The 58578-nt window shown below is 45.3% G+C and overlaps 2 protein-coding genes across 7 annotated transcripts; both read right to left on the bottom strand.

Moving 5' to 3' along the window:
- Positions 1-4438: 4438 nt before the first annotated feature.
- On the bottom strand, positions 4439-23873 carry LOC148111592 (uncharacterized). 6 transcript variants are annotated; one of them, XM_087880786.1, is made up of 12 exons: positions 23758-23869; positions 23171-23360; positions 22179-22652; positions 21084-21932; positions 19617-19702; positions 15346-15419; positions 14988-15197; positions 13980-14065; positions 11694-11993; positions 9073-9170; positions 8019-8085; positions 4439-4614 (listed from the first exon to the last, which is right to left on the bottom strand). In XM_087880786.1, exons 4-9 carry the CDS (start codon positions 21119-21121, stop codon positions 11942-11944), a joined length of 546 nt encoding a protein of 181 aa, XP_087736912.1. In that variant the 5' UTR covers positions 21122-21932; positions 22179-22652; positions 23171-23360; positions 23758-23869; the 3' UTR covers positions 4439-4614; positions 8019-8085; positions 9073-9170; positions 11694-11941. The 6 variants fall into 6 exon arrangements, with proteins under 6 accessions (XP_087736912.1, XP_087736913.1, XP_087736915.1 ...); XM_087880787.1 differs by having other exon boundaries at positions 21084-22652; positions 23213-23360; positions 23758-23873; XM_087880789.1 differs by lacking the exons at positions 9073-9170; positions 23758-23869 and adding an exon at positions 18176-18279.
- A 5051-nt stretch (positions 23874-28924) lies between these two features.
- Positions 28925-55942, bottom strand: LOC148111591 (maestro heat-like repeat family member 5). Its single transcript, XM_087880785.1, has 27 exons — positions 55755-55942; positions 54841-55261; positions 53986-54122; positions 52433-52528; positions 51273-51389; positions 50317-50439; positions 49635-49784; positions 48880-48999; positions 48240-48319; positions 47588-47723; positions 47134-47229; positions 45547-45651; positions 44865-45000; positions 39091-39209; positions 38606-38755; positions 38252-38406; positions 36500-36647; positions 34956-35107; positions 34458-34595; positions 33854-33968; positions 32780-32923; positions 31860-32036; positions 31160-31309; positions 30785-30910; positions 30350-30452; positions 29330-29395; positions 28925-29210 (listed from the first exon to the last, which is right to left on the bottom strand). Exons 2-27 carry the CDS (start codon positions 55220-55222, stop codon positions 29047-29049), a joined length of 3585 nt encoding a protein of 1194 aa, XP_087736911.1. The 5' UTR covers positions 55223-55261; positions 55755-55942; the 3' UTR covers positions 28925-29046.
- Positions 55943-58578: the final 2636 nt, after the last annotated feature.

Below are 58578 nucleotides of genomic sequence, written 5' to 3'. Positions count from 1 at the left end.
AGACCCCATAGAATCAGGACCAAAAGTGCTAGAGGAATTAAGTAAATATGGAGAGGTGGCAGGCTTCACATTGAACAAAACCAAAACCAAAGTATTGATTAAGAATACAACTGAGAGCCAGAAAAACAAGTATTAGGACTACAGGTTGCCAAAAAAATTAAATACCTAGGAATTTGGATTACATCAAGATGTTCGACCTTAAAAGACGACAATTATACTCCCCTAATTAGGAAGATGAAACAAGACCTTGACAGATGGAAGAAAATAAGATGATCACTTTTGGGCAAGATAGCCACAATTAAGATGAATATTCTCCCCAGAATACTATTTTTATTCCAAAACATACCGGTAAATTTAGAGAAAAAGTTTTTTTTAGAATTAGACAAAATCATCAGAGAATTTATATGGGAGGGGAAAAAACCGAGGTTTTCTATTAAAATTTTAAGGGGCAAAAGAGATATAGGTGGATTTGGACTCCCCGATTGGGAAATATATTACAGGGCAGCTAAGCTTGTCTGGATAAGAGATTGGATCACCCTGGAAAATGAGAGGATTCTTACCCTAGAAGGCCACGATTTGCAAAAAGGGTGGCATGCCCACATTTGGGATGTAGAGAAGAAAAGGAAGACATATTTCCATAGACATAAAATTAGAGACTCATTGATACAAACATGGACCCCGATTAGGCAAAGATATTACAAAAAAATTCCAAGTTGGCTCTCAACGATGGAGGCCCTGATCCACCCCAATAGATGGGGGACGGAGAAAATGGGCAGATACAAAGATATCTTAGACGAAGGAGGGAATCTTAAATCAAATGATACTTTACGAGAGCAAGGAATAACTTTAGATTGGTGGACCTATTCACAAATAAAATCTAGATATCAGAAAGACAAAGAACAATACGGTTTAGAACTTGGATCAAATGGATTGGATAAAGTCCTGATGGGAACAAATAAAAAGATTCTGGCCAAACTATACAACTATTTATTAGGTGATGACAAGTCCGAAGATATCACAAAGAATCAAATAAATGCATGGGAGAAAAATATAGGGCGTGATATAAATTTTGGGGAATGGGAGGAGGCATGGAATAGGAATCTTAAATTGACTACAGCGGCGACATACAAGGAAAACCATTATAAAATGCTACATAGATGGTATTTAGTCCCGGCCAGACTAGCAAAGATATACCCTAATATACATCCTAATTGTTGGAAATGTGGCCACGGTCAAGGCACCTTCTTTCACATGTGGTGGACATGCCCGGAAGCGAAAGGATATTGGAACAAGATCAGGAGATGGTTATATGAAATAATTGGCGAAGATATTGAATTAACACCAGAGATATTTCTCCTGGGAATTGTAAAGAAGCCATATGGAAAGGAAAAGATACATTTAATGATCCACATAATTACAGCCGCCAGATTGGCATACGCACAGTACTGGAAAGAGAAAACCCAACCACCAGAAGAGCTCACAATTAGGAAAATATTGGAGTGCGCAGAGATGACTAAATTAACTCATGAATTAAACGATGATGAGAAGTCAGTTTATTATATTGTGTGGGAAAGGTGGTACAAGTGGATGCATGATAAAATGAAAGAAAGACCTAAAGGTGTGTTAAATAACGGTAAAAAGTGATTTGAAATATCACCAAGTATTATTTATGTATATAGTTAAAACACTGCACATCTGATACTAACTGTAAATGTCAGTACACTTATGTTTTTTTTCTTTTTTGTAAAAAATCTCAATAAAGTTTCTCAAAAAAACCACAAAAAACATTAGCGACATTATGGGGAGCAAAGCTAGGGGTCACTATGGAATGACCCAGTGTGATGGTGTCCCTCAACGTGCTAGATCTCAAAAGAACCTAACCAAGATTAAGGCTGATCAACTTTGTTCTTTGATTGGCTAAGTCTGCTACCGAGCTTGGTTTTTTAATTTTTCTTATTATGAGATATGAGATATAGGAGATATGATATACTGGTGTAGGGTTTCCTGCATGGGCAGGGGGTTGGATTAGGAGACCTCCAAGGTTCCTTCCAACTCTCTAATTCTATTCTATTCTATTCTATTCTATTCTATTCTATTCTATTCTATTCTATTCTATTCTATTCTATTCTATTCTTATGGAGTCCTTGGCTTACAACCGTTCTTTTAGTGCTGGTTCAAATTACAACAGCACTGAACAAAGTATTTTTCACACTTATGACCATTCTGGCATCTCCACGGTCATATGATCAGAATTTGGACCTTTGGCAAGTGACTCACATTTATGACAGTCGCCGTGTCCCAGGAGTCACGTGATCCCCTTTTGCAGCCTTCTGACAAGCAAAGCCAAGGGGGAAACCGGATTCACTTAACAACCATGTTACTAATTTAGGAATTGCAGTGATTCACTTAACAACTGGCAACAAAAATGTTGGGCTCAGTTGTGGTCGTAAATCGAGGACTACTTGTATATATGATTTTTTGGGGGGTCCAGTTTCTGCACTGCCCATCATCGCTGAAGTGTTGTAGTAGTTTTGGTAAAACTCTCCAACGATACAAAAGCTGCAGTTGAAAGCAAAGTTTTTTTTAAAAAAAGCCAAACAGGTTTGTTTTTTTAAAAAAGGCAAAAGGGACAATTGCAGAGTTGAAAGGAGAGGAAGCTCCTTCTTCCCCAACCCCCCCCATGGCTTGCAGGGCCCCCCTGGGCCCCCAGACAGCTGGCAGAGTTGAGTCTTCATGCTCTTGGGGAAGGTCAGGAGGTTGGGGGCCTGCCTCGTCTCTGGGGCTGGGCTACCTAGACGTACAGCCACAATTCAGCTCAAGAGGCTTGGCAACTGGCATGTACTTATGACGGTTGCAATGTCCTGGGGTCACATGACCCCTTTTCTGACTTTCTGACCAGCAAAGATGATGGGGATGTGAGGGATCTCACAAAGATCGATGGTTCGTTGAGGCCACTTCCAAGAAAAGGCAGCACACAAGGATGCAATCACGTTGAATCTTTATTTAGAAGTAAAGTAGAGTAAAATGAGTTCCCTGGCATGGAGGCATCCATGCCTGGATTGAGCCCCTGGTTCAGTCCTGTAGGAAGTTAGAACAAGAGCCAAAGAGCAGCCCCTGTGCAGGGATTCTTAGAGGGGCCCCTGGCCTCTCCCTTACCAAAGTGTGAGGGGGCCGGAGGGCCATTAACTCTCCCCAATGGGGCTGCAGGGGCCGGAGCCCTTTGGCCCACCAGTGGGATCAAAGGTGCCTCTTTGCTCCCATCTGGTGGCCTTTTAAGAAACTGCCATGGCTGGCACAAAACACCTAACAATTCCCCTTCTTGCCAGCCAATGACAGGTGCCAGTGAGTATGAGTGAGGGGGTGAGCAGGCGTCATAGACATGCAGATGCATCGTTTACAGGAGCAAACACAAACGCTTACACAGAAGGTTGTGTCGGTCAATGGGCACAGGTTTTGTGAACAGATCAGCTAACTGGTCGGTTGTATTACAATGTTTGATGTGTACAAACCCCATTCTGGCAAGCTACCTGACATTCTTGTAGCGGATGTCTATGTGGCGTGACCTAGAGCCCACCGTGTACGCCCCCGAGATTCCAATTGCGGCCGTGTTATCTTCTTGAATTTGGATGGGCAGAGTAGGAGGTGCCCAGATGCTCGTTACCAGAGCATTGAACCAAATCAAGTCGTTTGTTGTGCCCGATAGGCTGGCATATTCTGCCTCGGCCGTGGAGCAAGAATCAAATTTTTGCTGCCTAACATGCCAATGGATAGGACAGCCATTTAGCAGTATGAGGAAACCAGAGGTGCTCCGTCTACTCTTGGTGTCACCAGCCCAGTCTGCGTCCGAGTAAGCGGAGAGCTGGGCCGGCTTCCCCTTCTCTGGTTCCAGCATAAAGAGGGCATCGGCCGTGCCCCTGAGGTACCTAAGTACCCTCTTGACAGCATTCCAGTGGAATTCCTTTGGGTTTTCCACATGCCTGGACAATAGATTTACAGCTAAAGCTAGGTCAGGCCTGCTCCAATTGCTAATGTATAGCAAGGAGCCAATCACAGATCTATAAAATTTATTATCTGTGAACTCAGGGCTGTCCTTGTCATTATGGCCATAGTAGTCACTTTGCATGGGGCTATGCGTTGAGTTAGACTCCGCCATTTTGCATTTGGCCAACAACTCCTCAATTTTTTTGGGGGGGGGGGGATAATGCAAATCCCTTTTTAGTGGCCAAGATATGTACACCCAGATACCTGTCAACCCGCCCCAACGACTTCAGGGTAAACTTTTCCCCCAGAGCCTTGGCAAATTCGTCACACCTTTCCCTTCTGGCTCTGTCCTGATGGATTGATTGATGGAGGGATGGATGGATTGATTGTGTGGGGTGGGCTGATGTGATAGGACAAGGCTGGTTCCATAGGTAGCCCAGCCCTGTAGCATCTATACCTGGATATGAGGGAAGGACGGCGTCTGGTGAGCGTTTTCTCCCCGGAGCCCTTTCCCTCTCGGGCCTCCTTGGCAAGGGAGGGGGCTCTTTCAGGCCAGGCTCCATCTCCCCCTGAGAAGCCTTCAGAGGGGTCCTGGCAGATGTCCTGCGCACCAAATCAGTATTGTTTCATTCACTGCAACAAAAAATTACATCAACAGAAAATTATAGCAGAGATTGATATTTTTATTTACATGCTCTGGATTTGCATTATTATTATAGCTTGGTCTGACATTGGGTTTTTAGTCCTATTAATTGAGGCTGTACTGTATCCCCACCCCCACCTCCAAATAAGAGACATTGTTTATAAAATGACAAAAAATGAACCCATGTTTTATAAAGGCAAAGAAATAATTACGCTAAAGCAAGTACCTAAGAGAATAAGAGAACTAAGAAAAGAATATTGGTTCCTAGCCACATTATTAAATAAACGGCATATACCATTTAGATGGATAATACCGGAAGGAATGATGGTGTCGTGGCAAGGGAAAAAAATAAAAGTGGATTCACAGCACAGAGCACAGAACCTGCATGACCAAATGATGGGCATAGAAGGAGCAAATAGTAACAGGGAGGAACCGGAACGGAGGACTTAAAGGACACAAAAACAAGAAGAGCGAGAAAAACTACTAGAGGAAGGAGATAAAGAGGAAGAAGGGGAACCTCAAGAGGAAGAAGGAGTGAAAAGAAGAGCTAAGAGAAAGGACAGGAAGTAATAGGAAATATCGCATAGTAGAACCACAAAGGAATGGAACAAAATTTTAAAATCTTATCATTAAATGTAAATGCTCTCAATTCTCTGGCTAAACGACATCAAATTTTTAGAAAAGTGATAAAACAAAAAATGGATATTGTGTGCCTTCAAGAGGTACACATAAGAAAACAAGATGAAAAATACTTATTACGTAAAAAATTAGGGGAATCATTTGTAACACTAGCGGAAGAAAAGAAAAGAGGAATAGTGGTGTACATTAAAGAAGGAATAGAGTGTAAATTGAGATATGCAGATTCAGTAGGAAGAATATTGATGATAGAAGTAAAATTTAAATATAAAAGTATGTTATTGGTGGTTATCTATGCGCCGAACAGTGGACAATTAGAATTTTACAAAAAAAAGTACATCAAAAGATAATAGAAGAAAAAATAGGGAATATATGTTTGATCGGCGATTTCAACGCAATTGTAGATGTAAAAAGGATTATAGCAGTGATCAGAGTAATAAAAAAAAGAAAAATGTACTGCCTAGAACTTTTATGGATTTAGTACAAGAAGTGAATTTAATAGATGGTTGCAGATTTTATAATTCCGAGGTAAAGAAATTCACATATTATTCTAACCCCCATAAGTCCTGGTCCAGAATAGACATGGTTTGGGTAACCAAGATACTTATGCAAGAAATAGAAACAAATGTAAAATTTATGCAAGCACAAAATTTAAGAGAAAATTTTTATATAATGTTTTACAGATGGCATTTAGATCCTAAAAAGTTGGCTTGTATGTATCCGAATTTGCAATCTAAGTGTTGGAGATGTGATTGTGATTATCATATATGGTGGACTTGTAAAAAAGTTAAAGCATTTTGGATTAAAATATGGTGGATTATCCAAAATATTCTTAAAAAGAAGATAAAGTTTACCCCACAATTGTTTTTCTTGGGTATAATTGTACGGTTATAGAGACTAAATGGATTTTAAATTTAATAACTGCAGCTAGACTTTTGGTGGCGCAATACTGGAAGAAGGAAGAATTGCCTACTATTGAAGAGTGGACATTAAAAGTGGCAAATTTGGCAGAAATGGTGAAAATTTCAGCATATTTGAAAGATCACTCACAAGAAAAATATATATTGGAATGGAGAAGATGGATTGATTATATTCAAAACAAATATCGGACTAAAAAGTATCAAATAGCTTATGAATGAATGGAAAAGTTAAGAGTATGTATATTTAGTTAAGTAAAAGGTGAGTTAAAGTGTCGAGGGGGGGATAGGAATCTGTAGTTAGTTAGCTTAGCTTAGCATATGACTGTTAATTGTTTTACCTGTATTTTGTTCTGGGAAGTCCGGGGGGGGTAGAGGGGGGAGGGAAAGGAGCGGGGGAGGGGAAATATTTGGAAAAAAAATTCTTGTTTGTAAAACTTTTCAATAAAAGAAAACAATTAAAACCCATCCACACCATTCATGGGCAGATCTCGCCAAATCGCAACAAAAATGTGGTGGAAGAGTCCTTTGACGTGAGTGTTTCTAGTAGGTATCCCAATCATGTCAGGAAGTTCCTGGCCTCCTTCCTTTGCCCAGGATGATGTTGTTAGGCTTGCCAAAAGTAGGTCGTTAGGAAAGAAAGACCCTCCACTCCGTTTTATTTATTTATTTATTTATTTTATTAAATTTCTATACCGCCCTTCTCCCGAAGGACTCAGGGCGGTGAACAGCCAGAAGATAAAACACAGAGATACAAAATTTAAAATAGATTAAAACGAATTAAATAATTTGGCTGAATTTTAAAATACCCCATAATTAAACAGATTAAAATTTGTATTTAAAATTTAAATTTAAAAGAGGAGAAGATTTAGGCCAGGCCAGCTTGATGAAATAAAAATGTTTTAAGCGCATGACGGAAGGTGCGCAGATCCGGGATCCTCCCGGACACTTGGTTGAAGTGTCACTTGGTTGAAGTGATAGGTTTTTAAAAGAGGAATTAGTGGTTGCAGCAAAAGCCGGCTAGAACTAAAGCTCCTGGTCAAAAATTTGCAAATTTCTCCCCTTCTCACCATCCCATCCACCGACCCCGACCGGTCCGTCTTCAACCAATGGTGTGCCGAGGAGGTGTTTGGGGAACCGCTCAGATGTTTGGTGCCTCTTGGTGAAGTTTGCATTCTTTTCTCAGGCTTTGTGGACTTGAAGACTGGAACAGGCTGGTTCTCACACCTGTGGTTTCTTTGAAGCCTGTTACACGCCCTCCCTGTAGGCCAACTCTACCCTGTCCGTGACAATTGCCTCCATCCTCTCCCCTAACAATTGGTGGCAGGACGCCAGTGAAGTGCCAAGTTGAAGATTGCAGTTCTGACATTCTGCCCCCTTTTTCAGAGATGTTAGTCCTGCAAAAATGCTTAAAACGTTTTTCTTTCATCAAGCTGGCCTGGCCTAAATCTTCTCCCCTTTTAAATATAAATTTTAAATACAAATTTTAATCTGTTTAAATTATGGGGTATTTTAAATTCAGCCAAATTATTTAATTCGTTTTTAATCTATTTTAAATTTTTGTATCTCTGTGTTTTATCTTCTGGCTGTTCACCGCTCTGAGTCCTTCGGGAGAAGGGCGGTATAGAAATTTAATAAAATAAATAAATAAGGAAACACAAATGGGAGGGGAGATAAAGACAAATACGAATGGAGAGTTAACTGATGTTCAATGAGGTTTCAGGGCTTTGAAGACTGGCATAGGCTGGTTCTGTTATGTATAAATGCCCACCATTCACCATCCCAGGTATGATAAGGGTTAACTCTACATCCACCTAGATCCTCCCCTGACCCCTCCTTACCTTAGCTCCGCCTCCCAGGTACTTAAGTCATGGTCCAGGAGTCCAGGGGCCACTTCCAGCTAAATACCTGTAATAGAAACATTGATCAATAAAGAGAATTGGTTCACTGCATCCTGTGTTTGGATTCATTGGGTAAGATCCTAGAAATCAGTCACAGGTTGGTAGCAGAGGACGGTTTACCCGCAACTCACAGAGATGGCAGAATCAAGAACCCAGACAGAGGCAGAGAAAAGAATGGCCACCAGAGCCTACATCAAACAGATGAAAGAACTGCAGGCTCTCGAAGGTGCCACAGCAAGGACCACCACAACTGAAGGTGATGGAGACTACAACCCGAGTCCACAACTCAGGGACGAAGGGCCAAGAGAAGAAACCTACTACTGCGAAAGGGCAGAGCCACCAAGCAATGAAGAATTCCGATCCACCATCCTGGGGATGATGGAAGCGACTGCCAGCAAAGAGGAGCTCATCGCGAAACTCCAAAGCCTACTCGAAAGCAATGGAGCAGCGATGAGCACCCAGCAACAGAGAGAAGAAATCCTCAGCCCGGCAAGAGGAAGGTATCCCGAAGCTGAAGCTCCGGACGTAGAGGATTTCATTTCCGCGCCATGCTCTCGGTGGCCATCTTGGAATGGCCAACAGCCAATGGGAAGCTGAGATTCAAATAGAATGGCGGGAAACAGCGAGAACCCCAACTTCGCTGGGGAAGACCCCCAAAACAGCACCCAAGCAAGATCACAAGCCTGCGGGGGCTCACCCATCGAGCCCGAAGCAGACGAAACGATCGAAAACCTGGCTGCAGCACTCGGCTCAGCACTCAAGTCCCCAGGAGCCAGGAAGAAACAAACCGACGCTCAGCACCCCCAAAAGAGCAGCAGGGTAGCCACCGGAACTCTTGCAGCACGCCAGCAGACACCACGTGGGACAACGCACCCCAAAAACTACACCCAAGACCCGGCCACTTGCAGGACTGAATACCTGCAGGATTCGCACTCGCCACCCGCCGCACCAACTTCCCTAGGCCGCGGAATGAGGAGAAGAAACAATGACTCACCAACCACGCGGCCTCCACCAGGCTTCCTGGCCCATCCGGAGGTCCTCCAACGTCGCCCAAGATCCACCGCCTGTCAGCCTCAGTTTTGCCTGCTTCAGCTGCCATAAGAAACCGCACTACCAATTACAGACTTGCTAAAAAGGAAAGGGGAAGTAGAGCCCAAACCCTCGAAACCACTAGAATGGACTATGGACTGTCAAGCCGCTTTTGAAAAATTGAAACAGCTGTTTGCGGCTGAACCAATGCTCAAACACCCCGACATGGAACAACCTTTTGTAGTACAAGCTGACGCCAGTGACGTAGCTGTAGGAGCAATACTCTTGCAAAAGAATGAGAACGGGATATTACAACCCTGTGCTTACACGTCCCGTAAACTATCAGAAACGGAAAGGAGATGGGCCATATGGGAGAAAGAGGCGTTTGCAGTTAGATGGGCGCTGTTAACATGGAGACAATTTTTAGAAGGGGCGAAACACCCTTTCGAAGTGTGGACTGATCACAAGAATTTAGAGGCATTAAAAACACCATGCAAACTATCACCAAAACAGGCTCGTTGGGCCCAACATTTCAATCGTTTCAATTTCACCCTACGTTATCTTCCTGGTGGAAAGAACTTCATGGCGGACGCACTTTCCAGATTGCCGCAGTATAACAGCATCAAGAAGGAGGTGGTTCAACCTATGATCCCCTCGACACAATTGGCAACACCTGTCACTACCAGAGCGCAGGGAAAACCCGAACCAGAACTCTTGGGGGATTTACTCGAAAAATTGCGAGAAGCGCTAAAAACTGACGAGTGGTTTAAGAACCACTCGAATGAATGCACACTTTGTGACGGACTAGCTTGGGTTGGATCGAAATTGTATGTTCCGACCACATTAAGAACAACCGTATTGAAATATGCTCATGATGCCAAGGCCGTGGGACACTTTGCGTTTGTCAAGACTCTACATCTTGTTAAGAGACAATTTTGGTGGCCTGCACTTAAAAAGGACATAGAGGCATATGTGGCTAGCTGTCCAGTATGTGCCTCGGCTAAAAGACCTCCAGGAAAACCCCCTGGATTACTGCAAGGTGTGGCCAGACCGAATGCCCCATGGAAGGAAATATCTATGGGTTTTATTGTGGACTTACCAGAGAGTGAAGGCTGCACTGTCATTTGGGTAGTAACTGATTTGTTTTCCAAACAAGTACATTTCATCCGTTGCTCAAAGATCCCTTCAGCAAAAACCCTTGCAAAACTGTTTATTCGGCAGATTTACCGGCTACATGGATCTCCAAGGGGTGTGCAATTTACTTCCAGTTTCTGGACAGAGTTTTTGAAGTTGATAGGCTCCGCCCAGGGACTGAGTTCCAGTCACCACCCTCAGACAAATGGGGTCTATGAAAGAACCAATGGGGTTCTAGAACAATACCTGAGGTGTTACGTAAATTACCAGCAAGACAATTGGGTAGACTTGTTGCCATTTGCAGAGGTGGCATATAATAATTCCGTACACAGTAGCACCGGATTCACTCCTTTTAAGGTCGCTTCGGGCCAGGATTTCGTACCCATTCCCGAGCTACCACAAGATGATCCCCAGAATCCCTCTTTGATGGATTGGATTGAACAATTAAAGAGCACATGGGCAGTGACTCGGAAGGCATTAGATGAGGCACACCGGGCCCATAAGGCGCAAGCCGATAAGAAAAGGTCCCCAGCTCACATTTATAAAGTGGGTGATAAAGTTTATTTATCTACTAAATATTTACAGACTACCCAGAAGTCGAAAAAACTGGCCCTAAGTATGTAGGACCATTTCGTGTGATTAGACTGATTAATCCAGTAACAGTTGAATTGGAAGTGCCAAAAACGTTGAGACGTATACATCCTGTATTTCATGTTAGTTTATTAAAACCTGAACACTCATCTCCCCTGAGGGCTGATCAAAGCACCCCTCCAATTCCCATTCTCATAGAGGGGGAGCAACATTTTGAAGTTAAGGAAATCTTGGACTCTAGGAAACACCATGGTAAAGTCCAATATCTGATAGCCTGGAAACATTTCCCTTTGTCTCCGGCTGAATGGGTGAATAAACGGGATGTCCGAGCTCCCAAGAAAATACAGCAATTCTATACCAAATACCCAGATAAACCATAATTATTGTATATATTCTGTTTCTCTCTTTTTTCCCTTTCTCTTATTTAGGAATAACTTCTCTTCTGCAAGAGGGGCCGAATGTCAGCCTCAGCTTTGCCTGCTTCAGCTGCCATAAGAAACGGGGGGAGGGACTAGTAAAGGGGGCGAAGGGGGGGAAGGTGCAGGAGGTGTTTTTTCCATTGTAGGACGTGTCTTCCCAAGAAACGAAAGTGAATCTCCAAAGGGGCCGGCTGACCAACTGCCCTACATTCCTGATGAATGACGTTGCCAGACGTGATGCCACCTGACCTTTGGGAGACCTTTGGATTGGATGATGGTCAATGGACATGGGGGGGGAGAAGCTTAGTAGATGCTATTTCGCGCATTTTGCTCACTTCCAGCTTTACCTGGGTTGCGATCATTTCATATTCAGTAAAAATACTAAGCTCTTTAAAATGATTGAGTTTGGGTTTTTCTTTCCTGGATATTGAAGGAAGCATACCTGACACCGCCGCTACCGTGCCGCTGAATCCGGGAGATCCTCGACTTACGACAGCCGCCGCCACCGTCTCCAGGGATCCTCGACCTGCGACCGCCTCACCTCCTCGCCTTCTTCCAGCCTTCGCCCAAGATGCAGGGGCCCAGCCATGGCATCCGACGCCCAGGGAGGGCTATGGGCCCGCCAGGAGCGAGCCCAGCCCCCCACCAGCAGGCCTAGGCCTAGGCCTGAGAGCAGCAATAAGGAGCTCCTCACCAGACGACCTCCGGCGCGAAATGAGCCTCGCGCATGCCCAGTCGCCACCTACAGGAAGTACAAGGAACATAGAGATAAGTACAAGGAACATAGAGATAAGTACAAGGAACATAGAGATAAGTCAGTTCAGACTGGCAACAAGCATTCCCCCAGCATATTGTGAGTTCACTCACATAAAGAACCATGGACAGCAACAGACTGTAAGTAATATAACTTTCACTGCTGACAATTACAAATTGAAATTAGATGGGGCCAATCTTTTGGAGTGGTACCACCAACTACAGATTGCTTTTCTGAAAGAAAATATGTTGTACTTATTTGATGACCCACCCAAGAAGCCATGGACTTTTGAGATTGACTGTTTGCACCACAGGGCTTACTATCTGCTAATGTCTAGCTTGTCACCCAGCATTTACCCCAGTCTTGGCCACCACTTAACCGTGGCAGAGATACTATAAAAAATACTTAATTTATTTTACAGTAAGAGTGCAGCCACTACAACCAAAATATCCAGGGAATTTTACTCAGCCAGGCATAAGGCAGGGACACCCATGGGGGAACATATACTCAAGCTAAACACCACCAGGGCAGAACTCATACAAAGGGGGGAAACCATTTCTGATAATATCATGAAAAGCATCATCATAAACTCCCTAAACCCCAGTTGGGAGAACTTTATCATGCAACTGGATAGTCTCAACATAGAGCACCTCTCTTTAGAGACGTTATCCAACAGGCTGATTGCGGAGGACAGCCTGAGAAGGGAACGCTCATCAAGCCTCAGGGAAAGCAGACCAACAAAAAGGGTAGACTTCCAGACCAGGGACCAAGATAAGCCAGAATGTTTTAACTGTGGGTCTAGGAATCACTATAGGAGAGATTGCCCAGAAACCAGAGGGACAGGGACCACAGCTACCATAGGGAAAGGCAAGGCCGCAAACCAGGTTACTCAGACAGGCGCTCCCCAGAAAGCAGGTTCAGGCACAGGGACTCACCCAACCCCAGGGACAGGAGAGGATATAGGGATAGCTCCAGGGATAGTCAGACTGGGTCACTATACGAACTTAGAGACCACCAACACCCAAACACCCAGGCAAAAGGAAGGAACACATGGTTCATTCACTCAGGAGCCACCAATCACACCACCAACAATAGGAACATACTGGAGGCATTCACACCTAAGGAATACCACATCAATGTAGCCAACCAGAACAAGGTATTGGTGAAAGGAGAAGGGAGCGCACACATAGATGGAATAGGGAAGATAGAGGGGGTACTATTCATCCCAGAAATACCCCACAATATATTAGCAACACTCAAACTAAGTAAAGACTTGGGCATTGAGACAACCTTCAGGGAAGGGAAAGCATATATGACCAAAGGAAAGAGAAGCATAGGAAAGATCATCATAGAAGGGGGACTATCCTACTTAGTGCCCCAAGAGCACTCAAACACTAACTCAGAAAGTAACGAGAAAGGGACAAGCATGCCCACAGAAAATAGAGGGGGTGAAGGAGAACACACCGCAGGAGGCAAACCCACCACAAACACAACACACAAAGGGAAACCACATATTGGCAAACCCATTCATGATGGGTGCGCCCACTTACTACACAGAAAACTAGGCCACGCTAGTTTTCCAATGGTACAAAAGATGAATGAATCGGCCTACCCGATAGTAATACATGAGGACAACAAAGCAGCCATAGACATATCCATGGCAGAAGCAGTAGGCCAAAGGTCCAGACATATAGACATTAAGCACAAACATGTCAGAGAATTAACAAACATTGGTTTTATTAAGGCTGTACATTGTAAGACCGCCGAGCAAGCCGCAGACATCCTGACCAAACCTCTACCCAGCAAACAACATGCCTACCTTACGACTAAATTAGGGGTACGGGTACAGAATACGCAAGCAGGTCCTGTCAGAAATAAATGCCTTACTCATGCCAGGGGTCAATAGGGACACAGTAGTGCAGGGGTTAACTACAATACTCACTTGGTCAGTACCACCCACTGACCACTCCTTACCTGAATCTCTGCCCACAAGTATAAAAAGTAGACACACTCTTCCCCGACTTCCACTTCCAGATGCAGTATGTGATGTAATGATGAACCTGTAAATAAAAGAGACTTATTCAAATGATTGACTCGTGCCAGTTATTGGGCCTGATCCATGGATTCTGTAACAATATGGTAGCAGAGGATGGTTTTATGGCCCAATAACTCCCGATCACGCAATGAGGACACATCGCTGCCAACGAGATGGCAACGACACCGAAGCAACGAGAGGGCAACCCAGCGGGATCGCCAGGGAAGGCAGAAACCTCGATCGACCCCAAGGCCACCGCAACAGAAGAAAAGGGGGAGGTCAAGAAAGGAAAAATAGCAGACCATGATGACCGGGAGGAAGAAAGACTACGACTCGACGTCCTATGATTACTAAAGGAGCGAGCCAGCGACAAGAACCTTCTCGCGGACCTGCGAAGCTTCATAATGGACCGCGATGTGGCGAGGAGCGAGGAAGACTAGGATCCGGAGCTCGAAAAGCTGAACTCGGTGAGTGGATCGCCCCAAAAAGACCCCACAGCAGTCACCGAGCCGCGAAGCCCCGCTCAAAATTTGAAACGGCAGCCATCTTTGACCACGTGGTCAGACAAGATGGCCGACTCCCGTCCAATCGGTAGCCAGAATTCAAAATGGCCAGCGCGCGAAAAATACCCGACCCTAAGCGGCGAAGAAAGTGACCGGGGTGAGGGGACAGAATCCGATTCGGACTCCAGATGCACCCCGACCGAGTGGCAAGTCGATAAGGCCATGAAGACCCTTGCCGCCGCCTTCAGCCCAGGCCTCAAAATTGCAAAAGGGGAACCGGAGGGGCCCAAGCAAAAAGGAAAGAGAGGAGAGGGGCACCGGAACACCCACCCGAGGACTACCGATGCCCACGCCAGCGCGCCAACCCCCCTACGCACCCCAAGGACACCGCGCCTCCGATCGCCCAGGCCACGCACCCCAGAACGCAGGGATTGGGGCAGCTACCTGCATTCGTCGCCGGGACTCCAACGCCATCAGGATCTTCACTTTGACGAAGCCGCTGCAAGACGACACCTTCCGGAGCACACCTGGACCCCCAAGACCGAAGCCGAGGCCTACCTGAGAGATAGAGACCTCTACGCCGGAGCTGCAATGAACAGGTCCTTCCACGATGACGGCAGAGCTGAAATGGACTTCGCGCATGCGCTGTTTCACCTAGAGGAAGAAAAAAGAAAAAAATTACAGAGAGGGACTTTTAAACTGCCGGCAAGCGTTCCCATGCCGTACTGCTGTTATAGGCACATAAAGAACCATGGACAGCAGCCTGCAGTAAGTAATTTTACAAATAATGCTGGGAACTTACCAAGTGACTTTCCAAAGTTGAGGATGGATTGGGGCAATATCCTAGAGTGGTCACAGCAGCTTCAGGTGGTGTTCCTAAAAGAAAACATGTCACATTTTATTAATGACCCCCCCAGAGAGACCATGGACTTTAGAGTTGGACTGTATTGCACCATAGGGCATTTTACCTTTTAATTTCTAGCATATCTGCCACAATTTACCATAGCATTGGTCACAATCTCACTGTGTCAGAAATCATACAAAAAATGTTTGGGTTATTTTACAGTGAAAGTGTGGCAACCACTACCCAGATTTCCAAAGATTTCTTCTCTGCCAGAGTCAAACCGGGGACCCCCATAAGCGAGCACCTGGTGTCCCTAAACGCTACCAGGGCAGAACTACACCTTAGGGGGGAAGTCATATCAGATCAGATCATGAAGAGTGTAATAATTAACTCTTTAGATCACTCATGGGACAGCTTCTTAGCACACTTAGATACTGTTAGTCTAGGCCTCCTGTCCGTTGAGAAGCTGTCTAACAAACTGATCGCTGAAGACAATCTGAAAAGGAGCCGCTCTGGTCCCTCCAGAGAACATAAACATGAAAAGAAAGTAGCCTTCCAAGACAGGCAGCATGGCGTAACAGAGTGCTATAGCTGCGGGTCAAGGGGACATCTCAAGAGAGACTGCCCCAAGAACCACAGAGAGAGAAGCAGACCGGAATATAGGTTCAGACAGACAGAGAGACACACTTCTGAAGAGAGGTACAGACGCAGGGACTCACCCAATCCCAGAGACAGGAGGGGGAACAGGGATAGTTCACGTGACAGCAGAACAGGATCATTATATGGGATAGGGGAGCGCACCCACATAACATGTCAGGATGGGGAGGCCAATTCGTGGCTTCTGGACTCTGGGGCCTCCAACCACACGACCTATAACCAAAAACTGCTCTCCTCATTCACAGAGGAGAATTTTTCAATCAAGGTTGCAAACCAAAGCGAGGTTAAGGTAACAGGCAGGGGGGTAGTTACGCTACCAGGCATAGGGAAAATAGAGGGGGTATTACTGGTCCCGGAGATACCCCACAACATATTGGCTGCATTAAAACTCAGTGAAGAATCAGGGATCAAGGTAACCTTTGCAGAAGGGAAGGCTCACGTCAGCAAGGGTAAAGAGGGAGTAGGTAGAGTGACAATCAAGCAAGGGCTACCATACATAACATTCCATGAGAATAACACACCCAGCATATACACCAACTCAGAATACACGAAGGACACTAACCAGGACAAAGCTGAGGAAGAACAGGTGAATGAGAGAGAGAGACAGAGAGTGAGGAGAACATGACACATGAAACACACTCCACCAAACACACCCAGGGAAGGCCATCGATAGGCAAACTCATGCACGACGACTGTGTTCACTTACTACACCGGAGACTAGGGCACGCCAGTTTCCCCGTAATCCAAAAAATGGCCAACTGTACCGAGGGCGTCAAAATAAAGAGTTGTGAAAATTACCTTGAGTGCTCGGTGTGCTAATGTTCTAAGCTAAAGGTCAAACCCAGACCTAAGAAATCCTCACGCGCCACCAAACAAGTATTCAATTTAGTCCATATGGATCTGGTGGGGCCCCTAAGGCCATCCATCAAATACAAGAAAAGATACTTTCTCACCATCGTAGACGATTATAGTCGTTATGGCTTCGTCTATACTCTAAAACAAAAGGATGAGGCCTTCCAAAAATTCAAAGAGTTCTACAAAAGGGTAGAGACTCAAAACAACACACAAATCAAACAAATCATGACAGACAGAGGATCTGAGTTCCTGTCAAAGGATTTCTCTCATTGGCTCAGATCCAAAGGCGTGCTTCACTTTACGTCGTCCCCGTTCTCGGCCTTTCAGAACGGTGTCGTAGAACGACGGAATTCCACGCTACAGACTATGATCAGGTGCGCTTTAGAGGACGTGGGAATTGGTCAACATTTTTGGTCTGAGGCCTTAGTTTACTCAAACTACACACTCAACAGAACCTGGTCCAGTGTAATAGACAAAACGCCATACGAACTCATGTACAACAAAAAACCACAGATAGCACACCTACATGTATTCGGCGTAACTGCTGATGTCCATATACCCAAACAGCTGCGCAGGAAGGGGGACAAAGTATCCAGGAGACTGAGATTTATGGGGTACGAGCCAGGTACCAAGGGGTTCAGATTTGTGGACAATAACGACAGATTCGTGATCTCTAGGACAGCGGTATTCCATGAACAAGCTAACTGGTCCAGGATACACCTCAACGAGGTATCCACCAGGCAGGAGACTAGGCCAGACGAGCAAGTGCAAGATAAACACGAAACGGCAGATAGACAGGAAAGGAAGGAACACAAACCCAAGCTCCAAGGCATCAAGGTTGAGGAATGGAAAGGGAATCACCCCAAGATAAGTGTAGACTCACTAACACAAAAGGAAGCCAGGTACTTACATGACACCGAACAAACGACAGATAGGCCAGTCAGATCAACCAGGAACCAATTACCAAGAAGGTTAAATGACTATGTGATGCACATACACACGAACCATATCACACCTAACTCATATGAAGAGGTATTGAGACTACCACAAGAGGAGAGGTCGAAATGGGAATCAGCCATGGCCAAGGAAATGGACAGTCTGAGAGAGCTAGAAGTTTACATTCCAGCCGAGGTTCCAGAGGGCAAAAATACGATAGGTACCAGGTGGATCTTCAAAATCAAGAACCTGGAGGGTGGCCAAAACCTGTACAAGGCTAGGCTGGTTGCCCAGGGATTTGCCCAGAGGTTCCCAGAAGACTACACTGACACTTACTCACCAACTGTAAGGACTGAAAGTGTCAAGAGTGCCCTGGTCATCGCTTCCCTGCTAGGACTAGAGGTACATCAGTTCAATGTATAGACAGCTTACCTGCATGCCAACCTAGATAAGGAAATATACGTTAGGGCACCACAAAGTAAAGAGACCAACAGGGGGGGACACCTGGCTACTTCACAAAAACCTATATGGACTGAAACAATCCGGCAAACGCTGGTATGAGTGCCTGGTTGAGGTCCTGAAGTCAATGGGATTTACAGCAACCATAGCCGACAACTGTTTTTTCACTAGGAGAGAGGGGGATTCACCAGAATACATCCTAGTCTACGTGGACGACATACTTTACATCAGTAAACACGAAGGGAACCGCAACGCCTTCGCCAGTAAACTAAGTGAACACTTCACATTAAAATACCTAGGGAAAATAAACAGATACCTAGGCGTGCAGGTCAACGAAACACCTAAGGGCTTTCAACTGTCCCAGAAAGAAAAGATAGAAGAAATACTACACAAATGCAACATGGCAGATGCCAAGGGGTGTGAATCACCCATGCAGCCGGACTTCCTAAAATATACACATGGTGAATCACCCGAGTTTGAAGACAACACACTGTACAGGTCAGTCATAGGCTCTCTTTTATATATCGCCAACTGGACCAGGCCAGATATTGCATTATCAGTTAATCTATTGTCCAGGCACATAGGCAAACCCACCATGTACCACTGGGACGCTGTAAAGAGGGTACTGAGGTACCTGAAGCAAAGTGCCGACGCATGTCTAGTCCTAGAACCAGAGCCGTCCAATGAGCCCGTCCTCTCCTGCTATGCTGATGCTGACTGGGCCGGTGACACCAAAAGCTGGAAAAGCACATCAGGATACGTATTCTACTTGAACAATAGTCCGGTGCATTGGTACACGGGTAAGCAAAACTTAGTGGCCACTTCAACCACAGAGGCGGAGTACATATGCCTATCCAAGGCCGCAAACAACCTCATCTGGTTTGACGACCTACTCGCCAGTGTGTGGTGCAAACCTGCGTATCCGATAAACATCTACGAAGACAACAAGGCCGCTATAGAAATCTCCATGGCCGACGCGGTAGGGCAGAGATCCAGGCATATTGACATAAAGTACAAGCATGTGAGACAGCTCTCTAAAATCGGATTTGTAAAGGCCATACATTGCGACACAGAAGAACAGACTGCAGACATACTCACGAAACCACTACAGGGCAGGCAACACTCACACCTGGTATCCAAACTCAATATCCGCCCTTGGGCACCATTTAAACAGTCAGATCCACAGCCACAGGTCAGGCATTTAGAGGGGGATTTGTCAGAAATAAATGCCTTACTCATGCCAGGGGTCAACAGGGACACAGTAGTGCAGGGGTTAACTACAATACTCACTTGGTCAGTACCACCCACTGACCACTCCTTACCTGAATCTCCGCCCACAAGTATAAAAAGTAGACACACTCTTCCCCGACTTCCACTTCCAGATGCAGTATGTGACGTAATGATGAACCTGTAAATAAAAGAGACTTATTCAAATGATTGACTCGTGCCAGTTATTGGGCCTGATCCATGGATTCTGTAACAGGTCCAACTGTTGGGCATTTAGAGGGGGATTTGTTATGGATAAATGCCCACCATTCACCATCCCAGGTATGATAAGGGTTAACTCTACATCCACCTAGATCCTCCCCTGACCCCTCCTTCCCTTAGCTCCGCCTCCCAGGTACTTAAGACATGGTCCAGGCGTCCAGGGGCCACTTCCAGCTAAATACCTGTAATAGAAACGTTGATCAATAAAGAGCATTGGTTCACTGCATCCTGTGTTTGGAGTCATTGGGTAAGATCCTAGAAATCAGTCTCAGGGAGGGGAGAGGAAGAGAAAGAAGGAGGGAGGGAGACACAGAAGGCGAAAGTGAGGGAGAGGAAAGGTTAGAGGGGAAGAAAGGGAGGGAAGGGAAGAGTGAAAAAGAGAGAGGGAGGGTGAGAGAGAGTGGGAGGCGAGAGGGAGGTTGAGGAATTCTCTAAATGGAGTAATTCATTGAGTAATTGAATTCACATCATGATTTCTCTAGCTTGGTGATTTTCTTCTCCCTAACCAGCAGATCTCGTCTGAGCTCTCCATATTTGCTCTTTTGGGAACTTATTCAGCTTCTCTAAACTGGAGCTGAAGGTGATGTTCAGAGAGGCCAACACCTACCTGCCCCGTCCCGATCTAAGAGAGAAGACCATCGGGAAGGTTTTCTTCTCAGAGGTGAGGAGACCTTGGGATGCACCCCAATATTCTGGACAGCCATTGGTCTGAGGTTGTAGAGCAGGGGTCCTCCAACGTTTTAAAGAGGGGGCCGATTCATTTTTTTTGCCTTTCTCCTTCCTAAGCCCCCGTTTAAATTGTTTTTAAAGACTTTTAATTTGAAGGAGTTCTTTACAAGCCCAGAGCTGCTTTTCCAGGCTGCACCGGCGAGATCACCCCTCAGCTGGCCCTCAGCTGGCCTTGCAGCTGGCTCGCTGGGAGATAAGGCAGTTAGGGGCGGGGCAAGGGGCGGGGCTTAATCACACCACTCCGCGGGCCGTATTCTTTGCCCGTGGGCCGTAGTTTGAGGGTGCCTGTTGTAGAGGGTCTGCTGCTTGAGCAGGGGGTCTCCAAGGTCTTCTGCTAGTCTGTTAATCGGTGGAAGGGCTTCCCTCCAGAAGTTGTTGGTGGGGAAGGTGGGAGGGAGGGAAAAGAAGGGAGGGAGGGAGGGAGGGAGGGAAAAGAAGGGAGGGAGGGAGGGAGGGAAAAGAAGGGAGGGAGGGAGGGAGGGAGGAAGGAAGGAAGACTCAATGACCACAATTTCCTTTTACTCTTTGCATTATAGGCAGTTTTGTGTTCTTACAACTATCATTTACATTACCTTTTGCCATACTGTAGTCCTCGACATATGACTGTCATAGAACCTCCAGTGGTCACTAAGTGACTTCAGCAGTCCTTAAGCCAATGCCGTGGTCGAATACTTAGGATAAACCAGATCTTTCAGTGATTTCCGTCTAAAAGTTGTCCTCGATATACGACCACAACTGAGCCCCAAATTTCTGTTGCTAAGCGAAAGTTCTTAAGCAAGTTTTGCCTCATTGTTTGACCTTCCTTGCCACAGTTGTTAAGTGAATCGCTGCAGTGCAGTTCTTACGGTGGTCAATCTGATGAATTAGTGAATCTGGTTTCCCCATTGACTTGGCCTATCAGACGGTCACAAAAGGGATCACGTAACCTCGAAACACTGCGACCGTCATAAATATGGACCGGCAAGTACCCAAATTTCGATCACATGACCATGAGGATGCCACAATGGTCTGAAAGTCTGAAGAATGGGCATGTCCCTTTTGTCAGTGCCGTTGTGACTTTCAGTGGTCACTAACCGAGGACTGTATTTTCTTTTTCTCTCCCCGTAAGGGCTGAAAGTGGCATCTTTAGTCGAGGCTCTCGGGGCAGTTCCCTTCCTTGGCTTGGCTAATGCTCCGTATCTCCACTCTTCTTCCTCAGCTGCTGTATCACCCGGAGGTTGGAGACTTCTTTATGACGCCAGACGTTCTCGAGGTTCTCCTGGAATGGATGATTCAGCCGTATCCTCTTATCCAGATCTTTAGCGTGAGAGGACTGGGATATGTTCTTCAGCACCCCTTGGAGGTAAGAGATGGGGGGCAGGAAGTGAGTGGCTTCCAAGGTAGTAGCAGGTGTGGCCTCACTCTCTGGGAAGTCTTCAAGGCTGGGGAGGACAGAAGAAGGAGAAGAAGACAATCATCAGGAACAGGATGGACTCAGCTAGAGCGGTGTCTCTTCTACAAAGATGGGTGCACCCCTGGAAGATCTGAAGGATCAAGTAGATCCTCTTGGAGAAGATCTCAAAGCAGAACAAGAGGAAACAGATGGGAACTGATGAAGGAGAGAAACAACCTGGAACTAAGGAGAAATTTCCTGACTGTGAGAACAATTCATCCTTGGAACGACTTGCCTCCAGAAGTTGTGGCTGCTCCATCACTGGAGCTTTTCAAGAAGAGACCAGGCAGCCATTTGTCCAGCATAGTCTAGGGTCTTCTGCTTGAGCAGGGGGTTGGACTGGAAGACCTCCAAGTTCCTTTTCAACCCTCTTCTTCTATGCTCTTTGGGCTTCTCTTGTGTTTGTCATGATCGCTGCGAGACTCAGAGAACTCCAGTGACCGTGTTTGATTGCTCGTTCCTTTCCCTGCTTCCTCCAGAAGAACATCTCAGGGCCAGTTTTCATGCCGGTCATCAACTGCGCTTGTCACCCAGAGAAGAGTGTAGCGAAGGAAACTCTCCGGACCCTTCATTTCCTCCTTAGGCATCTTGCTGCGGACATCCATGCATTGAGGCGGTCCATCTAATTCCTCTCCTGTTGAAATATTTTCCTGACGAAAGTCAACCAAATCACGACAAACTGGTTTCCCCTCCTCTTTTTTAATTATTTCTGTAAGAAATAAGAAATGAATGAAGGAATCAATAAATACATGAGTGAATGGATGAATAAAGGAACGAATAAACAAAGGAATAGATGGATAAATGAATAAATAAATGAATGGATTAATGAATAGATGAACCGATGGATGGATGAATGACTGGATGGATAGATGGAAGGATGGATGGATGAATATCAAAGCTGTTCTGGCGAGGAAGCCCACAGATGCCTCTACTTTCAGTGGTGCATTTTGGGGGGTGGGGGCTTATGCCAAATTTTGCTCCAATTTTTTTTTTTTTAATTTCTATACCGCCCTTCTCCTGAAGGACTCAGAGCGGTGAACAGCCACAAGATAAAACACATAAATACAAAAAATTTAAAACGAATTAAAAACGAATTAAATAATTTCAGCCCCCACCAGTTTGCCCACTGCCTCCCACCAACCAGGGCATGCCTGCTCTTGATGAGGAGACCCCCCGAGGCTGACTCTTCTGCTCAGCCCCTTCCCCCTTCCCTCAGGCCTGGCCCACCTCTAGATTTAAGGAAAGCAGAGCCGCGGGCTGAGGGATTACTGCAATGGGCATGGTAGACTTGCTGTTTCTTCTCCCGATGGCTTTGGTGCTGGGGTCTTGATCCTGAAGCCTTTTGAGGAGGGGCTTCATGATCTTCAGGTTAGCATAGGGGTCTGCGGCCAGCGCCTTCCATAACTCTCTGGTGCTTCTGTGCAGGTGGAAAAATGGATTGGGGGAAAAATCAGATTCTTTCCCCATTTTCGAAGAGACGGCCAATCCAGATAGATTAAATCCCCCCCACCAACGGAAGAAAGGATTAGAAAACAGATGGCCAAATGAACCGTTTTAATACAAACAGGGTGTGTCTAACTGATGAGGACTTATAAGTCCGAGATAGATCTATCATAGTCTCCTTAGTCTCCCAATGAGCAGCAGAGTGTTTGCTGGCTGCCAGAAAAAAAAAAGCCTAGAAACTAGTGGATTGTGATTTCACTGAATTAGGGTTCCATAAAAATCTTGGTTTATGTAGGAAGAACCTGGCTAAAGAGAAATACACATAAAGCCTATGAAAAGGAAAGGAAAAAAAACAAAAACAAATACTGTACCTTTACAGGGAGGATACATGGGATGAGGGTGTGGCTAACTGAGGAGGACTTATAAGTCCGAGATAGATCTATCATAGTCTCCTTAGTCTCCCAATGGGCAGCAGAGTGTTTGCTGGCTGCCAGAAAAAAAAAGCCCAGCATCAGACGCTTGGCCACTGGTTCAGATTTATGACCGTTGCTGTGTCCCAAAGTCAAGCGATCACAGTTTGCGACCTTCTGACAAGGAAAGTCAGTGGGGAAACCAGATTCACTTAACAACCATGTTTCTAACTTGAGAGCTGCAGTGATTCACTTAACAGATGTGACAAGAAAAGTCCTAAAATATCTTTAAAAGGTCATTCCCATATCCTCTTCCCCCTCCCTCTCCCCTCCTTCCCTCTTTCCCTCCCTTCCTTCCTTCCTTCCTTCCTTCCTTCCTTCCTTCCTTCCTTCCTTCCTTCTTTCCTCAACTACTGTTTCTAACTCAACAACTGCAGTGGTTCACTTAACAACCATGGCAAGAAAGTTCGTAAAATGGGGGGAAATCCACTTAACAACTGTCTTGCTTCAGAACAGCAATGTTGGGCTCACTTGTGTCGTAAGTCGAGGACCGCCCATATATTCCTCTGGGTTGGTATCTCCCTGTGAAGGAGCCAGGGTTGCCAACTGATCTGATGGCAGGAAGCTTACGTTGCTCCTGGGCCTTTGCTGCTTCTTCTCTGCAGCAATGAAAGCCTTCCGAAGCACGGAAACCCTGGTCCACTCCCGAAGTTTGCTTTCCAAGGAAGCCCAGGCAGGTAAAACGTTGGCCGTTCCCCTGCCACATCTGCTGAGGAGTTGGCAAGCCACACCGCACCCTCCGTGGCTGAGAGTTCAGTGGGCCGTCCCTCACGGAGGGCCTCTGCGCCACCGGAAGTGCCAGGGACCCCAAAACTGGTCAAGGGGGGGAGGTTTCCAGGAGCAGCGTGTCTCCAAAATTAACCCAAAGGTGCTTTTCCCAGAATGACCCAGTTGGAAGTTGGAGCAGTGGTGAAATTCAAAAATTTTCCCTACCGGTTCTGTGGGCGTGGCTTGGTGGGCAGTTGACCGGGTGGGCGTGGCTTGGTGGTTATGTGACTGGGTGGGCGTGGCTGCACAACTGACTCACACGCAATGCAAAAGCTGCTTGACTTCACACAAAATGGCCCCTGCAACAAACAGGAACCTCACAGAATCACAGAGAGCTCAAAAAGAAATTATTACACTTTGCACAAAAATAACACAAAAGCTGCACAACTGACTCACACGCAATGCAAAAGCGGCTGAACTTCACACAAAATGGCCCCTGCAACAAGCAGGAACCTCATAGACAATCAGGCACAGCTGATTTCTCACAGCTGATTGGTAGTAAAAAAATGCTAAAAAAAAGTTTTAAAAAAGCTCCGATATTGCCTGGTTCAGCTGATTGTCGTACTTTTTAAAGCATTTTTAAACTATCGGTTTGGGCAAAAGGTAGCAATTATTACTATCGGTTCGGGCTCACCTGCCCAAACTGGTAGCATTTCACCCCTGCCTTGGAGGCCTTCTACTCCAAACCACTTCTTTTTTTTTATTAAAAAGTTTTTTTTAATTTTACACATATTTTCCCTTCCCTCCTCCCCCCTCCTGCCCAACCCTCCCACCCCCACCCCCCCGACTTCCCAGAGCAAATACAGGCTATAGCATTTAACAAACATATAAAAAAAACATAAGCTAACTATCTATAGATTTATCTCCCTTTTACACTTTAACTCCCCTTGTTCGTATCTGAATATAACTATTTAAACCGATTATTGTTTGAAAATAATCAATCCAACTTCATTCTTGTCCGTTCCTCAATAATACGCAAGTCTTCTTTCTTCCAGCATTGCACAATCAGCACCCAATTACAATTAACCATCACATCTCCAACCCTTACATATATTAACCCATTGACAAAATATTTTAACCAATCTTAAATAAACTATATTGTAAAAACCTTATTTGTACTTTTTACCCCATAAACTCATATTAATTCTTCCTGGGAACATGCCTTACTTAATAACTTTGCATAAACTTATTCATCTTATTCTCTACAAATACACTGCTTATAATCAAATAACATCTTCACTATTTGATATCTATAAAAAATATTGTAAAAGACCTTCCCTCAACCCTTGCACCACTTATATTTTCCTTATACCCCACAAGTTTATATTTATTCTTCAACAAAACATTCTTTATAAGCTTATATAAATTTTCAGCAAAGCATTCCTTAAAATTAACTTTAGTGTTAATATACTTCAGGACAAAAGTGAAAGTTTGGTCAGTAGCCCATAACAATTCAAACGTAAGATTACTTAATATAACTTTTCAAAACAAATCATGTCCCTAAATAAAAATCTAGTCATTCATTTTCACTACTACTATCCTCCCCAGGCAAAAAGATTGTAATTTTTCCATCTCGATTTTTTCCTGACTTTTTTGCGAACCTTCTTCTTCAGTCTTATTCCTCCATCTCATCATGTGGAGAAACTGACCGGGACATGTTCAGAAAGTTCAAACAAGGTATGCCGTATATATCGGGAAATTCCAACATTCCAAAATCAAATTCTGATTATTATTTTTTTACAGAACTTGGCTGAGGAAAGACTCGTAAGATTATGCCACCATCTGCTGGAAGAATTTGGAAAGACTTGGCAGAAAGTGGAGAACGAAAAGAAAGGAAACGGAAAGTGGAGAACGAAAAGAAAGGAAACGGAAAGTGGAGAACGAAAAGAAAGGAAACGGAAAGTGGAGAACGAAAAGAAAGGAAAGCCTTGGGGTAAGGTAGTCCTTGACTTACAACAGTTCATTTAGTGACCATTCAAAGTTACAACGGCACAGAAAAAGTGACTTAGGGCTGTTTTCCACAGCATTTCCCAGGGTCACACAATCCAGATCCAGACACTAGGCCACTGATTCACATTTACGACGGTTGCAGTGTCCCAGGGTGACGTGATCCCCTTTTGCGACCGTCTGACCAGCAAAGCCAATTCACTTAACAACCTTGTTGCTGATTTAACAACTGCAGAGATTCACCTAACAATGGTGGCAAGAATGGTTCGTAAAATGGGACAAAACTCACTTAAAAATGTCTCACTTAGCAACAGAAACTTTGGGCTCAATTGTGGTCGTAAGTTGAGGACCAACCATGTTTCAACGGTCATCAGTGTGAAAAAGGGACGTAAAACACTTTCTTCAGTGCTATTGTAGCTTCGAACGGACACTAAATGACCGGTTATAAGTTGAGAACTACCTGTCCTGATATTTCTATGCCTTTTTGGTCTGCCTTTCTCCACTTTGGGGCATCTACCATAATTAGACGCTATTCTTTTCTAAAGAAAAGAAGAATTAGGGGCGACATGATAGCAGTTTCCCAGTATTTGAGGGGCTACCCCAAAGAAGACGGGGTCCAATTATTCTCCAAAGCACCAGAAGGCAGGAGAAGAAACCACGGAAACTCATCAAGGAGAGAAGCAACCTGGAATTGAGGAGAAACTTCCTAAGAAAGAAGACAATTAACCAGTGGAACAGCCTGCCACCAGAAGTCGTGGGTGCTTTATCAGTGGAGGCTTTTAAGAGGACAAAGTTATCTTAGATTGTGTAAATTCTCCTGCTTGAGCAGGGGTTCGGTTAGAAGACCTCCAAGGTCAGGGATGAATCTCCTGGTTCGGACCAGATTGCCCGATCCGGTACCGATGGCGGCGGGTGGTTGGGAGAACCGGTAGCAAAAATCCCTGCATCCCCCCCCCCCCACACACACACACCATGCCCAGCTGACCCGCACGATCATCAGAGGCTTTTTTTTTTACTTTTGAAAGCATTTTTTCTACAAACTCTTCCGCCGAAAAAATGCTTCCGCCGATCCCAGCTGAGTTGCCTGATTGGCAGAGAGGCTTTTTAAAAAAAAATGCTTTAAAAGCCTCTGACAATCCCAGCTGTGTTGCCTGATCGGCAGAGGCTTTTCAAAGCATTTTTTTGCATTTGCAGAAAAAATGCTTTGAAAAGTTAAAAAAACAAAGTTGGCCATGCCCACCCAGTGACATTACCCCTCCCCCCAAGCCACGCCCAAAGAACCGGTAGTAACAAATTTTACATTTCACCCCTGTCCAAGGTCCCTTCCAGCTCTATTCTATTCTTCTTCTTCTATTCTCAAAACAATTTCCCCTAGGAGACGCACATGAATATATGATTATTGACAATGTCTGTACTGAACAACTCCCTTAATCCATTTAAAAGTCATTAAATCGATCACGGACGCAGGATGACCTGGTTTATGACCGGTCCAACTTACAACCTATGAGGCTGGGCTCATTCAGGGCTGAAAGTTGAAAGGACTGCCAGGAACAGATATGAGGAGGGGACCAGTGCTCGGCCACCTTCTGGCTTAACAAACTAAGTTGAGAAACGTCGCATGCTTTCCAAAGGAGATCAGGGCCCATGGGAAGACGCCTTTGGGATCCAGAGGTTTTCCCGAAGGCTTTTATTCAATGCTCCATCTATGTGGATAATAATGAGCATCTTTTTGGAGGACATTAGATCTCCCCCCACGGAGTGTTCAGCTCTCTGCATCTGCCCTACTCTAGGCGTTCCTATTTCTGTTGGAAGACGAGCAAGAGTGGAGATGTTCCAGATATCATCGATGGTTGATGGTTGCTACCACCCTTCTCCAATAGCACCTGTGGCTCTGTGACCTTCTCGTGGAACCTTCTCCTCTCTCTGACATTAAATTGTTCTGTCTATCTCCAGGGCCTGTTTCCACAATCTCCCTGCCAGGTCTTGTTTCTGCGACGTTCCTTCGTGGTCCTTCGCGATGTAAGAATTATCTTCATGCTTCCTCGCTTTCCCCAAAGACCAGCTGGAAGGCAGGTGCCCAGAGGGTCATGGGTTGCCCCTTCCCCACTTTGGAAGAGCTTTATAGCTCCCGCTGGCTTTAGAAAGTTCAAAGCATCCTTAAGGATCCATTTCATCCTGGGCCCCCCTCTTTTTGAACTATTACCATCTGGCAGACGGTACAGGACAATAAAAACAAGGACAAGTAGGCTGAAAAACAGCTTCTATCCCAGAGCAGTAACTATACAATTCTACGTACAGTGCAATATGAATACAATACGAGGGTTTTTTAATTCAATTGCATACAATGTGAAGGAAGTGTGTTTTTGTTTTATTTTTATAGGGTTTTTAAAAAGTATAATATACAGTGAGGATGGCACTTAATTTCATTCTATGAGGTGCCATGACAATAATGGAAACTATGAAACTATGAAACTATTATTGCTTGGTCTCGGAGATCCTCCTGATGCCCCTGGAGAGGAGTTGACTACTAACAAGACCCGGCTTGATCAGATGGCCACACTGCCGAAAGATTTCTTGCATTGAGTCAGCTGCAGCCTGAGCCACTGAGGCTTCGGAATCGCCTTGCAGATCCTGGAGACCTGAAACGAATCCAGAAAACAAAGGATTTCCGGGATCAACCGTGAGAACCAGCCCTGATCAGCGACAGAGCTTCTGGAGAAAAACTCCTTGTTTCAAGCGAGGGAACTTTGAAACTCACCCAGGAAAACTTCTTTCATTTGTTTTGAAGTCATCACTTCCGGTTGCATGTATTGCGCGCAGCAGCCTGGGCACGTAAAAAGAAAACGTTGGTGGGGTTAACAGAGACGGCTAAATCGACTGATTCAGGAAAAAAACGCGCCATTCATTGGTTTCCACTTGGAAGAGTCGCTTTGGGACTTTACGGGATGGTTCCAGGGATTGGGTCTGTCTAATAATAAGAAGGACGAGGGGTAGCCGTTCTTCCTCTGTTTTTGTCTCCAGGCCTCACTGGAGGCTTTCAAGAAGAGATTAACGAAGAGATTGGACAGCCACTGGTCTGAAATGGAATCGGGTCTCCTGCTTTAGCAGGGGGTTGGACTAGAAGACCTCTAAGGTCCCTTCCAACTCTATTACTTTATGTTCTAGGACTGTGCAAACAACCATCATCTTGGAAAAAAATCTAAGCAGCCTTGAATCCAGTTAATACTAGAACGGGAGGCCAGCTGGAAATATTTCCAGAGAAAAAGCCACGGCTGTGGGTTTGCCTATACAAGAGAGAGGGATACAGGCCAGGTAGTCCTCGACTTCTAACAGTTCATTTAGTGACCATTCAAAGTTACAATGGCACTGAAAAAAGGAACTTACGACTGCTTTTCACACTTAGAAGCGTTGCCACATCAAGATCAAAATCCGGATGCTTGGCAAACCGACTCGTATTTATGACGCTTACAGTGTCTTGGGGGTCAAAGATCACTTTTTGCGATCTTCGGCTGAGCCAAATCCGGGAGGAAGCCAGATTCACTTAACAACCATGTGGCTAACTTAACAACGGCAGCGATACCCTTAAGAAAGAGGGCAGGAACTGCCTGAGAAACTGTTGCGCGATCGTAGCCGTTCCGGAGAAGCCACACGGTATAAGAGCAGCTTCCAGTCTGATTAAGCGACATGGCTTAATTCTGCATAGATCCTTTTGGTGATAAGGCCGCCCGCCTGTCTTGGGTTGTCCTGCCCTCCTTCCAGAGTTGGCATTGGTGATTACCAATTAAGAGGGCAGCTGCCTCGCGATGGGAAGAGTTCCGGCTCCTCAGGAATCCCAGCATCTGATCCAACATCGCAGGAAGGTTTTGCTTGCATTTATTCATCTGGGGAAAACAAGGCAACAAAGAAGCCAATGAACTATAGAGCTTTTTTTTTTTTTTTACCAAGGGGCTGCTTTCTTGGTCAAAGCCAGCTGGGTGACTTTGGGAGTTCTAGTCCCTCCTTAGTCACGATGGCCAGCTGGGTGACTTTGGTGCAGTCCCTCTCTCTCAGGGCAACCCACCTCACAGGGTTGTTGTGAAGAAAAGAAGAAGTATTAGGGATGCCCACCGTCTTGAACTATTTATAAAAATAAGAAAGGCAGGGCAAAATAAAGAAATAAACGGTTAGTATACTCTAATCTGGAAGAAAACAGGCCAGCTTGGCTCCTACTTACAACCACGTAGCAGATGTTGGAGTACATGCTATGAAGACTGGTGTACATTTCATAGTCAAACAAGTTGCTGGGAAAGCCCCCCCAGTTCATAAAGGACACGCAGGAGTCGAGGGTCTTCCTGGAGACCTGGCCGAGGGAGGAAAGAGGGAGATCCTGTCACCTAGTTGGGTCATGAAAGGTCTTCAAGGAAACAACCAAGTTCAGGGAGCACCAAGGACCCCACAACTTCAGGATTGTCTACAATGTCTTTGCATTCTCCAGAGTGTCCACGTGGTACAACCACGTTGCTCTGAGTGAAGATGGGGGTACAGAGTGGTCTCTGTGAAGGTAGCATGATCAGAGCAGGAGCTCAGCTTAGCCAGCCCTTCAACTCACCTCTTTTGTCCGATCATTTGACAGTTGTATGAGGAGGGGAATAAGGCTGTTCAGGATGTTTTCGGCCATATTACTGTTCCGTAACTCCTTCAGTCCTTTCAGGAGCATGCCAAAAATGGTGATGGAGGTATTCCTCAGTTCGATGTCGTCCTACGAAGGAAGAGAGACAGGTTAGTCCCTCCAATAGCAGAATAGCCATGCAGAAGTTTCTTGAAGTTTGCAGGAGAACACACAAGTTCAGAGCACACCTATTCCCAGTTCAATGTCCATGGAGATGGTCAATCATCCAGGTCATGGTTGCCCCAAAGATGGGGAGCCCAACTCCAGTATGCTGGCTGGAGAGTTCTGGGAGTTGAAGTCCTCACCTCTTAAAGTTGCCAAGGTTGAGAAATCCTGATCTAGACCAGAGTTGTTCAATCTTAGCAGCTCCTTCTGGACTTTCTCCCATCTTTATGGGAGAAAGAGAGAGATAGAGGGAGAGGGAGAATGAAAGGGAGTGCAGGAGGGAGGGAGGGAAGGAGGGAGGAAGGAGGGAGAGAGAGAGAGAGAAAGAGAGAGAGAGAGAGAGGGAGGAAGGGAGTGAGGAGGGAGCGAAAGAGAGGGAGAGAGTGAGTGAGGGAAGAGGGGGAGAGAGGGAGGGAGGGAGGGAGGGAGGGAGAGAGAGGTGGAAAACCAGTTTGTTATGATTTGGTTGACTTACATCATGAAAATGTTTCAGAAGGAGCGGAATGAGGTTGACTGCCTTCACCGCATGGGTTTTGATATCGAGGTTCCTGAGGAGGAAATGCAGGGTCCTTATAGCTTCTTTTGCCACCGTCTTCTCTTCGTGACAAGCGCAGTTTAGCACTGGCATCAAGAGGGGTTCCAAGATGTTCTTCTGGAGGAAGCAGGGAAAGAAACGAGCAATTAAACGGTCACTGGAGTTCTCTGAGTCTCACAGCGATCATGACAAATGCAAGAGAAGGCCACAGAGCATAGAAGAAGAGGGTTGAAAGGGAACTTGGAGGTCTTCCAGTCCAACCCCCTGCTCAAGCAGGAGACCCTAGACTCTGCTGGACAAATGGTTATCTAAACTCTTCTTGAAAAGCTCCAGTGATGGAGCACCCATAACTTCTGGAGGGAAGTCGTTCCAAGGATGAATTGTTCTCAGGGTCAGGAAATTTCTCCTTTGTTCCAGGTTGTTTCTCTCCTTCATTAGTTCCCATCCGCTGCTTCTCGTTCTGCTTTCAGGGGCTTTGGAGAATGGGTTGACCCCCTCTTCTTTGGGGCAGCCCTTCAAATACTGGAAGACTGCTCTCAGGTCTCCCCTGGTCCTTAACAGAATACCAGAGATGGAAGGGACCTTGGAGGTCTTCGAGTCCAACCCCTGCTCAAGCCAGAACCCCTATACCATTTCAGACAAATGTCCTCCAAGAGGATCTGGCCTCTACTTGCACCTTCAGATCTTCCAGGGTTGCAGCCATCTTTGTAGAAGAGACACCACTCTAGCTGTCCTCTTTCTGCTGGTTGCCTTCTTCTTCTCCTTCTTCTCTCCTTCCCAGCCTTGTAGACTTCCCAGAGAGCGAGGTCACACCTGCTACTACCTTGGAAGCCACTCCCTTCCTGCCCCCCATCTCTTACCTCAAACGGGTGTTGGATGAGGTTCCCCAGTCCTCTAACGCTGAAAGTCTGTATCAGCGGATATGGCTGGGTCATCCATTCCTTCAGCACCTGGAGGATGTCTTGGATGACAAAGAATTGGCAAATTTCCGGGTGAAACAGCAGCTGAAGAAGAAGAGTGGAGATATGGAGCGTTAGCCAAGCCAAGGAAGAGAACTTCCCTGAGAGCCTCGACTAAGGATGCCACTTTCAGCCATTACGGGGAGAGAAAAAGAAAATAAACACAGTCCTCGGTTAGTGACCGCTGAAAGTCACAACGGCACTGACAAAAGAGATACGTCCATTTTTCAGAATTATGACCATGGTAGCATCCTCATGGTCATGTGATCAAAATTTGGGTACTTGCCGGTCCATATTTGAGTTGAAGATGTGGCTCTTTCGTCAACTTAACTGATCCGTTATGGGTGTACATTGTTATAATTTTAAATTGTTTTAATTGGGTTGTTGATTTTAATTTATTGTGATTTGTATTGGATATTGTTTTTGTAAGCCGCCCTGAGTCCCTCGGGAGAATGGCGGCATATAAATATATATATATATGACGGTCGCAGTGTTTCGAGGTTACGTCATCCCTTTTGTGACTGTCTGATAGGTAGTGTAAATGATAGTTGCAAGAATACAAAAAATAATGCAAAAAGTAAAAGGAATTTGGGGTCATTGAGTCTTCCTTCCTCCCTTCCTCCGATCCTCCCTCCCTCAATCTCTTTCCTTCCTTCCTTCCTTCCTTCCTTCCTTCCTTCCTTCCTTCCTTCCTTCCTCCCTCCCTCCCTCCCTCCCTCCCTCCCACAACTTCTGGAGGCAAGCCATTCCACTGATTAACAGAATACCAGGAGACCTTGGAGGTCTTCTAGCCCAACCCCCTGGTGAAGCAGGAGACCTCTACCATGTCAGACAAATGGCTGTCTAGTTTCTTCTTCAAGACCTCCAGTGATGGAGAACCCACAACTTCTAGTTTCTAACCATAAAGTTCTGTTGAACCCTGGGCAACTTTCCTTGAGCTCCAGAAGGTTGGGGTGCATCTCAAGGTCTCCTCACCTCCGAAAAGAAAACCATCCCAATGGTTTTGTGTCTTAAATCGGGGTGGCGCACGTAGGTCTCAGCCTGTCGGAGCATGACCTTCAGCTCATGTTTCGAGTAGTTGAACAAGATCCTAAGAGAATAAATATGGAGAGGTCAGACAAGATCTGCTGGTTAGGGAGAAGAAAATCACCAAGCTAGAGAAATCATGAGCTGAATGATCGATAAATGAATTACTCAATGAATTACTCCATTTAGAGAATTTCTCACCCTCCCTCTCTCCCTCTCCCCTTCCTCTCTCTCTCACCCTCCATCTCTCTCTCTCACCCTCCCTCTCTCTCTCTCACCCTCCCTCTCTCTTTCACCCTCCCTCTCTCTTTCTCCCTCTCCCTCTCCCCTCCCTCTCCTCCCCTCTAATCTTTCCTCTCTCTCACTTTTGCCTTCAGTGTGTCTCTCTCCCTCTTTCTCTCCCTCTTTCTCTCCCTCTCCCCTCTCCCCTTCCCTCTCTCTCCCCTTCCCCCTATCTCTCTGCCTCCTCTTCTTCCTCCTCTCCCTCTGCCTCCCCTCCCTCTCTCACCCACTGCCCCTCGTAGCCAAGCTCTTTTGACTTTTAATTTCTTACCGGACCAGGTGGAAAATGCCTTCAAACACACTTTCAGGACTCATCAGCATCGCCCAACATTGAACCATATCTAAGTCCTTGAACTCCTCCTGATAGCCGGTGCGCAAGATGAGGTGTTTGACGGCTTTGACTGCGTTGCTAAATGAAACAAAGGCAGAAGAGTTGGTGCCAATCATTCAGCTGATCCCCCTGCACTTCCGACCGTTACAGTATCCCTATGGTCATGTGGTCAGAATTCAGACTCTCGGCAACTGACCCATATTTATGACGGTCGCAGTGTCTCAGAGTCACGCGATCCCCTTTTGGGACCTTCTGACAAGCAAAGTCAACGGGGAAGCCAGATTCACTTAACGACCATGGGACTTAACCAGTGCAATGATTCACTTAACCACTCTGGCAAGAAAGGTTGCAAAATGGGACAAAGTTCACTTAACGACTGTTTCCTGAGCTTTGCAGAAATGGAGAAAGGATCCAGATTGGGCCCAGGAGATTCCTTACCCCAGATGGTAGGTCTGTTCTGACCCGCTCTTGCCTGCTCCCAGCAGAAAATAGATGTGCGTCACGAGCGCCAGGAGCAGGCTGGAGAACTTATGCTGGACAATGGTTGCTGCCTCAGGAAGCGAGAGGAGGAAGGAGAGCGCATTGGTGGCCTAGAAACAGGAGGAGAGGAGAGTCAGCTCGGGCTCATCAGGTTACTTAGATTCCTCATCATCATCTATTTCTTCTTTTAACGACCCCCTAATCCCTTGCGGGGTGGAGTCTGGGCAACTGAATGGAGCTGAGGCTTTCCTGGCTGGATGCCCTTCTTGTCGCCAATGCAGAGTTTTGTTCGGCAGATACATTCTCATTGTGCCCAGAGAAAGAAAAAAATCCTCATGTCCATGAAACCTGAGCCAGGAATGTCCATGTCTGAGACACGGAGCAAAAGGTTGCTAGAAGTGGGACTTCTGAAACTCCCATTCTACACCCCCTCCAGACTTTGAGAGGCCAGTGGGGTGTAGATACAGGACAAAAGGGAGACAACGAGTAGCACAAGTGAGACAGAACTGGGGACAAAGAGATCGGTAACCTCACGTTTCTCTGTTTGTCTTCATTCCTAAGTGGGCTCTTGACTCTCCACCTCTTAGGGGTCCTTGGAGGGGCCCTGGGTGCTGTCTGAGCGTGTGTTTTTTTGTGGCAGATGTTTCATGACCCAGCTAGGTAACATCCTCAGTGCTGGAAGAGTTAGGCTTAGAGGTAGGGTTAGACTGGTTGGGTCGGGAAACATCTGCAAGAAAACCACCAAGCTCAGTAAGCACCAAGGACCCCACAGTTCAAACCTGGACTACAAATCTATTGGTCTTAATTAATTAAATTTCTCCACCGGCCATCTGAGCAATCTGACACTGGGAAGTTTACAACAATGTAATAAAACAATATAACACATAATAAAAATACAGATTAAGAATATTTAAAATAAGATATGACACAAAGTACTCCGTTGGGTGTTTGCCTTTGTTGGTTCCTATCATGTATTTTCTTAAATCAAACTCTTTTTTAGTTATTTCTGTAAGAAATAACGTAAGAAATGAATAAAGGAATCAATTGAATTATGAATGATTGGATGAGTAAAGGAATGAATAAATGAAGGAATGTATGAATAAACGAATAAATCAATGAACGGATACATGAATGAATGGATTAATGAATAGATGAACCGATGGATGGATGGGTGGATAGATGATAGAGCTGGCTGGCTGGCTGGCTGGATGAATGGGTGGATGGATGGATGGATGGATGAATATCAAAGCTGTTCTGGTGAGGAAGCCCACAGATGCCTCTACTTTCAATGGGGCATTTTGGGGGGAAGGGGGGCTTACCTCAAATTTTGCTCCGATTTCAGCCCCCACCAGTTTGCCCTCTGCCTCCCTCCAGCCAGGGCGTGCCTGCTCCTGATGAGGAGACCCCCGAGGGTGACTCTTCTGCTCAGCCCCTTCCCCCTTTCCTCAGGCCTGGCCCACCTGCAGATCTCAGGAAAGGAGAGCCACCGGTTGAGGGCTTACCGCAATGGGCATGATGGATTTGCTTGTTCCCCTCCCAATAGCTTCGGTGCTGGGCTCGTGGTCATCAAGCCTTTTGAGGAGGGGCTTCATGATCTTCAGGTTAGCATAGGGGTCTGCAGCCAGCGCCCTCCACAGTTCCCTGGCACTTCTGTGCAGGTGGAAAAATGGATTGGGGAAAAAAATCAGATTCTTTCCCCATTTTCAAAGAGACGGCCATTCCAGATAGATTAACCCCCCCAACGGAAGAAAGGGTTAGAGAACCGATGGCCAAATGAACTGCTTTAAGGCATGGAAAAAAATAAAGCTACAGGTAGTTCTCGACTTGCAACCGTTTGTCTAGTAGCCATTCAAAGGAGGGCCTCTGCGCCACCGGAAGTGCCAGAGAACCCAGAACTGGTCAAGGGGGGGGAGGTTTCTAGGAGCAGTGTGTCTACAGAATTAACCCAAAGGTGCTTTTCACAGAAGGACCGAGTTGGAAGGGACCTTGGAGCAGTGGTGAAATTCAAAAATGTTCCCAACCGGTTCTGTGGGCGTTGGTTGGTGGGCATGTGACCGGGTGGCCGTTTCTTGGTGGTCATATGACCAGGCGGCCGTGGCTTGGTGGTTATGTGTCCGGGTGGGCGTGGCTGCACAACTGATTCACACACAATGCAGAACCTCACTGAATCACAGAGAGCTCAAAAGCAAACGATCACACTTTACACAAAAGTAACCCAAAAGCTACACAACTGACTCACATACAATGCAGAAGCAGCTGGACTTTACACAAAATGGCCCCTGCAACAAACAGGAACCTCACAGACAATCAGGCACAGCTGATTTTCTCACAGCTGACTGGTAGTAAAAAAATGCTGAAATTAGAAATTACAAAAAGGTTCCGACATTGCCCGGCACAGCTGATTGTCGTACGTTTTAAAGCGTTTTTTCTTACTACCGGTTCGGGCAAACAGTAGCAATTATTACTATCGGTTCGGGCGAACCAGACCAAACCAGAGGATTTCACCCCTGCCTTGGAGGTCTTGTACTCCAAACCGCTTCTCAGGCAGGAAATCTTATCCCATTTCAGACAAATGGCTGTCCAATCTCTTCTTGAAAACCTCCAGTGATGGTGCACCCGCAACTTCTGGAGGCAAGTTGTTCCACTGGTTAATTGTTTGCACTGCTAGGAAAGTTCTGCACATTGTAGGTTGCTTCTCTCTTTGATTCGTCTCCACCCTTTGCTTCTTGTCCTGCCCTCAGGTGGTTTGGAAAATAGGTTGACCCCCTCCTCTTTGTGGCAGCCCCTCAGATATCAGAACACTGCTATCCTGTCCCCCCTCAATCCTTCCTTTCATCGAACTAGAGAGACCCAATTCCTGCAACTCTTCTTCATATGTTTTAGGCTCCGGTTCACTAATCATCTTCGTTGCTCTTCTCTGCACTCTTTCAGAGTCTCTGCATTGTTTCTACAGTGTGGCGACCAAGAAAGTTAAAAAACCAAGGAGGTCCAGCTGCCTTTTGGAAAAGCACCTTTGGGACAATCATGACCTGGATGGTGGAGACAACCAGCCTAGGAAGCTCTCAGAATTCAGATCGACTGCACAGCCAACCAGCGACTGCACTGGCCCTCAACCAACCCAATGCAACCTCCCCCCCAATCAGCACATGACCTGCCCACCCCAAGCTACAGATATTCACCCCTATCGCAAATGGTTGAGAATCTCTGTAGAGTACAAGAAAACAGGAGGCACATCTCCTTGAGGTTCTTCTTACCCATCGCACGCCACCGAGCACTCGAGGAGAATATCCACGACTTTGTTCACCCGTTTGGACGCCAGGTGACACACTGCCTTTAGCGTTTGTTGTTTGGTGGCAGGGTCCAAGATCTTCGGGAGACGTCGGTAGATCTCCTTGAGGATCATGGGCAGCTATGGCAAAAGAGAAATCCAAGGGATGACCAACTTTCTCAACAGCCCTAAGATTACCTGGTGGTCTCCATCCAACCCTAGCCTTCTTAAATCCAGCCGAAGTGTTGTCACCAAGTCAACAAGGTCTCACCCATTCTCATCTTTCTTTTCTACAAAATCTCCTCTATCCCTTTTGCTCCAAACCCTGCCATTTTCTTACCTCCTCCATGTCCATCCCACATTCTTCCAAGAACGAATTGAGCAGGAGTCCCGCAGTGTGTGAAATGTTTTTGTCCAGGTGTGTCAGAGCTGCCAGGGCTTTTAAGATCAGGTCGTTTATTTGTGACGGGCTCAGATGCTCGCCAAAGGCCTATCGGAAAGAAGAAAAGGAGACCATGAAGAGATGCATCAGGGTTTTGACAAGCCAGAGACTTTGACCCGTATCTGGGGACAGCACCCCATGTAGAGAGGCAGGCCGTATTCCATGACATCCACCACGTGATATTAGGATGTGGGTGAAAGAAGCCAACATGGCAGCCGAGATCGCCTGCTCCTAGACATTGTGGGGGATGGATATCCACCCTCCGGCCTTTGGAGCCTGCCGTCCCCACTGTGATATTGACTTTTTTGAGTATCTCCAGGTCAAGAGGAGGAGAGAAAGGAAGGTCAATAAGAAGCCAGGCAAAATGCTGAACGAAAACGTACCGTAGCCATTTTGGAGACGTTATTATAAAATATTGTTGGGCCCGAAAAGGAGAAGTCTTCCCTCAGCCAAGTGACGACCTTCCCCTTCTTGTTTCTAGGTTTGTCATCCATTTCTTTGGCTTTGGAGGGAGGAAAACAAGAGAAGGTCAGATTTTGGCATTCGGAACTTCTGAACATCCTTCGTCTGACGGCCGGTTTAGTCGTTCCAACAGAAGAGAAGATCTGTAGCTCAGGGCTGACCTGAGGGGTCCCTGGTGCTCTCTGGGCTCGGTGGTTTTCTCGTTACCTAGTTGGGTCATGAAACCTTCACAAGAAAACAACAAAGCTCAGAGACACCAGTCCTCCTCCTCCCCCCTCGCTCCCTCTTTCTCTGCCCCCCCCTTTCTCTTATCTCACTGATCAGGAACGAAACAGGTACAATGACCTCTTTAGTGGTCCAATTACAGGCAGTCCTCGACTTACGGCCACAATTGAGTCCTAAGCAAGACAGTTATGAAGCGAGTTTTGCCTCAGGTTGCGATTTTTTTTCTTGCCAACGTGGTTAAGTGAATTGCCGCAGCAGTTAAGTTAGCAACCCGGTTGTTAAGTGAATCCGTCTTCCCCATTGACTTTGTTTGGCAGAAGGTCACAAAAGGGATCACATGACCCTGGGACACTGCGACCGTCATAAATCGGAGTCAGTGGCCAAGTGTCCAGATTTTGATCCCGTGAGCATGGGGATGCGGCAACGGTCGTAAATGTGAAAGACAATCACAAGTCACTTTTTTTCAGTGCCGGTTAAACTTTGAATGGTCACTAAATGAATTGTTGTAAGTCAAGGACTACCTGTAACCCCTTTTCTAGGTTAACACAATAGATGGGACTGTAAATGGAGGGGAAATATAGGGCTACATAAGAGACAAATTACATAAATGAAGGAATGAAGGAATGAACCAACAAACGAATGAACAAATGAATGAATGAATCTAACCGGATTTAACCCAGACTACCTTGGTCTGATGTGCAAATGAAGCATTAGGTTGTGAATTGATTGTGTGCTGCCTGGGGAATTCTGGGCATTGAAATCCACATGGCTTAAAGTTGCCACTGGGTTAAGCTTTTAACTAGCCAAATTTAACCGATCCTTTTCTTTAGGTAAACCATTGATATAAGTGCCTGTCTTTCAACCGATTGTGGACGGCTCCCAATTAAAAATTAGAAGACACGTAAAATGGGGTTGAAACTATAAAATTAACAAATAATGTATTGCAATTATAAACCCTCTTTAGCTCTTTCCTTAACAATGCCCACTCAACCCGTAACTTGGTTAACCCGTTTTCTGGCTTCCTGCAATACATGCAGCCATCCAATGACTAAAAGGTGGCTTTGCAAAACACGCTAAGACCCAATCCATGTGCCAAGACTCACAAGCCCAGGCTGGCTGATGGCAGATGCCTAGCCTAACTCTGTGGTCGGCAAACTGCAGCTCGCGAGCCACATGCGGCTCTTTGGCCCCTTGAGTGTGGCTCTTCCACAAAATACCACCTGCGGGCGCGCACGCACAGTGCGATTGGAACTTCGTGGCCCATGCGCAGAAGTCGGTTTTCGGCCTGGGCGAGTCTATTCTGAAGAAGTGGCATTAGAAGAAGTGGGGGTGTCTTGCGGGCGAGAGACGGGAGACGGGAGACGCGGCGCAGGTGGGCCATGGGATACGCAGCGTGGGAGAGGCGCACGCGATTCATGCACGAGTTGAGTCAGCCAGTCAGTCAGCAATCTCCTTGTGCAGTGGTTAGTGCTAGTCGCATCCGCCAATTACGCGCGGGTGACAAAAGTAACTACTCGGAGCATAAAGTTACCTGTATTTTTCCAACCAGCTGCAAATCCTACAGGTATTTTTGTCATCAATTTAAGAATTGTAATTATTTTGTGTTGGTGGCTTTATTATTATAAAATGAAACATTTTTTTAGGTGCCCTGTTTGACATGGCTACAAAGAAGAAGCAAAGAAAAACGGAAGACGAAAACCATGAATTTAAAGTTGAATGGACCGAGACTTTCGCGTTTGTTCAAAACTTAAATGGCCTTCCGACCTGTCTCATTTGTCAGGAAAAATTGGTGCATAACAAGAAATCAAATTTGGAGAGACACTTTAAAACTAAACACGTGCCATTTAGTAGTAAATATCCTGTCGGTGATGCAAGGAAGAAAGCAGTTGAGGAACTTCAGAAGAGTCAAGAAAAATCAAGTTCTGTATTTGATTACTGGATTCAATCTTCCAACAATGTTAATATTGCAAGTTTTGTGGTTAGTCAAAAGATTGCTAAGAGAGGAAAACCATATACAGACGGCGAATACATAAAAAGTTGTTTTATAAATGCATCCGAAGAGCTATTTCGGGATTTTAAGAACAAAGCCGATATTCTAAAAAAAATTAAAGAGTTACCATTGTCTGCTAAAACAGTGAAAGACAGAACAGTCAAAATGTCTTCGAATATACTGATTAAACCTCTTAATCATCACCAATTTAAAGGATTTTTAGTTGAAATGGAGAGCGAGTACGCCGATCTTCTGCTGCATAACAAGGTACGTTGGTTATCAAGAGGAAACGTTTTGAAACGTTTCGCTTCCTTATTAACAGAAATTAAAGCATTTCTCCATGAGAAGGGGATTCGCTATCCAGAACTAACGAACGATCAGTGGATCCAAAAATTTTATTTCATGGTAGATATTACGTCTCATTTGAATCAGCTTAATCGTAAACTACAGGGGAAAGGAAACACCATTTTTTCGATGTTAGAAGAAGTTATTTCATTCGAAAACCAATGATCTCTTTTTGCTCAAGATTTTGAAAGAGAAACTTCGATTCACTTTCCAAGCCTGTTGAAACATCGCTGATGCTGATCAAAAGTATGGTAATGCAGAAAATCTGCAACAGAAGATTGAAAAAGAGATTTTAATGGTACAATATAATTTCACAGAATATGCGATAAGATTAAGAGGTTTGCAGGAAAATAATAGAGAGGATTTAAGGAAAATATCTTCTGAATTTCTAGCTGGGATTCTAAAGGTTCAACCTGACGAAGTGTTTTGTAGGATTGACAGAGTTTATCGAATTAACTCCTGGATTGCCAAGCAAAGGCAATTGCCTAGAGATGTGGTGATTTATTTTACAGACAAAGAAATTAGGAATAATATCGTGCAAAATTCCTTCAATTCTAATTTGCAATTGTATGGAAGAAAGATTTGGATTTACAAGGAACTCCCACCTAAGATATTGATGGAAAGGAAGAAATTTGGTTTTCTGGTGAATGAGTTAAAAAAGAGAAATATCTCATTCAGGTGGGACGCCCCAGTTGGTATTATATTTAGATACCAAGGAGAAAGATATCAGCTAAATACTGTTGAAAGAGCGGAAGAATTTTATCAAAATAGGTTGAAAATGAACTTAATATCTTCAGGTATAATACAGGATAAGCAGAAGGAGCCGGAAATAAAGGTAAAATATCGAATTACAGAGACTGTACTAGATGAATTGCCTTTGGATTTATTGGATACCCCAGCTGGACTATCTACAAATTTGAGAGAAGTGGCATCTAACATTAATGTGATGACTTATCAAGGCAAGGATAAGTATGGAAACCAATTAGGGGATGTACAAGGGATAAAAAAGAAACATGAGATACAAAAACAAAACCAACAAGACCAATCTACAAAGCAGAATAAAAACCGACCAGATGATACACAATTTGTAGAAAGGAAACCAGGATGGAAACCAAACCCACAAAAAGAAAAGAAAAAAAGAAATAGGTGGCATAAAAATAGAAATTTCTAAATTAGGCAACAGTGAAGCCAGTGACTTTAAAATATGAATGATTATGTGTAAACACAGAAGAGGCGATGTATTGGTTAATATCATCCTGAGGATTGTGGCAGATCTCTGCATGGCCGTAATTTGGGGACGTGAAACGAGCCTTAAACTGATGGATTTGAATTATCCATTTTGGAATTTCTTTTTGTGTTGATAAACATATTATATTATCTTGAATTACAAGGCAAGAGAATTATGCTGGGGCATGCAGAAGATCGGGTTGTTACCCACTACGATGATGGGAATTAATAATCCTGATGAAACCCACAATTATTACTATATGGAATATAATTATAATGTCACTCGGGTGGTTGTTTTTACTTTTATACATATAAGAAGATATTTACTACTGACGGGGGCAGATATGATTGAAGATCCTGAATAAACTGTTGCACCAGTAAGCTATGTTACCCGATTATGGATGTTGGTTCTACCAATCCAGTGGAAAGACCTCAAAGAAGATACTACATGGATTATAAATTTAAAGTCATTGTCTTTTCTTTTTTTTTATTTAGATATAATGGAAAATATAGACATATATTTTTAAGTAGTGTGGGCAGTGATTCAAAGATATTAAGAAATGTTGTGTATGGTAATTTTGCATGATAGTGGGTGAATAAGCTAGTTAGTAGATTGATTAGTCTAAGAAAAGGGATTTTTAAGTGATATATTTAGGGGAGTGGAGGAAATGGATAGAGTGGAATAAATGTTAAACTAGATTTTATGGGGAAGGCCACTTTGAAATGTTATACTAATATATATAGAAGATTAAATGTTAAAGTAGGACTTATTGTATAGTTTTAAAGTGGAGAAGTTATTCTATAATGTCATAGTATAATGTCTTTTTTTTTTCCCTTTCTTTTCTCTTTTCTGAAATGTATGGATAAAGGGGGATGTTATAATATTAATAATATTTTTAGTAAGTAAAGGTCAATATCTAGAGGAGGGAGTAAGTAATCTGTTATGAATTAGGTTTTTTTTTTTTGTTATGAAGAAGTCACAGGGGGGGATGGGTGGGGAGGGGGGGTTAGGGAGGAGGAGGGAGAGGGGAAAAAAAAGGGGGGGAAATTTGTATTTGAAAACTTTTTCAATAAAAAAAAAAAGAGTAAATTGAGAAGTTGTCTTATTGATGAGAACCTGGAATCGTGCCTAAAATTAAAAACAACATACAAACCTGACTTACTCAAACTTTCCAAGGAGATGCAAGGCCATTGTTCACATTAGTGTTTGTCAGTCATTGTCATGATTTAATTTTATGGATATTGTAAGGTCAATTGTAAGGAATTTAATTTTATCAATAAATAATATCGTTGTTAAGTATGAGATCAAGTTTTATTCAACGTACCTATAGTTTAACTAAGACTTAAAACTTTAAGTAAAGTTTATTAAGTTAATTTTAGGGAATGTTGTGGAGTGAAAGAAGATGTAGTGTCGAGGAGATGGTTTGGACATATAAAGAGGATGAACGAAAGGAGATAGACGAAAGAAGTATACAGGACGAGTGTGGATGGGAGAGATGGAAGGGGTCGACCTCAGCGAACGTACCTCCATCAGATTGAGGACGTTCTTAGCAAAGGCCAGTTTAGGAGTACCCTAATTAAGTTAATAACAATGTACCTACCTATCTAGTTTAAGTTTAACCAATTTGGCTCTCCAAAGAAATTTCAATCGTTGTACTGTTGATATTTGGCTCTGTTGACTAATGAGTTTGCCGACCACTGGCCTAACGGATCCACTTAACGTGAGAAACTCAGTCTTCAAATGACCCCTGGCCCTGAGAGGTGCCAATACCAACGGCCAATTCCAGGCATCTCTGCCCAGGCAAACGACCGGGGTCTTGGTCACGCCACAAGCTGTGCCACCCAGTGCTCTCCTGGGCAGTGCGCATCCCTGGGCTCCTGGCAGCCCTTGGAGTCCAACTTTCTCACCCATTTTGCTCATGATGAGGCGGTGGAGGTGGTAGGCGGCCTCTGCGGACGTCTGGCCAACTTCTTTGCTGGTGTCGCCAACGTGCAGGCCCAGCAAAGCCACCAGCTGTCCCAGCAAAGAAAAGTCACCTGTGGGCTAATGAAAGGAAGCAAAAAGGAGGGGAAAGATGAGAAGGGGGGCTCATGAAGGTTTCAGCCAACTGAAATCAGAGCATAGGAACCATAGCACCACAGAATCCTAGAATCCTACCTTTTAGAATTCTAGAATCACAGAATCTTAGAAACATAAAATCTTAGAATTTTAGAATTATCCAATATTTGAATCTTAGAAGACTAGAATCATAGTCATAGATTCATAAAAGCAGTGAATCCTAGAATCTTTGAATAATAGAATCTTAGAATCCTAGAATCTTTGAATTTCTAAATCATACAATCTCTGAATCTCTGAATCTCAGAATCTCTGAATCTTTGAATCCCAGAATCATAGAACCTTAGAATCCCAGAACCTCAATTGCTGGAAGGGACTGTGGAGGTTTTCTCCTCCAACCCCTTCATCAAGCGGGACTCCTTATATCCTCCTGGTCACATCCCAAAGATGCTTTTTCCAAAAGGCAGCAGGACTTTCTTCTTTTTCTTCCTTTCTTTGAAAACATCTCACTGCGCATCCCAAACGGTGACTTACGTCGAAATTGACGTTTTCAGAAACGAACTTCAGGAGGTGTCTGATGCTCTTGATGGCCCTCTCTCTCTCGTGTCTCTTGGGAGATTCAATCCAGGGATTAATGTGCTGCCAGGAAAAACAAAGGAGGAGAAGGAGGAAAGGAAGAATTTGTGATTCACAGTTGGAAGAGCCACAGAAGTTGCCAGGACTGGGGAGAAAATCTAAGGAGCTCAACAAATTTGAGACATTGGTCAATTGAGGTCTATTTTAGACTGAAAACTAGAGTAGCAATTGAAGATTTCTGGAATACAACTAGTCTTACAACAGTTCATTTAGAGCCGTGGTGGCACAGTGGTTAGAACGCAGTATTGCAGGCTAATTCTGCCAACTGCCAGAAGTTCAGCAGTTCCATCCTGATCGGCTCCAGGTTGACTCAGCTTTCCGTCCTTACCAGGTCGGTCAAATGAGGACCCAGATAGGAGAAGAACCTGGGTCCTCATTTAGAGAGGGCTGTAAACCACGGTGAAGCGGTATGTAAGTCTAAGTGCTATTAGTATTTAGTCACTGTTCAAAGTTACAATGGCACTGAAAAAGGGACTTACGACCATTCTTCACACTTATGACCATTGCAGCATCCCTATGGTCACATGATCAAAATTTGAACACTTGGCCAATGACTCATCTTTATGACGGCTGCAGCATCCCAGCTCGGTCCCTAAATGAATGGCTGTATGTCGAGGACTTCCTGTATAAGTAGTCCTTGACTTACGACCAGAATTTGGGGTGCTTACCAAGGTGGATGTTAGGCGACTTGTGACTGGCTTTATGACCTTTTTTTGCCAGGGTTGAACGAATCCCTGTGGTCCTTAAGTGAATAATGCAGTCATTAGCCGAATCTCGCTTTCCCCGTAGACTTTGGCTTGTCGGAAGCCAGTTGGGCAGTTCGCCAATGGTGGTCAGGTGACACCCCCCCCCCAGGATGCTGCAACCATCACAAATACAGGTAGTCCTCGACTTATGACCACAATGAGTCCAAAATTTCTGTTGCTAAAATGAATCCCATCGGCATCGACATAATCTGCATCGGTCAATTGCAGAAGGCAGCTTTACTCGGAACAGCTGCGAGGCTCTATGACAGGGGTGTCAAACTCGATTTCATGGAGGGCCGAATCAAGGTTGTGTTTGACCTCGAGGGGGGCGTGGCCGAGGTGGGAGTGGCCAGCTCAACGTCTCTCGTGTCAGGGGCACCTGTGGACTTCCCTGAGACCCTCCCTCACTCTTATTATCATCTCCTCCCTCCCTCCCTCCCTTCCTCCTTGCCGTGGGACAAGAGAGACACGAATATCAGAGAAATAGTGGAATAGAATCATTAGTGAAAAGATGCCAGAGGAGGGACAAAACAAATGTAAATGACAAAAATGAACATCATTTTTTAACTATTGAAATGAGTTCAATTGAATGGTTGAATTGTCCCATGGGACGAGTTGTCCACCCAACAGCCACATTTGCCTATCCCGGGTCCTTGGGAGGGGCTCGACAGCTGGACAGAATCGCCAAATCCAGCCTAAACATCTGGCTGACCAACCCCGAGAAAGAATCACTCTTTACCGTCAAGACATCCTGCAGGGAATCCAAATTGGGAGCCTCGGACAGCAAGGCGGTGAGCATGGTGTTGCAGGTGGTCACCATCTGGTCATAAAAATCCTAGAAGGAGAAAAAGAATATCTAAAGGAAGAAGTGGTGTAAAGGAAGAAAGAGGAAGAAATCCAGGGCTGGGGAATTTATGGCCCTTTTAGGACGACTGGTGGACTGCAACGCCCAACAATCCTGAGCCAGCCACGGACTTCTGGGAGTTGAAGTCCACCCTTCTGCAATCAACGGAGTGGCCCGTCTTGCAGGGCTGGTTTTTCTTCCAGAGTTGGAGGAAATGCTTTCTCGGCTGAACACGAGGAACAAAAGGACATTGGGCTCGATGGATGGATCCAGAGTTTTGGAGGAGATTTTGAATCATGCTTATTTCCAGGTGGATCTCAGATGGCTTGGCTCCATCTGGACTGCTCACCTGAGTTTGAGCTGGTTGTCCTGGGCCGTTCACGTTCAGTTTTGTCACCAGGTAAGCCGGCAAGGAAAACACCTTCTGGATGCTTTTTCTCACCACTTTAGACCTCATCTCGGAGTTCAAGGGGGGCTTCATACGGCTGATGAAAGACGAGAAAAGAGGAGGAGGGTGAGAAGATCATAGACTCATTAGGCTAAAAGGGACCTCGGAGGTCTTCTACTCCAACCCTTGCTTGATGGTCCTTAAACCATCCCAGTCATATGGTTGTCCCCTCTTTTCTTGAAAACCTCGAGGGATGGAGCACCCCCAACTTCTGGAGGCAAACTGTTCCACTGATGGATTGTTCTCGGTGTCAGGAAATTTCTCCTGGATCTCTCTTTGATAAGCTTCCATACATCGCTTCTCATCATGCTCTCAGCTACTTTGGAGGGGAAGTTGACCCCCTCCTCTCTCTGAGAGCCCCTCAAATATCAGAACTCCCCTCATCATCCTGGTTGCTCTTCCCTGCACTCTTTCTAGAGTCTCAACATCTTTTTTATATTGTGGTGACCAAAACAGGATGCAGGATTTCTCTCTCTCTCCCTCCCTCCTTCCTCTGTCTCTCTCTCTCTCTCTGTCTCTCTCTCTCTCTCTCTGTCTCTTGGCAGGTACATACCTCATGCAGGTGATGGTGATGATCGCTTGATGGAGATTTTCGATGGACAAGGGTCTCGCGGACTCATCTTCAATGACTTCCTGAAAAGAGAAGGAAACCCATCTAAGAAAGAACCTGAGATATGGCCACCCTCCAGCTGGCCCTCTTCCCAGCCCTACGCTTTTTCTGGTTGACACAGGAAGTCCCCAGCTTACAACTGGTCACTTAGCCACCATTTAAAGTTTTGAGGGATCTCTTCAGGACTACTTATGACCCAGATGCCAAGTTCCGAGAGGCGCCCCTTCCTCAGCGATCCTGTGACCCCATTTCGGTCACTTGGCCACCAGCTTGCATTGATGGCAGTTTGCAGTGTCCCGTGACCATGATTTAAGTCAGGGGTGGGTAACTGTGGCCTCTTGATGACCTATATAAAATTGGGAAGCCAGATTCCCTTAACAGCCGTGCGATTAACTGAACGAAAATGATTCGGCTAACAACGGTGGCAAGACAGGTCGTACAATGGGCAGAATTCCCTTAACAAATGTCCCTCTTAGCAACAAAACCTTTCAGGCTCCATTGATTGGCATTCAATTCGGTTCAAATTCACTTCGAAAAAGAAAGACGCCCAGGAGCACCTGCCTCCCCCCCTCTCCCCACTTACAACGATGTTTGTGACCAGTTCCTGTTTCTGGGGCAAATCGAGGTCTTGCCTCCTGCTGTTGGCAACAGCTTTGGTGATCATGATGATGGACCTCATGAAGGCTTTCTTCAGCCCTTCGTCCTGGAAAACCCCAGTGGGAATGAAAAGAAACCAGAAGGAAGAGGATGTATTTATTTACTGAAACCTTTACGTAGCCGATTGTCTTTGGTTGAACTCTGGGGGCCCCCAATCAAAACATCACTGGACACTCTGGGTTCTAGTCCCACTATAGGATGAAAGGCAGCTGAGAGACTTTGCGCCCATCACCAGGAGATGGTGAGTTCTAGTTCCTCCTTAGGGAAAAAGGCCAACTGTCTTTGGGCCAATCACCAGGAGACTGTGAGTTCAAGTCCCGCCCTAGGCACGAGAGCCAGCTAGGTGAGTTGGGGCCAGTCTCAATCCAAAACACGTCACAGAGTTGTTGTGTGGAAAGGAAGAAAGAGTGTAATGCAGGAGCGCTGCCTTGAGGATAATAAATGCAACAAGACCATAGATCCTCCTCCTCCTCCTCCTCCTCCTCCTCCTCCTCCTCCTCCTCCTCCTCCTCCTCCTCCTCCTCCTCCTCCTCCTCCTCCTCCTCCTCCTCCTCTCCCACAACATGCTAGTTGGGTCATGAAATGTCTTTAAGAAATCAAACAAGCTAAGGACTCCGGATTATAATTGTTCTTGTGATTAAACTCAGCATTAAGAGAAGTAGAGGGTGGAAACCTGCCTACCTTTTTCATGCTGGAATACTGATAGAGTATTTCTGAGACAATGTTGTCCAGGAAAGGCATCATGTCCTCTACTTGCGCTCCCAGGACTGCCTGGCCATAGCAGAGTATTAATGTGGTCCGAATCCATCTCTCGGAGAGAGTCTGTGAGTCCTGTCAGTCCAAAGACGAGGGGGTCAAACTCTTTCCCAAAGCACCAGAAGACAAGACAAGAAGCAATGGATGGAAACTGATGGAGCTTCTTAGTCATCCAGGTCACGGTTGCCCCAAAGGGGCTTTTTCAAAGGCAACTGGACTTTGTTTTTCCTTGAAGAGGTTTCGCTTCTCATCCCAGAAGCTTCTTCAGGTCTGACTTGGGTCAAAAGAGAAGAAGCTTTTTGGATGAGAAGCGAAATGTCTTCAGGAAAAAACCAAGCCCAAGCCTTTGGAAAAAGCACCTTTGGGTCTACTTGAGGTGTTTGTTGGGGCAGCTCCTAATCTTCTCTAGCCTTATAAAATAGTTCTCCAGGAGATGGAGATGGAGAATTTCAGCACCACCTACATCTACGAGATCTATGACCAATCTGAGGAGACCTGACAGCCTGGAGCCTAAGTCCTTCTAAGCACATTGGACTTTCCTTCCCAGAATCCCCCAGCCTCCTTCTGCACTGAGTTTCAGACCTTGCAACCCCATCCCTGGTCTTACCTCAATGGGGGCTTCTACTGCAAACGGTCCTTTTGTCTGCCTGAACTGGCCAGCCTCCTCCAGGGCCACCAGAATCTCAGGCAGGTGGCAAAAGGATGCCATTCGAATGGATTCCGAGATTCCCTAGGCAAAGCGATGTTTGTGAATTAGGACATTTATTGATTTATAGGTTCGATTTAGATGCCGCCCTTTCTCCGGAGACTCAGGGCGGCTTACAATGCGTTAAGCAATAGCCTTCATACTTTTGTATAGACCTGCTTAGTAGGGCTTTCCCCCCCCCCAAGCGGTGTTCTTTTTAAATACAAAGTCAGCTTATTGCCCCCACAATCAGGGTCCTCATTTTACCTACCTCAGAAGGATGGAAGGTTGAGTCAACCTTGAGCCTGGTGAGATTTGAACTCACAGTAATTGCCGGCAGCTGGCAGCTACGTGCTACTTAACAGCATTTTAGTCCGCTGCACCACCAAGGCTCTTATTTGCACCTAACCCTTTGTCTTTACCTTCCGCTTTCTCCTCCCCTTCTCCACCTCCTGCTCCTCCTCCTCTCTGCAAACCCCAGGCCCTTCTAGCACTGATGAAATTACCTAGCTGGGTAATGAAATGTCTGCAACAAAACAACCAAGCACAGAGAGCACCAAGGACCCCACAGTCCTCCTCCTCCTCCTCCTCTCTGTAACCCCCATTCTCTTCTAGCACTGATGATGTTACCTAGCTGGGTCATGAAACATCTACAGGAAAACAACCAAGTTAAGAGAGCACCAAGGACCCCACAATTCTCCTCCTCCTCCTCCTCCTCCCTTCACCTCTATTCTGCAAAACCTGTTCTCTTCTAGCACTGATGAGGTGACCTAGTTGGGTCACTAAACGTCTGCAAGAAAACATCCAAGCTCAGAGAGCCCCAAGGACCCCACAAAGATGGAGGTCTCAGCCCCCGCAGGCATCCCACTGCCACTCACCTCTCGGTCTGTTTCTTCCTGGAGTGAAAAACTTAGAAGGCTTTGGAGCTGTTCCGTCACCAGGTCCTTCTGTGTTGAGTTTCGCAGTTTAACGCCATAATATTTGTAGAGGCTAATCTGAAGGTGGGAAAAAGAGTCCGTGAGTCCTAGGGAGCTCCACCAAACGGCCAGGAAAAGGAAATATAGGAGAAATTAGGATCAGAAAAGGACTCCGTGTGGTCAAGCACACGGAAACTGGTCCTGGGTGACCTGATCGGGGAGATGGGCAGCATACGAATCTAATAAGTCAATAATTGCCATTTTGACTTTCTTCTTCTTCTTGAAAAGCTACTTTAACCCCCCTCCCCCATCCCCATAGGTGCCCTTTGCTGATTCTCTGTTTGGCCGTCCTGAGATCCTTTATGGTTTCTGTGGAGATCTGGCAGCTTCATCTTTTTACATGCATTAGCTCTCCGTGGTGGATTGGGACAACTTGCCATGGCCCTCTTGGCTTGGCCAACTAACCATGGCCAACTAGCCATGGCCTACTTGCCGTGGCCAACTCACCAGGGAACAAGAGTTACACTAATAGCAGGGTTCCAATACCTCAAGGGTTGCCAAAAAGAGGAGGGGGTCAGCCTATTCTCCAAAGCACCCGAAGGCAAGACAAGAAACAATGGATGGAAACTTATCAAGGAGAGAACCAATCTAGAACCAAGGAGAAACTTCCAAACAGTCAGAACAATTAACCAGTGGAACAGTTTGCCTCCAGAAGTTGTGGGTGTTGCATCACTGGAAGCTTTTAAGAAGAGATTGGACAACCGTTTGCCTGAAATGGGAAAGGGTTTCCTCCTTCAGTAGGGGGTTGGACTAGAAGACCTCCAAGGCCCCCTTCCAAGTCTGTAGTTCTATTATTCATTGTCTGTCTAATATCGAGGAAATGGTGGAACAGAAGCGTCAAAGAAAGGAGGCCTCAAAGGAGGGACAAATGAAACATAAACGACAAATGTTAAAATGATTTTTAACATTATTGGAGAGAACGGAATGGTTGAATTAACCCGCGGTGAGTCTGCTGTGGCTCGTGGGCAGCCACGGTGAGTTGGCCATGGCAAGCTGTCCTCTTCTGATGTTGCATCTAAGATAACTGCGGCCCTAAAAGTGTAAAACCTCCGCATATTTACCTTGTCTTTAGACAAGACCTGGGACGTGCTTTGCTTCTGGTCGATGGGCGGCAATGCGCTTGTTTTCCTCCTGGGCAGTTTGTGGTCTGAAGGAATCTGCTTTGCCAACAACAACAAGAACAACAAAAAAGAAGTTGTGAGAAAGTGAAGGAGCAGAGGAAGGAACAGCTTTCTGTGTGTTTCCAAGGGGAGGATTGGTTTCCCTTCTGCGTCCGGATGCATATTATAAGTAATTTGACTTTTCTAGCTGGGACAGACACGAAGCACGTAACAAGGACCATCCGGATTGTATCAGCTGGAGCTGAGGCAGCTTTTGAGATGAACGGTTGGAAAATCTCTGCCACAAATTGTGAGAACTTGATTTATCACCATTTATTGTTGTGGCCCTCCAGCAGCCGAATCAGAGGAGGAGGAGGAGGAGGAGGAGGAGGAGGAGGAGGAGGAGGAGGAGGAGGAGGAGGAGGAGGAGGAGGCGGCGTGGGAGTCAGGGCCAGCATCAAGGCAACCTGAGAGCTCCGAGGGGGAAGAGGGAATGGGGCTGGCAGAGAGAGAGACAGAGGAGGAGCCTGGGCCATCCGTCAGCCCTCAGATGGTGAGTCAACAGACCGCAGGTCTGGAGGTGGATGAGGAAGAGGAGGAACATCTGGGTCCAGTGCCTGACGCGCGGATACACAGAAGGCAGAGGAGAGGAGAGCAGTGGAAATCTATGGGCCGGTCCTTGGGACAGACGAGCCACCACTGCTAGCGAAGCCCCTCCCTAGCTCTGGGGATAAAAGGCAGGGGGCGGAGATGAATAGATGGGGCAGACAACGATTCTTCTCCCTGCCGGATGGACTTGTTAGCCTGTGGTGAGAGAGAAACTTTTTGTCGGGGCTGCTGGCTCTCCTCATAAAGGAATCTTTGAGTTCACTTCAGAGGGTTTGTCGTGTTTGGGTCAGAACATTTATTTACTGACTGTTCGAAGTTATAAAGGATAGTTTACAACTGAAAAAAATGGACTGTTTCTCACACTCAGGACCATTTCGCATTTCCGTGGCATGCAGAGAGCTTCTGGTCCCTGTTGTTGCTGCCCAGCATTCAGTGCCAGACAGTGCAACAGGGCGGATGGTTGTCTTGTAGGTCTTAGATTTAAGATGGGTGGCCATTCGTCTGTCCAGTAACACACTGGTGAGTTCTCGCCAACGTATCCAGGCTGCATTCTCCTTTGCTCTCACCTCGCCATTGATGTCACCATTGACATTGGAGGTGGGATCCCAGATACCAAAAAATGTCCACCTTCTTTAGGTTTTCTCCATTGATTTGAAGCATTCCAGGGGTGGTGACAGTCCCTAAGTATCCTGTCTTGATGTTGAGGTGGAGTCCAAAATGGTTGAGGCAATCATTCCATGGTCGTTCCATGATCCTTCCAGCAAGGACCCCCTAGTTCAGCAAATTCTCCATAACTACATTTGTCTACTTTTGGGATAAATGATCTCCACCGAGGCAGCCCTGGCTTCTGGACCCTCTCCACGATGGACCTCAGGGCCCACCGCGACACAAACCCAGCTGCTTACCTGGAAAGGACGAAGATGGTCCAAGATGGTCTCTAATATTTCTCTCTCGTCCATGAGATCCAAGATTTCTTTGACGGGTCTGCCTTTTAATGGCTTCCTGCTCTCCCATAAATTTTTGAAAGACTCGTCAGAGAGTTCTGAGAAGAAGAGACAGACAGAGATTGATGGGCAATTCGACAGGACAAGCCTTCTCAAAGCAGAGAGAGACAAGGAGTGCGTAGTGGATCACCAGGCTGAGCCTGAGGGAGGGGTCAAACGTGTCATAAGTCTCGAGGCCCTGATCTTCCTGTCCTTAGACAACCATCTTATATATGGAATTGGAATTTTTTATTGCTTTGAAATTTCATGATGTTGTAATCTTATAATTTAGATCTAGCCTTTGAAAAAGGCTAAGAGGGAGGGGTCTTTCCTCACCTCTGAGGGTAAGATGTTCCCTAATACAGTGGCAGCAGTAGAGAAGACCCTCTTCCTAGGCCCCACAGTCGAAACTCTTTGACTGATGGAGTCTGCACCATAACGTCCCTACCTGATGAAGGACGATTGCAGGATTTGGATTTGGGTAGTTAGGAAAAGGAAGGAAGGGTGTACTAGTGACATGAGAGCAGTCTTCCAGTATTTGAGGGGCTGGCACACAGAGGAGGGGGCCAACTTATTTTCCAAAGCACTAGAAGGTAGGAAGAGAAACTTATTGCTTAATGCAATTGGTCTCTGGAGAAGGAAGACCTCTAAGGTCCCTTCTGGCTCTGTCCTGATGGATTGATTGATGGAGGGATGGATGGATTGATTGTGTGGGGTGGGCTGATGTGATAGGACAAGGCTGGTTCCATAGGTAGCCCAGCCCTGTAGCATCTATACCTGGATATGAGGGAAGGATGGTGTCTTGAGAGCTTTTTCTCCCCGGAGCCCTTTCCCTCTCGGGCCTCCTTGGCAAGGGAGGGGGCTCTTTGAGGCCAGGCTTCATTTCCCCCTGAGAAGCCCTCAGAGGGGTCCTGCGCACCAATTCTGGCAGCACCAGTGCTGGAGGCTGCACCTTCTTGCTCATGTCCACTGGAGCTGGGGAACCCTTTACAAGAAGGGGCAAGACCTGCGTGGTTCTTTGAGTGGCCGAAGAAGTGGACGGGTGGGAGCCAGAGAAGTGACTGTTCCACTGCCATGGGTCATTATTCGTAATTTGTGGATGGGACTCCTTGCTGTCCTCCTTCTTCAAGAAGGGCAACTTTTTTAGCATGTGGTCCATCCTCTCGTGAAGAGGGAGTTCTTGAACTGGATGGAGATCCTGTCAATAAAGGAGAAGTTTTGTAACTCCAGGTTGAAAGGAGGGGTCCTTGGTGCTCCTATCTATCTATCTATCTATCTATCTATCTATCTATCTATCTATCATCTATCTATCTATCTATCTATCTATCTATCTATCTATCATCTATCATCTATCATCTATCATCTATCATCTATCATCTATCATCTATCTATCTATCTATCTATCTATCTATCTATCTATCTATCTATCTATCTAGTTGTCTATCTATCTATCTCTATTTATCACATGTTCTTCCTGGGTCAAGAAGCTCAGACTGCCCAAGGAGCTGCTGATCTACAGAGGAATTTGGGAGTCTCTCCTTTGTACCTCTACAACTGTCTGGTTTGGCACAGCAACCAAACTAAAAGTCCCCTAAAGAGAGAAGACGGCAAGGAAATTACAGGCAGCAGAGAGAAAGCAGAGTTGCTTAACTCGTTCTTTGCATGCAAAAAGAAACTATAGCCCAACCTACCAACAACGTAACTGTGAAAGACAGACTAGAAATAAAAGTTGAAAGGCTTCAGCGAGGTATTTGACAAAGTAGAACACTCCCCTCCGCTCTGCTCTGCTCTACTCTGCTCAACACAACTCAACTGAACTCAACTATCCTCTACTCTCCTCAACTCTCCACAGCTCCCCTCTCATCCCTTCTGCCTTTATATCTCTGCCCCAGGGGCTGTGACATCACCGCATTATGTTCTCATGGGGGACAGCTGGTGTCATGACCCAAGGGGCCTCTTACTCCCCAAGATAATAGGGATGGGATATGGAGGGTCCCTTGGATAACCCCCTTGATAACATTAGCGACATTATGGGGAGCAAAGCTAGGGGTCACTATGGAATGACCCACTGTGATGGTGTCCCTCAACGTGCTAGATCTCAAAAGAACCTAACCAAGATTAAGGCTGATCAACTTTGTTCTTTGATTGGCTAAGTCTGCCACTGAGCATAGGACTAAAACATTCCAAATTAGTAAGGGAGTAAGGCAAGGTTGCCCCCTATCCCCATTATTGTTTATTTTGGCCTTAGAAGTTCTTTTACGGAAAATTAGAATTAATGAGGAAATAAAAGGACTGAAGATCAGGAAGGAAATTTACAAGACGCAAGCATTTGCAGACGATGTAGCCTTAATCCTTGAAGACCCCATAGAATCAGGACCAAAAGTGCTAGAGGAATTAAGTAAATATGGAGAGGTGGCAGGCTTCACATTGAACAAAACCAAAACCAAAGTATTGATTAAGAATACAACTGAGAGCCAGAAAAACAAGTATTAGGACTACAGGTTGCCAAAAAAATTAAATACCTAGGAATTTGGATTACATCAAGATGTTCGACCTTAAAAGACGACAATTATACTCCCCTAATTAGGAAGATGAAACAAGACCTTGACAGATGGAAGAAAATAAGATGATCACTTTTGGGCAAGATAGCCACAATTAAGATGAATATTCTCCCCAGAATACTATTTTTATTCCAAAACATACCGGTAAATTTAGAGAAAAAGTTTTTTTTAGAATTAGACAAAATCATCAGAGAATTTATATGGGAGGGGAAAAAACCGAGGTTTTCTATTAAAATTTTAAGGGGCAAAAGAGATATAGGTGGATTTGGACTCCCCGATTGGGAAATATATTACAGGGCAGCTAAGCTAGTCTGGATAAGAGATTGGATCACCCTGGAAAATGAGAGGATTCTTACCCTAGAAGGCCACGATTTGCAAAAAGGGTGGCATGCCCACATTTGGGATGTAGAGAAGAAAAGGAAGACATATTTCCATAGACATAAAATTAGAGACTCATTGATACAAACATGGACCCCGATTAGGCAAAGATATTACAAAAAAATTCCAAGTTGGCTCTCAACGATGGAGGCCCTGATCCACCCCAATAGATGGGGGACGGAGAAAATGGGCAGATACAAAGATATCTTAGACGAAGGAGGGAATCTTAAATCAAATGATACTTTACGAGAGCAAGGAATAACTTTAGATTGGTGGACCTATTCACAAATAAAATCTAGATATCAGAAAGACAAAGAACAATACGGTTTAGAACTTGGATCAAATGGATTGGATAAAGTCCTGATGGGAACAAATAAAAAGATTCTGGCCAAACTATACAACTATTTATTAGGTGATGACAAGTCCGAAGATATCACAAAGAATCAAATAAATGCATGGGAGAAAAATATAGGGCGTGATATAAATTTTGGGGAATGGGAGGAGGCATGGAATAGGAATCTTAAATTGACTACAGCGGCGACATACAAGGAAAACCATTATAAAATGCTACATAGATGGTATTTAGTCCCGGCCAGACTAGCAAAGATATACCCTAATATACATCCTAATTGTTGGAAATGTGGCCACGGTCAAGGCACCTTCTTTCACATGTGGTGGACATGCCCGGAAGCGAAAGGATATTGGAACAAGATCAGATGGTTATATGAAATAATTGGCGAAGATATTGAATTAACACCAGAGATATTTCTCCTGGGAATAGTAAAGAAGCCATATGGAAAGGAAAAGATACATTTAATGATCCACATAATTACAGCCGCCAGATTGGCATACGCACAGTACTGGAAAGAGAAAACCCAACCACCAGAAGAGCTCACAATTAGGAAAATATTGGAGTGCGCAGAGATGACTAAATTAACTCATGAATTAAACGATGATGAGAAGTCAGTTTATTATATTGTGTGGGAAAGGTGGTACAAGTGGATGCATGATAAAATGAAAGAAAGACCTAAAGGTGTGTTAAATAACGGTAAAAAGTGATTTGAAATATCACCAAGTATTATTTATGTATATAGTTAAAACACTGCACATCTGATACTAACTGTAAATGTCAGTACACTTATGTTTTTTTTCTTTTTTGTAAAAAATCTCAATAAAGTTTCTCAAAAAAAGCACAAAAAACATTAGCGACATTATGGGGAGCAAAACTAGGGGTCACTATGGAATGACCCAGTGTGATGGTGTCCCTCAACGTGCTAGATCTCAAAAGAACCTAACCAAGATTAAGGCTGATCAACTTTGTTCTTTGATTGGCTAAGTCTGCTACCGAGCTTGGTTTTTTAATTTTTCTTATTATGAGATATGAGATATAGGAGATATGATATACTGGTGTAGGGTTTCCTGCATGGGCAGGGGGTTGGATTAGGAGACCTCCAAGGTTCCTTCCAACTCTCTAATTCTATTCTATTCTATTCTATTCTATTCTATTCTATTCTATTCTATTCTATTCTATTCTATTCTATTCTATTCTTATGGAGTCCTTGGCTTACAACCGTTC

The sequence above is a fragment of the Pantherophis guttatus genome, chromosome 18, assembly GCF_059756535.1.
Source record: "Pantherophis guttatus breed Tessera chromosome 18, ASM5975653v1, whole genome shotgun sequence".
In the NCBI taxonomy this organism is placed as follows: Eukaryota; Metazoa; Chordata; class Lepidosauria; order Squamata; family Colubridae; genus Pantherophis; species Pantherophis guttatus.
Note: the sequence above shows the minus strand (reverse complement) of the source record. Positions and strands in the feature narration are given on the sequence as shown.

Excerpts from the sequence above, each read along its gene's own strand:
- LOC148111591 (XM_087880785.1), bottom strand. The coding sequence starts at position 55,222 with ATGGACCACATGCTAAAAAAGTTGCCCTTCTTGAAGAAGGAGGACAGC. Across the intron at positions 51,390-52,432 it reads AGGTCTTGTCTAAAGACAAG|ATTAGCCTCTACAAATATTA; the intron begins GTAAATATGCGG and ends TCCCACCTTCAG. Across the intron at positions 47,230-47,587 it reads GACAACCAGCTCAAACTCAG|GATTTTTATGACCAGATGGT; the intron begins GTGAGCAGTCCA and ends TTCTCCTTCTAG.
- LOC148111592 (XM_087880787.1), bottom strand. The coding sequence starts at position 21,121 with ATGACAGTCATATGTCGAGGACTACAGTATGGCAAAAG. Across the intron at positions 19,703-21,083 it reads GGACTACAGTATGGCAAAAG|GTTCATCATTACGTCACATA; the intron begins GTAATGTAAATG and ends TTTTATTTACAG. Across the intron at positions 11,994-13,979 it reads ACTTGTGGGCAGAGATTCAG|GTGGCGACTGGGCATGCGCG; the intron begins GTAAGGAGTGGT and ends TACTTCCTGTAG.